We start from the raw sequence: 71,928 nt of genomic DNA, 5'->3' as shown, positions 1-71,928 counted from the left end.
AAGATCTAAACGTAAGACCAGAAACTATTGGAGAAGGAAATGGAAACCCACTCCAGTGTTCTTGCCTGGAGAATCCCATGGATGGGGGAGCCTGGTGGGCTGCCATCTATGGGGTCACACAGAGTCGGACATGACTGAAGCGACTTAGCAGCAAAGGAGAACATAGGCAAAACACTCTCCGACATATGTCACAGCAGGATCCTCTATGACCCACCTCCCAGAATATTGGAAATAAAAGCAGAAATAAACAAATGGGACCTAATTAAACGTAAAAGCTTCTGCACAACAAAGGAAACTATTAGCAAGGTGAAAAGACAGCCTTCAGAATGGGAGAAAATAATAGCAAATGAAGCAACTGACAAACGACTAATCTCAAAAATATACAAGCAACTCCTACAGCTCAATTCCAGAAAAATAAATGACCCAATCAAAAAATGGGCCAAAGAACTAAATAGACATTTCTCCAAAGAAGACATACAGATGGCTAACAAACACATGAAAAGATGCTCAACATCATTCATTATCAGAGAAATCCAAATCAAAAACCACTATGAGGTACCATTTCATGCCAGTCAGAATGGCTGCGATCCAAAAGTCTACAAGCAATAAATGCTGGAGAGGGTGTGGAGAAAAGGGAACCCTCTTACACTGTTGGTGAGAATGCAAACTAGTACAGCCACTATGGAGAACAGTGTGGAGATTCCTTTAAAAACTGGAAATAGAACTACCTTATGACCCAGCAATCCCACTGCTGGGCATACACACTGAGGAAACCAGAAGGGAAAGAGACACGTGTACCCCAATGTTCATCGCAGCACTGTTTAAAATAGCCAGGATATGGAAGCAACCTAGATGTCCATCAGCAGATGAATGGATAAGAAAGCTGTGGTACATATACACAATGGAGTATTATTCAGCCATTAAAAAGAATACATTTGAATCAGTTCTAATGAGGTGGATGAAACTGGAGCTTATTATACAGAGTGAAGTAAGCCAGAAAGAAAAACACCAATACAGTTTACTAACGCATATATATGGAATTTAGAAAGATGGTAACAATAACCCTGTATAGGAGACAGCAAAAGAGACACTGATGTATAGAACAGTCTTTTGGACTCTGTGGGAGAGGGAGAGGGAGAAGGTGGGATGATTTGGGAGAATGGCATTGAAACATGTATAATATCATATATGAAACGAGTCGTCAGTCCAGGTTCGATGCATGATACTGGATGTTTGGGGCTGGTGTACTGCCATGACCCAGAGGGATGGTACGGGGAGGGAGGAGGGAGGAGGGCTCAGGATGGGGAACATGTTTATACCTGTGGTGGATTCATGTTGATATATGGCAAAACCAGTACAATATTGTAAAATTAAAAAATAAAATTAAAAAAAAAGGAAAGAAAAGAAATTTGTGTAAATGTAGAAATCCCCTGTAATTTCCATAACATAGCGTTTACTTCTGGATTATTTTTATTAAAGAAAACAACTGGGTATAGTAGGAACACTGGGCTTCTGTTTAAAAGAATCTAGTAATGGTCAGGTCAGTCTTTAACCTTGTAGGTAGGTCTTAGGAATGAGACTCAGGCAAAAGCTTCCTGCCATCTCCCCTCACTGAGAGTTGGTGACCGGTCAGCACTTTGTCTGTGTTCTGCCCAGTGGGTGTCAAGGTCTGCAGGCTCCATGGGCTGATCTTCCACCTGGCTTGGCTCTCCTTGGCCATCCCAGATTCACAAGTGCCCATCTGGTACAAGGATCAAGAAGCTGATGTCATTACCTGCTGTGAGTCACAGCCCTGGGCCCCTGGCTGATTTGCATTTGCTTCTGGTGACAAGGGCGCCCGCCTGTCCCTGAACAGAGGAGCTGGCCATGCTGCCCTGGTCAGCTTCCCGCACAGACAGCCTCCTGTCACTTCACCTTGACTCTGCCTGTCCCTTTGCCTTATTGGGACGTCCTGCCTTTGACAGCCACTGCTGCTCCTCACCCTGAATGAGGAAGTAGGTAAGTTCTTATGACCCTGAGAATCCCTGGGTGGTCAGTTATGTGGCCAGCCCTGGCCTTAGCACCCCAGGATGATCCGCGACCTAGCCCACACTGCATTTGTTCTGCCTGAGAGACAGGATGAGAGGGCGGACTTGGAGTGGGTCCTGAAGGTATTTTCTGAGTCAGAGATGCTAAGATCAGGCCTGGTTTTCCTGATGGGGAGTCTGAATCATCATTGAAAGATGGCAACCTTCCCCAGCAGTCTGGGGGCTCAGGAAGCCCAGCCAGCCTGAGGGCCCTCTGCTGCCATGAGTGAGCCCACAGACAGCCGCTCTGGGGTCCATGGGCTGCTCTCCTCTTGGGGTTTTCTGGTGGTTTTGGTTCACTGCTCCCCTCACATATCCTTGGACTATTCAGCAGAAGTGATGTGTGCCTGTTCCCTGAGACGCTAAACACACTGGGAATTCCTCCTTTTCTGTGACCTGAAGTTTTGTAAGCATCCTAAATATCTAACAGAATCAGGTACAGAATGTCAGAAGAAGAATGAAAATAAAGAGAAATGAAATGTCATTCTTTTTGTTTTTTTGCTGGACTCAGTCTTTTACAAATTTAACTGATTGGTTGATTTCTTTTGACTGCACCGGGCCATCACTGCCGCACACCCGCTGTCTGCAGTGTGACCTGCAGAGGCTCCTCTACTGTGGCGCCTGGCTTCTCACCATGGCGGCTTCCCTTGCTGTGGAGCACCCGCTCCAGGGTGCGCACACTTCAGTGGTCGGGGTGCACAGGCTTCGTTGCTCTGTGGCTTGTGGGATCTTCCCAGACCAGAGATCAAAGCTGTGTCCCCTGCATTGGCAGGTGGATTCTTAACCACTGCACGTCCAGGGAAGTCCCCGGACTCAATCTTTCTGAAAGAACTGAATTTAGTTTCAGGAGGGAAGTAGAGCAGCCAAACAAGGTCAATGGTGGTTGGGGGATCTTTCAAGAACTACTCTAAAGGAAGTCCTAGGATGGCTGGAAAGAGCCCTCATGGTGAAATAAATGAAACAAGAAGCCAGACCCAGAATTAGAGCTGGTGGGGACAGAATGGGGCGGTGCTGGGCCTCTGGACACACTCTTCTCTTTCACATCAGCTGCTGCCCACAGACATCATTTACGACAATAACCCCGAGTGGGGGGAGACTTGGCAGATGAGTTGGGGAGGGAACCCGAGGTTTCTAACCACACTGGGGACAGCTTCTCATTCTCCTGGGGCCACTAGGTCATCTGAGGTATTTATTTCAAAGACTGAACTTATGGCTGAGGCCTAAGCTCTCTTATGAAGACAAGAGAGTAGCTGGGACTTGTACTCAGAGGAAGCACACCCTTATGGGAAAATGGGAAACCTGGAGATGAGCAGGGTGAAATGAAACAAATGATCATATTTCTTATCTTTTTAGAAGATGGAGAGTGTCAACTAAATGTCAGAATATGTTTTGAGTGAGCACACAAATTTGTTCGATGAAGAAAGTAATTATTTTAATTTTCCTTCCTTAGAGATAAATACCTTCCTATACAAAAATTATGAAATGAAGAATGTTTCTGCCAATAATATTTAGTAGGACAGAAATCCATGTAGTATTTCACCATGCCTCTGAAGGTGTCAACTAGATTTCACCCCAAAGTAAACTTCCTCTGCATTTGATGAGTGTGTCTGCCCTGTGGGACTGTGACACCCACCAGGGGACTCATGATGTATGTGCTCCTGCTTCTTTCCTGTGCAAGGGGGTTTAAGAGCTTATCTGTGTGACCAGAGTGCCTGACCTTCCACCAAGACATGACCCTTAAGGTTGTTTCACCCACCGCTGAAAAGGTTCACAGTGGCTTGGCCACATATCTGACGCCATGACAGAAGTAAGGTTCGGGCTCCAAAGCTGCCTGATTCCCACATGGGGAGGACTCAAGATGACTGAAGGCGCTTGCATCCAGAGGGTCAGGGAGGGCACAGCAGGAAGGGTGGGTACGACTTCAGTGGGTATCAGAGAACAAAGCCTGATGCATTTGATCAAGAATTAGTTATGGAAAAGTTTGAGAGAGGCATTTGTTCTGTGGAGTCAAGATTCCCCAAATGATCACTGTGAGGGTTTCCTGGGATTTGATGTAAATCATAGGAATTGAATATTCATTAAATAACTCTGAATAAATAGGTCTAATCAGAGTATAACAGCTCATGACTTTCATTTTTTTTCTGTGTAAAATGGAAATATTACTATGTTATTTATGTGGGGAGTAGCCCATAGTGCTTTGATACCAGATAGGAGGGTTCCCCATATCTCTGCATGCCCGTGGTTTGGTAGGAGGAGTCACGCCCAAGTGACTGGTTGGGGACTCATGCCTGGAGTATCTAGCAGGGCTTTAGAGGCTTGGCTCTCATGACGGCTTTCTGTCTCCTCAGTTTTATCTGGTCAGTTTCAACCATCTTGCCTGAGGATGCAGAGGAGGACAGTGGTGGCTGAGTTCTTGACCTTGAAACAATGAGAGAGACTTGCTCTGGCTCCTGGTTTGATCTGTGTCTTGCCAAACCTTCTGGTTTCTCCTTTTGGCCTGGACCTTCTAACACCACCCAGGAAATACATCCACCACTCTGTTAGGCATATGGCAGCTCAGGGACTGATATGGAAACAACCTCTTTCTGTCATTCACACCCACTTGTTACAGCATCTGTAAAGGTTGTGACTTTAGAGGACAGATGGGAGAGGTTTCTATTAAAAGAAAGAAAAATACAACCCTCAGGCTCACTAGCGAAAAATCCCCTGATTTACCATGTGAATGGCTACCATGGCCTCAGGTGTGTGGTGAGCATAGAGGATAGTGATGAGTGTGAAAGAAGTCTCCAAACCAGGAGAACAGGCATGTTGTCAGGTGAGCCCAGTATGACAGAAGCTGGGGCAGAGGTGGTGATGGGCATGCAGGAGTAATGAGGGATTATTTACTTTTCCTAATTTTAAAAAGTATTAAGCTTTTATAGACTATAATTGAACATTTTGGTAGCTACAAACCAGATAAATAAAATTTTTCACTACCTTCTTGACAATAACTCAGTTTCTCTCTGTTCTTAAACTTTGTTCAAGTTTGAAAATTGAATGCAATGTGTGTCGATTCTTATTTCTTAACGGTGACTGTGTATTGAGGAGAGAGGGTAGAGTGGACTGAATAAAGCACAGGGCGCTGGACAGCAAACTGCAGACTAGGGCGCCCCAAGCCCGCACTCCCCACGGTGAAGTCAGCAAAGCAACCAGGGTCTGCCAGCGCAGAGGGCCCGAGAAGCAGCAACAATGATCTCTTTTCTGCTCCCACCATTGCCAGCCCTAGCAGGAGTCCAGATTAGCTACTGGGGTGTGTGTGTGCCTCTATATTTGTGTGTGTGTGTGTGTGTGTGTGTGTGTGTAGTATTTCTTCCTGCCACATAAGTGAGCCTGGATGCTTCAAGTAAGCAATGGCTATGCCATGCAAACAGCACAGTGAAAAGGGTAGTGTCTTTGGGAGTTGAGTGTGCACACACAGTTTGTATAATGGGTCCAGGTGCAAACTTCCAGTTGTTCCCGTGGTTCATACCTGTTTTGTGAGGGGAATGGTCTTCCCTTGGGATATCAGCTCAAAGCTTATGGAGAGAAGGACTACACAGGTGTATGTTAGAGCCAGCAGCTCTGGGCATGGGTGATTGGGCAAACCAAGTGAATTGCTACAGGCTCCTGATGTGAAGGAAGAGACTGTGGACATAGGGACCCCAGGCCTGCAGAGTCAGAGTTCTGATTGCCTGCAGGGGCTGTGGGTGTTAGTGGAGCAGAGAGGTGCAGGGGCTGAGATGCCAGCTGCCTTCCCAAGACTATAGTAGGAGGGAGCAGAGAAGCACGTAGTGTGGCCCATCTTTGTTTCTGGCACATCTTTCTGTCCAGACACCAGGCTACAGGGAAGACTTGATTCTTGCTCTTTAAAAGTGCTTTAGCTATTCTAACTATTTTTCCACTCCATTTTTTAAAAAGATACATATATATATATATACCACTGGAAGTGCTAAAACTTTCTGTTTTCACTCGACAGTTTGCCATCGACATCTTTCCAAGTCAATACCTATGGATCTAACTCATTTAAATAACAGCAATAAACCAAAAAACAAATTGATAATCTTGTGTTATGTGAATGCACTGAAAATTTACTTAACTGGTCCCTTGCCGTGTTTTCTAAATATTCTGTTATTATGTAATGCTGATATCAACGTTCTTAATATACATGTAGTCGCTCAAATGTTGTCACACACCCATTTCTTGTCATCTGGCTTTGCTTGGTAAAGACTAAAAGACCAATTACATAGTCAAGTTTTCAGTCGTTTCCTTTACGGCTTCTGAGACTTGGATTTTTATACTTTAGTAACATCTCAACTCTGAAATTTGGAGAAGGAAATGGCAACCCACTCCAGTGTTCTTGCCTGGAGAATCCCATGGACGGAGAAGCCTGGTAGGCTGCAGTCCATGGGGTCGCACAGAGTCGGACACGACAGAAGCGACTTAGCAGCAGCAGCAACTCTAAAATTACAGAATAATATGTATTCCGTGCTTGCTTGCTTTCTGCTTTACTTTCAATGTTTCAGCTCACAGTTCACACAGCCCAGCCCCCTGCAGAATCTCCCTTGCTCATGTTGGCTGCGGCCCTGCAGTCTCGCGGGGAGGGCCTCTCCGCCGCGGCCTCCCGCTCTCCGCCCGCCCTCGTCTGCCGCCTGGGCCGCTCCGCGACGCCGCGTCGCGCTGTCCCGAGCGGGGAGCCCCCTCCGAGGCAGAGGCCTCGGGCGAGCTCGGGCGTTAGGGCGGTCGGCGCCGCTGCGGCCTGCCGGCGACTCGTCCCGGGGACACTCGAACCGGTTGTCGGGCGCCCCTGGCGGCCGCTTTCAGAGCGTTCCTTTCCTTCGGCGACCTTCCTAAGGGCTGAGACTCAGCCGGCGAAAACGGCGCAGACCTCCAGAGGCCGGCAGCACTGGCGGCGATAACCCGGAGCTGCGGAGACCTGGGCACGCCTGCTCCTGTTGAAGATTGGATCTGCAAGTACTCGTGGCGTATCCTGGCGCCGCAACTGTAGGGGGTGGTTTGCTGCTTGCTCGGGTCGACCAGCATCTCCCCGCGTTCTTCCATCCCCGGGGTCTCGGAGCGAGCAGGGAAAACGTTTTCTGCGCCGGAGTGCCTGTGGCTCGGCGGCCAGGCTCATGGATCATCGTTGGGGGCGTTCGTCTACCATCCGCGGTCCTCTTGCTCCATGCTCTGGGGCTTAGCCAGCCCGACCGAGTCAGTGCGCGGAGAGCTCGTTGGCGGGCGCGCCTGGGCTCTGTCTCCGGGCCTGGACGCGTTCTGATCCCGCTGGACTTGAACCGTCAGGCTTGCGTGGCGAGAACGGGCCGTATCTCTAGAACCCTGACGGCGATCCGAACGTTTCCTCCGACCGTGGGGCCGCCTGGGGTACCGATTGCGGCCTGAAAGTGATGGTGCCCTGAACGTTGTCCTGGGGCCACATTTTCCGGTTTTCCCGCCTCGGCTGGGAGTGGCCGTATGTCTCCGACGGCGGACGTCTCATGGTTCGGGCCGGCCATCCCTGGATCCCGGGCGTCCAACCCCGGAGTGGGGCCTGGCCCGACGCGCGGAACAAGGCGTCGCTGGGCTGCGCGGCCGGCCCTCCCCGCGGCACCGCTATTCCCGGGCTCGGATCTCCCGGCACCACGTCCTCGCCGCCTGGAGGCCCAGGTCCGCACCAGGGCCCGGGCGGCCGCTGTCGTGTCACCATGGTCTGCGATCGTCCGAGGCTGGGCTGCGTCTTCGCGGGGTTGCCTGTAGTCTCTTTTCACCTTGCGGACTCGGCATTTGTGTGGACCACACGCGGGTCCCTCGCCGCGGTGACAACAGGGAACGCGGCAGGCGAGCAAGGAGGTCGCCTGATGCGCGGTTCTAGTCCTGCCCGGGCTCGGTGGTCAGAGGCGCCCAACAAATTGAGACAAAGTGGCCGGGGCCGTGCGGTGAGGGTAGCAAGGAGACGCGAGCCTGGGGCGGTTTGTAGTCCTAAAAGAGCCACTGAACACGCGCTGAGGGGAGAGAAATGCAACCTGCGGCGAACTCGGAGGAAGCGACTGCGTAGTGGTGGTGCTCTGCTTTCTCCGCCCTGCGATCCGATTTTCTCCGCTGGCGTTCACGCTGTTTGGCTGGGGCTGGGCGGTCACCGCCGACAGGTCGACCAGATGGCCAGACAACTTTGGTGCTTTAAAATTTGTCCTAGTGTGAATTTTGGTGGATGACAGATACTGAAATCCACATTGATGGAAATTACTATTATCCTTGTCACTCGACGTTACCATCATCCCACAAAATAGCTAACTGTTCAATTGAAGATGACCAAAGAGGAGTTTCAGTATGACCACTAAAAGCAGAGGAAACTCTCTACAACCCCTGAGGCCCTGTCCCATGCCCCGCAGCAACCATTCTGGAAATCCAGACCCCACCCAAACTTGGCAGCAATAGGCCTCAAGGTGCGGTCTTGGCCAGTGACTGATTAGAAACAAATCGGCGGGAATATGTTCCTCTAAGCAAGCCCCGTGGGCGCCCCTGTTCCTGTCACCCTGCCTCCAGCTTCCCTACATCACAAGCTCTGAGCAGGACGTGCCTTCCTGTTTTGCTACACTCTTAAGCGTACCCCTAGCCTCAGCCTAACGCAAGTGGTGCTGGCTGACCCCTTACAATGCAAATAGTAGCTGCTCAATGCACTTACTGATTTGTATTTTTAAATATTCATAAACCTGATAATGGAAGGATAATGTTGAGTTAGGAACATGTGTGACATTGTTAACAATTTCCTTAGTATTCAGACATTAAATGTAGGGCTCCTTATAACGTTTCCATCCTAAAACTAAAGCTATTGAAGGAGGGGAGAGAAGCTCAAGAAGCAAGTGATATACAAATATATACATATATATAATTATTGGCTAATTTGCATGGTTGTATGGCAGAAACCAACACAAAATGGTAAAACAATTTCCACCAATTAAAAAAAATTTAAAAGAGTACGAAAGCTATTCGAATGCTTTTTGTATGCAAACATATTGCCACATTAATTTTTTCACTTTAGTAGGATTCTAAAATTGGAATGACAAGAGGTTTATTGACATCTTTTAAAAATTGCTTTCTAGAAACATCCATTTATGTATGTGTGTACTGCACACTAGCCTTCATTTAATTGCCATATTTTAAAAAAAAATTTAATGTAGAACGAATTGGTTTTTTGCTGTGAGACCAATGTTTTATGGTTTTGTGTTTTTATTCGTTATGGAATCTCACCTGTGTGTCCTCAGATTGATATTCGATAAAGACTCAAAGGGATCATGAAGCAGTTGTGGAACTTCTTCTCTGAGTATCTCCCTCCTCTTTGAAGCCCTGCCACAGAGATTATAGCCTCCGTGGCCTCCCAGCTCACCAGTGTTCTCAATTCATTTTTTGCTGGAATGTTTATGGTTCCTCTACCCTCAGCTGCAGCGTGAAAACCGCCTGAAGGCAGAGAGCTGCGGAGTCATCAGGTTGATGTGTGTGCTCACCTTCACTCGAGGAACCTAGCCCTGGAGCCTAACACCGCCTGCTGTTCAGGGTCTGAGAACAGTTGTTTCATATTTTGTTCAGCTTTCTAATTCCCAATAGTAGGTGAGGAAGTCTAGACACTGTTCCTCTTATCGTTGCAGGAAGGGGAACCCTTCCCAGGGCCCTAGAGTGGGCTCACACGTGCTGACAAAGCAAGAGACTTGATTGGGAAGGGCAGGCAGGAGGACAGCAGCAGGGCGAGGAAGCCCAGGGGACTTCTCGCCACGTGACCTGCAGTCTCAGGTTTTATGGTGATGGGGTTGGTTTCCAGGTTGCCTCTGGCCAAGCATTCTGACTCAAGGTTCATTTCATGGATTTTGTTCAGCTTTCTAATTACCACTAGTAGGTGAGGAAGTCCAGACACTCCTCCTTGTATTTAGAAGCAGAAATCACATTTCAAGAGAAAATTATACTTTTGAATCAATAGTTTAAAATCTCCTAACCACACATTCCTTTGGAAGGAATGATGCTAAAGCTGAAACTCCAGTACTTTGGCCACCTTATGCGAAGAGTTGACTCACTGGAAAAGACTCTGATGCTGGGAGGGATTGGGGGCAGGAGGAGAAGGGGATGACAGAGGATGAGATGGCTGGATAGCATCACCGACTCGATGGATGTGAGTTTGAGTGAACTCCAGGAGTTGGTGATGGACAGGGAGGCCTGGCATGCTACAATTCATGGGGTCGCAAAGAGTCAGACACAACTGAGCAACTGAACTGAACTTGAACTGATGAGATCAATGAATGCAATAATAACTGTAGATATGGAAAGAAGCAACAAGACGGAATATTCTCCTGGGCCAAGAGGCTAGTAAGACAGGTATGGTCCTGAGACTTTTGCTACTTGCAAGGTCTGGTCTAGTAACAGCACACAATGGCCTGTCAATGGGCTCCTCATTAGACCTGGGACATAAGGGCCCTGAAATGCCCCCAAAGCATGGTCACATATGTGGTTATGAAGGGACCCTGCTGACTGGAAGTTGGCACTTGCCAGCTGTCTCTACAAAGATTACATCGTGACCACTGCAAGCTGCTGACCTTGAAAGGAGTTCACGGTGGAGATCAGAAATAAGGTACTCTGTGCTCTGGGAAAAACCCAGAAGAACCGGCCTTCAGAGAGTCAGATGTTTTCAGGTAAAGGTTTTTATGAGCCCAGCTTCTCACCTCTTCTTGCACCCAGAGAAACACTAATGTCACGACCCAATGTCTAGTCCTGGTTCTCCTGGCTAGCTCCTCGGGAGCTTTTCCGCTTCTCTCAATCTTTGGGCCATGTATCTTTAACTTTCTTGTTAAGTTTGTTTCTTCTAGAATACAGCAAATCTCCAAGTGATAGTTTGACAAGAATTGCCGGGGTCCAGCCCCGGTGGATCCAGGGAATTCGAAGCAGAGACGGCGTCGGTGAGATCAGGAAACAACTGCTTAATTGAATGTTAATTAAGGATATAAAGAGTGGTGAAATAAGGATAGCTCAGAGAAGAAATTCAGTGAAGAAAAGAGGCTGAAATAAGGATAGCTCAGTGAGGAAATCCAGTGGAGAAAAGAGGCTGAATAATTCAGCCAGAAGGTGCGAGAAAGAACGACATGGGGTGACCAAGTTTCGGTGAACAAGGCCCGCACTTTATTTTCCAAAGTAGTTTTTATACCTTAAATTATGCATAGAAGATAATGGGGGAAGGGGTAGAGTCATGCAGTAAGCCAGGCTTTCTTCCTGCAAACTTATCATATGCAAAAGTTTAGGTGATTTGCATCATCTTCTGGCCCAGAGGCCTGTTAACATTTTCAGGCCCTTTCTTCAGAAAACTTATTTTTCTCTAAAGGTGATTAATCAGGCGCCACCCTCCAAAAGCATTAAAGTTGCATTCCTATAGGGCAAAGGTGTGGTGGGCTACAACAAGAAAAAGAATTAACTCAAGGGTCCAAGGTTACAAACATTAAAGTTACTACTTACGCCAATTATATTAATCAATACACTGCCAAGGACACAGTAGGTAAGGGATATGGAGACTTAGCAGCAAACATTGGCCCAACAAGTGAAAAACCCTTCTCCAACACAATTTCTAATCAATCTTTTAACTACTCAAAAGAATCTGTGTTTAGACAGTTTAGAACATCTCCTGCCTCTCACAGTTGGGAGGCTCTGAACAATCACATGTGGCCGGAAAAACCTATTCAGGCAGGCTAGAGGACTTCCAAAGGAGTTTGTAGGTTGAAACACTGTCACACCCAGGAATTATTAACTGGAGCTGTAAGCTAACTCTTTTTTCAGAGAGAGGTAGTGGGGGACAGCCCCCCGTAAAGTCAGAGGTGTAGGTGAAAGCACAAAGCAGAAAGTAGGCAGACTCTGGTTTTGGGGGTAGATGCTCGAGAATTTCCAGGGGGGCTCCTGAGGCTCGATCCCGCCTTTGTGTATGCCAAGCCTCCTTCCTCATGACCTTTGCCATGGGCGGAGCTCGCTCCCAGCAAAGAATATTCCCTGGCCAACACCCAGACGACGCAGAAACAAGCTGCCTTATCGTTCCATGGACTCTCATCTCCTTCCATAAATGCATCCTGGCAGAGAGCAGGCAAAGGGAACCTAGAGCCCCACGACGCCCCTGCAGCCTGAAGAGGCCAGAGTGGTCACCGCCCCTTTTCCCCTGAGACCGGGTTCCCAAATGCCTGAGAAGGGAAATAGGTAGATGGTTAGAAGTGAGCAGGGTATCAAAGAGGGCCAAAGAATTGGCCCTAAAAATAGAGGGAGGAAGGTGGAGACCCAAGGACGGAAGAGCAGAGAAAACCGAGGGGGAACGGAATACAGGAACGAGAACCAGACCCTGATCGTCCTTCCCTCCCCCATGGTGTAACTACTAACGGATTTCAGGTCCTCCTGAGCAGTATAACCTGTCTCCCCTCCTAGCCCATAGGGAGAAGGTCTTTGCTTTACTCTCCGCCCCACCCCCCCCACCCCACCCCCCCCCCCCCCCCGTCTCATCCAATCAGCAATGACCCGCAAGACCCCTATCCTGCTCCCTGTACCCTGGGTATAAAATTGGACTAAGGGCCCCTGTTCAAAGACGGTTCTCTCTTGAGCTGGCCCGCTGTTCTAATAGCGTCTCCCACGCTAATAAACTTTATTTCCCTCTCACTCTGTCTCATGTCAGGAAATTCTTTTCCAACCAGAGCCCAGACCACGACAATTTTCCTTACTGTTGTTACAAAACACTGATTAAATTTTCCTATCTAAAATAGGGATGTCTGATTTACTTACAGGGATGACTATAACTGACACAGGAAACCCCATGAGGCTATCAGGGGATTTCTCAGAAGAAAACTACAGACCAGGAGAGAGTAAAATGAATATTCAGAGGGTAGAGCAATAAAAATTGCCAACCAGGAAAACTCTATTCACCTAAGTTATCCTTCAAATATGAAGGGAAAATAAAGGCTTTCCTAAAGAAAAGCTGAGGGCGTTCATCACCACCAGACCTGCCTTGCAAAGAATGCTGAAGAAGTTCAAGCAGAATAAAAAAGACGCAAAGTAACACATGAACACACACAAAAGTATATAACACACTAGGTAAGGTAAAAATGTATAGTCAAATTTAGTTAATTCCAATTACTTAGAGAATGGTATATTAACAACCTCAAGTATAAAGGCTCAAGGAAAGGATGACTGAAAGTAACTACAGCTAATACACCTTATCACCAAACACACAGCATCAGAGAGAACCGGAACCTCAGAACATTGCAGAGGAATAGTTAAATGGCGGAGCCACTTTATTGGCTAAAAAACTCAGGTTGCAATCAACACAAGACAAAGTGTTTTAGGTATAAAATTTTAATGTAAGCTCCATGGTAACCACAGTAAAAATCTAGAGTAGATGCAAGAAATATAGAAAGGGGAAACAATACCCCAATGAAAAGCCACCAATTTACAAAAGTAGGCAGAAACAAAGGGGAAAGGAATCAATGGAGACAAAAAAAAAAAAAAAAAACAGAAAGCAATCACTCAGATGCCAGGAGTCAGTTCTTACATATCAATGCCCAGTCTAAATGCAAATAGAGTGGGTTCACCAATAAAAAGACACAGATGCTTTAAAAAAAAAAAAAGACCCAACTCTATGCTGTCTACAAGAAACTCACTTCAGTTTAAGGATACACAAAAGCTCAAAGTGAGGGGATAGATGAAGGTATTTCACAGGAATGAAAACAGAAAGAAAGGGGGCATAGTAATTCTTATATCAGACAAAATAGACTTTAAGAAAAATGATAACAAACATCAAAGGAGGCCATTGTATGACAAAGGGTTTTGTATGACACACACACATACACACATACATATGCAAATATATAAAACCACATTGGATCACCTAAGTATTTAAAGCGAATAATAACAGACCTATAGGAAAAAATAGACAACATTACAACAATGTAGAGGGTTTCAACATCTCACTCTTAGCAATGGATAGATCATCCAAACAGAAAATCAAGAATGACGTGTTGGAATTAAACCAAACTTGAGACCAAATTAAATTAAGAGACATATATAGAATATTCCACCCAGTGGAACCAGAATACACGTCTTCCCAGGTCTACACAAAACCTTCTCCCTGGACAGATAAGGGGATGGGCGGGACACGAGCACGTGTAGGCAGAGGCCGCTGTTGTTGCAGATGCTGTTGTCACTCAGTTGCGTCTGACTCTCTGAGACTCTGTCCATGGGATTTCCCAGGCAAGAGTCCTGGAGTGGGTTGCCATTTCCTTCTCCTGGGGATCCTCCTGACCCAGGGATCAAACCCAAATCTCTTGCATTGGCAGGTGGATTTTTTACCATCTGAGCCACTACAGAAGCCCCTAAGAAGTATATATTACATATGGTACAAATAATTTTATTCCTTTAAAGACAGTGAAGTGCTGGCTTAAAAATTATGCACAACCTAAAAGTTTAGAGTTACGTTTTCTTCAGCAGGAATTTTTAGGGTTTAAAACAGGGAGACAGCACCTCAAGAAAACCCGAGGGAACTGCTCTGAGGTGAGGGGGGAGCGAGGTTAGATAGAAGTTTTGCATAAAGGGCAAGTAGTCAGAACATCAAAGATTATTGTTAATTAAAAGAAAGCCAGATATCTCAAGTGAATGAATTCAGCACTTTTCTGTGTGTGGGAAGATGCAAGAGGCTGGCCTCACTGAACTCATTCCTTTGATACGCATCTCAGCTGTTTGGGGACAGGATCCTGTGGTTTTGTTCTGGAAGGAATAGCAGTCTTTACTTATTTATTTATTTGGCTGTGCCAAGACTGGGCTGTGGCACGTGGGACATTTTAGTTGTGGCATGTGGGACCTAATTCCCTGACCCCCTGCATTGGGGGCACAGTCTTAGTCTTGAAGTAGGATCTTATTTGCCCATCTAGGAAATGAACCCAGCTGCCAGTCCACCAGTGGCTAGAGGCTACAAGCGAAGTTCCTTGATTCTTACTCCATTTGAAAGCAAAAATGTTTCAAGGAGGCAAAAACTGCAGAACAAGTACAAAGATTTTTATATAGAGACACAGCACAACATATAGGAGAGCACTCAGAGAAATTATTTATTTATGTCAGAAGCATGACAGTAACACACACTGGGAGAGGAGCACGGGTGTCCTGAACGGGGAGTGCAGTAAGATCAGATCAGATCAGAACAGATCAGTCGCTCAGTCGTGTCCAACTCTGTGACTGCCGAGGACCAGCCCCGGCTGATCCAGGGTATTCGAAGGGGAGACGGCGTCGGCGACTATTTATATGCTAATTAGAGATATAGAGAACAATAGAATGAGGATAGCTCAGTAGGAGAATTCAGTGGAGAAAAGAAGCTGAGTAGCTTGGTTTACGCGGGAGACCAATAAAACTTCAAGACAAGAAGTTTGCACCACTTACGTAGGCCGCAGGCGCCCTCTCGAATAGCGGAAGGTGTCTCACCCTAGACACCTTCTCGAGTGGGTCTTAGAAGCCCAGGCATGATTAGTAAGCGTGGTGGGTTCCGCGCTCCAGATGGAGACTCAGCTGGAAGTTAAAGGGAAGAATGACATGGGGAGACCAAGCGTTGGTGAGCAAGGCCCATAGCTTTATTTTTAACAGGGGCTTTTATACCCTAAGTTACACATAGAGGATAATAGGGGATGCAAAGTCAGCAGTCTTTGATTCTTATCAAAAACCAAGGTTTCTTTCCTGCAAATGTATCGTATACAAATGGTTTAGGTGATTTACATCATCTTCTGGCCAGAAGGCCTACTAACATTTTATGACTCTTGACAAGGACTTATCAACAAAGACTTATTTTCTCTAAGAGTAATTATTTCAAGGTTTGGCACCATCTTCTAAAGATAAAATTGCATTCCTATAGGGCGGATGTGTAATGGGTTTACAACAAAGAAAGAATTTATTACCTTAAGGGTCTAAAGTTACTAACACCAAGGCCACTACTTATTTTTTCTACATACTCACTATTAATTGATACATATTCAAGGATACAATTCAGGGGATGTGAAAACTTGGCAACAAGCATTGACTCATCAATGAAATCCTTTACTAGTTTATTCTGACAGTTTTTAACTCTCTGAGAGGCTCTAAGCTATTTGAATATCTTAAGCTTCCCATGCCTCTCGAGGCTGGGAGACTGTAAACAATCGTATGCATAGCTGCAGGAGTCCGGGTAAACTTGTCAGGCGAGTTAGAGAGCCATCAGAGGGGTTTGGATTTAAACACTCCTAATTGCCCAGGAACTTTATTAATTGGAGCTGTAAGTTAACTCTTTGACACAGAGAGAGAGAGATGGTGGTAGGGGACAGCCCCCAGTAAAGTCAGAGGTGAGAGCACAAAGCAATAAAGTAGGCAGACTCTGGTTTTTGGGGGGAAAATGCTCGAGAATATCCGGGGGGACTCCTGAGGCTCAATCCCGCCTTTGCGTGTGCCGAGCCTCCTTCCTCATGACCTTTGTCATGAATGGAATGCCTCACCGGCTCCCCGCATGTGACCCCATGAATCGCAGCATGCCAGGCCTCCCTGTCCATCACCAGACCCATGTCCATCGAGTCAGTGATGCCATCCAGCCATCTCATCCTCTGTCGTCCCCTTCTCCTCTTGCCCCCAATCCCTCCCAGCATCAGAGTCTTTTCCAATGAGTCAACTCTTCGCATGAGGTGGCCAAAGTACTGGAGTTTCAGCTTTAGCATCATTCCTTCCAAAGAAATCCCAGGGCTGATCTCCTTCAGAATGGACTGGTTGGATCTCATTGCAGTAAGAAGCTGATTTAACACTTATATAGGAGTGTCCTTATATAAGGTCTTTGTTTACATTTGGCCAATTATTTTGTTTCTTTTCTCACACCAGGCTGGTCCTTCGCCCCTAAGATGCTTGTGCAAATTTCTGCTAATATGGATTCCACCACACAAGCCTGTAGGTGTATGTCCACACTTATGGGATGGGACTCCCTTCCCTTTCTGACCCTCAACAAGCCTTCCTGCACATGTGTGCACAGAGAAGTCCTCCTTGACCTAAGGAGTGGGCACTGTATCTCTACTTCAGCAGAGCTCAGTGTTTGCCACTAGCTTTGTTCTTGGAGTGTCTGGGTGAGAGCAAAGCTTCAACTTTACTCCCCTTGGCAATCACCAGGTGTCCAGCCTGGGACCCATCTACATCCTACTGCATTTTCACATCTTGAGTTCCCTCGGGGCTCGCCATGGGACATAGCTGCAGTCTGAAGGCTGCCAGAGGGCAGATAGTCTTTCCCTCCTGAGTCCCCTCAGGGCTTCACCAGCTCACCTTTGGCTGGTGGCTGCAATCACTGATGACTGTGAGATCATTTGTTACTGATATGGCAGGAAATATTCCATTTCTCAATGGGAAAGCAAAAGTATATTAAGTTCTGATTCCTTAAAATATAAAACCTGTCGACTTAGCCACCATGAAGGATTTTAGCCCTTTTCTAGATATCAGGAGATACAAAAACTGGCCTTATAAACTTGACTCCTGAAAATATCTATCTGAAGACTGGTTCCACCAGTTTTTCCCAGAGCACAGGGGGCTTCATTTCTGCTCTCCAGCCTGAACTCCTTTCAGGGGACGTTGAAAATCAGCAGCTGCAGCAGCACATTATTTGATCCTTGTAGAGGTGGAAGGCAAGTGACCATTGGAAGTGCCAGTTTGCGGTTGACAAACCTAACATAGCGCGCTTTAATACATCTCTGCTTTACCTTTTCAGTATTTTCTCGACTACGTCCATGTGATATCTATGTCAGCTACAAATTGGCACTTGTGACGAGCATTGGCCAGAGACTCACCTGCAACAGGGGATTTGCCAGCTGCCTCAGCGGAGATTGACCCCTGTGCTGCTGAAGCTGCCGACAGTCAACCTCCGCTGAGGGGAATTCAGGGTGGAGAGCCAGGCACTCTGCTCCAGGGAAACTGCTGGAACAGGTCTTTTAGATAGTCAGATATTTTCAGGAACTGATTTCTTGATCCCAACTCTTACATTTCTTCATATCTAGAAAATCACTAATTCCCTTCATGGTGACATCAGCTCCTCGTGACCAGCAGAAAACCTTTTGTAAAATAAGTGCTTGATTGCATTGAACTCCCCATTCACCAAAATCCTATATATTGACCTCCCCCCACTGCCTCTTTGGAGCAGTCTCTCAGAGTTATCTGAGGTGCCGTCTCCTGGGCTCAGTCCTCATTTTCCCCAAATAAAATGTAGCTTGGCAACTATCACATCGTGTGTATCTCCAGCTTTCTCAATGAGCTCTCTAGTCTTTCCCATTCCGTTGCTTTCCTCTATTTCTTTGCATTGTTCAGTTAAGAAGCTTTTCATATATCTCCTTTCTATTCTTTGGAACTCTGCATTCAGATGGGTAAATCTTTCCTTTTCTCTTTTGCTTTCACTTCTCTTCTTTTCTCAGCTCTTTGTACGGCCTCCTCTGACAACCATTTCTTTCTTTTGGGGATGATTTTGGTCACTGCCTCCTGTAAAATTTTATGAACTTCCATCCATAGTTCTTTAGACACTCTATCAGACCTAAATCCCTTGAATTTATTTGTCACTTCCACTGTATAACCATAGTGATTTGATTACATCATACTTGAATGTCCTAATGATTTTCCCTACTTTCTTCAATTTAAGTTTGCATTTTGCAATAATGAGCTCATTATCTGAGCCATAGTTAACTCCTGGTCTTGTTTTTGCTGACTGTATAGAGCTTTTCCATCTTTGGATGCAAAGAATATAACCAATCTGATTTTGGTATTGACCATCTGATGATGTCCATATGTAGTCATCTCTTGAGTTGTTGGAAGAGGGTATTTGCTATGACCAGCATGTTCTCTTGGCAAAACTCTGTTAGCCTTTGCCCTGCTTCATTTTGTATTCCAAGACCAAACCTGCCTGTTACTCCAGGTATCTCTTGACTTCCTACTTTTGCATTCCAGTCACTACAAACAAAGCTAGTGGAGGTGATTGAACTCCAACTGAGCTATTGCAAATCCTAAAAGATGATGCTGTGAAAGTGCTGCACTTAATATGCTCCACAAATTTGGAAAACTCAACAGTGGCCACAGGACTAGAAAAAGTCAGTTTTCATTCCAATCCCAAAGAAGGGCAATGCCAAAGAATGTTCAAACTACTGCACAATGGCACTTATTTCACATGCTAGCAAAGTAATGCTCAAAATTCTCCAAGCCAGGCTCAACAGTATGTGAATCAAGAACTTCCAGATATTCAAGCTGGATTTAGAAAAGGCAGAGAAACCAGAGATCAAATTCCCAACATTCGTTGGATCATAGAAAAAGCAAGAGAGTTCCAGAAAGACATCTACTTCTGCTTTCTTGACTATGCTAAAGGTTTAGACTGTGTGGATCACAACAAACTGTGGAAAATTCTTCAAGATATGGGAATACCAGATCACATTACCTGCCTCCTGAGAAACCTGTATGCAGGTCAAGAAGCAATAGTTAGAACATGAAATGGAACCAACTGACTGGTTCAAAATTGGGAAAGGAGTATGTCAAGGCTGTATATTGTCACTCTGCTTATTTAACTTATATGCAGAATACATCATGCAAAATGCTGGGCTGGACGAATCACAAGCTGGAATCAAGATTGCCGGGAGAAATATCAACAACCTCAGATGTGCAGATGACACCACCCTTATGGCAGAAAGCAAAGAGGAACAAAAGAGTCTCTTGATGAAGGTAAAAGAGGAGAGTGGAAAATCTGGCTTAAAGCTCAACATTAAAAAAAAAAAAATGAAGATCATGGCATCTTCACTTCATGGCAAATAGAATGGAAAACAAACACAGTAACAGACTTTATTTTCTTGGTTTCCAAAATCACTGTAGTTTGTTGACTGCAGCCATGAAATTACCAGATGCTTGCTCCTTAGAAGAAAAGCTAGGATGAACCTAGACAGCATATTAAAAAGCAGAGAAATTTTGCTTACAAAGGTCCATATAGTCAAAACTGTGGTTTTCCCAGTAGTCGTGTATGGATGTGAGAGTTGGACAATAAAAAAGACTGAGCACAAAAGAATTGATGCCTTCGAACTGTTGTGCTGGAGGAGACTCTTGAGAGTCTCCTGGACAGCAAGGACATAAAACCAGTCAATCTGACAGGAAATCAACCCGGAATATTTACTGGAAGGACTGATGCTAAAATTGAACCTCCAATGCTTTGGCCACCTGATGCAAAGAGCTGACTCATTAGAAAAGACCTTGATGCTAGGAAAGACTGAGGGCAGGAGGAGAAGGGGATGACGGAGGATGAGACAGTTGGATGGCATCACCAACTCAATGGACATAAGTTTGAGCAAACTTTGGGAGATGTCGAAGGACAGAGAGTCTGTACTTCAGTCCATAGGGTCACAAAAGAGTCAGACACGACTGAGCGACTGAACAACAACCCCTATGATGAAAAGAACGTTTTGTGTGTGTGTGTGTGTGTGTGTGTGTGTGTGTGTGTGTGTTAATTCTAGAAGGTCTTGTTCTCTGGCATTAGTGGTTGGAGCATAGACTTGAATTATTTTGATGCTGAATGGTTTGCCTTGGAAATGAACCGAGATCTTTCTGTCATTTTTGAGATTGCACCCAAGTACTGCATTTCAGACTCTTTTGTTGACTTTGAGGACTACTCCATTTCTTCTAAGGGATTCTTGCCCATGGTAATAAATATAATGGTCATCTGGATTAAATTCGTCCATTCCCATCCATTTTAGTTCACTGATTAAAATGTCGATGTTCACTCTTGCCATCTCCTGTTTGATCACTTCCAATGTACCTTGATTCATGGACCTAACATTACAGGTTCCTAAGCAATATCGTTCTTTACAGCATCCGACTTTACTTTCACCACGAGACACCTCCACAACTGGGCGCCGGTTCCACTTTGGCGCAGCCTCTTCATTCTTTCTGGAGCTATTTCTCCACTCTTCTCCAGTAGCACACTGGACTCCCACCTACCTGAGGGGGTTTTCAGTGTCATATTTTTTTCCTATGAATGCTAAGTCATGGAAAATCTCAGTGTTCGGCCTATCTGTAGATGGCACTTGTGATGCTCTGATCCAGCCATGCCTGCTCTCATGCCTAGGGTGTGCCCGACTCCTTGGAGCCATACTAGAAGAATAAGAGTGTCATCTGGCTTTTGGGTCTTCTGGGGCGGGGGATGGGGGGAGGGAATGCCTCTATTCTGTGCCACAGTGACCACATCCATTTCAATTCCTAAAAAGAGCCCCCAATATCCACCATCAGATTCTCCACTGGATGTTTAACCCATTAGACACAGAGGACAGCTGCTCTGCTTGGGATAAAATTTTCTAAACTACTATCCAGCCTTGATCACAATCACAAATAACTGAAACAGAAGATGGAAATGGAAAATCTATGGACTTCTCGCCATTTCAGAATAGGAGTCCAGAGTTAATTCCAAGGAGTCAATAGCTATCTGAAGCAATGGGATACAGCCGGCATACCTTGGAGCTTATCAGGTAGGGAATCAAACTGTGCTTTTCCCTCATTTAGCAAATCTGTTGTAGCCATGCGTTCTGGGAAACAAACTCACTCAGAAGGACAATGCAGATACTCAGTTCAGTTCAGTCGCTCAGTCGTGTCTGACTCTTTGTGACCCCATGAACCACAGCACATCAGGCCTCCCTGTCCATAACCAACTCCCGAGTCTACCCAAACCCATGTCCATTGAGTCAGTGATGCCATCCAACCATCTCATCCTCTGTCGTTCCCTTTTCGTCCTGCCCTCAATCTTTCCCAGCATCAGGGTCTTTTCAAATGACTCACCTCTTCGCATCAGGTGGCCGAAGTACTGGAGTTTCAGCGTCAATATCAGTCCTTCCAATGAGCACCCAGGACTGATCTCCTTTAGGATGGACTGGTTGGATCTCCTTGCAGTCCAAGGGACTCTCAAGAGCCTTCTCCAACACCACAGTTCAAAAGCATCAATTCTTCAGCTCTCAGCTTTCTTTATAGTCCAACTCTCACCTCCATACATGAATACTGGAAAAACCATAGCCTTGACTAGATGGATCTTTGTTGATTAAGTAATGTTTCTGCTTTTTAATAATGCTGTCTAGGTTAGTCATAACTTTCCTTCCAAGGAGTAAGCATCTTTTAATTTCATGGCTGTAATCACCATCTGTAGTGATTTTGGAGCCCAAAAAATAAAGTCTGACACTGTTTTCACTATTTCCCCATCTATTTCCCATGAAGTGATGGGACAGGATGCCATGATCTTAGTTTTCTGAATGTTGAGCTTTAAGCCACCTTTTCTACTCTCCTCTTGCAGTTTCATCAAGAGGCTCTTTAGTTCTTCATCACTTTCTGCCATAAGGGTGGTGTCATCTGCATATCTGAGGTTATTGATATTTCTCCCGGCAATCTTGATTCCAGCTTGTGTTTCTTCCAGTCCAGCGTTTCTCATGATGTAGTCTGCATATAAGTTAAATAAGCAGGGTGAGTGACAATATACAGCCTTGACATACTCCTTTCCCAATTTGGAACCAGTCTGTTGCTCCATGTCCAGTTCTAACTGTTGATTCCTGACCTGCATACAAGTTTCTCAAGGGCAGGGCAGGTGGTCTGGAATTCCCATCTCCTTCAGAATTTTCCACAGTTTATTGTGATTCACACAGTCCAAGGCTTTGGCATGCAGATAGTGGAGTGCAATTTATTATACCGGCAGGCCCAAGGCAGAGTCTCCTCTTAGCCAAGGACCCCAACTGACTTTTGTGAAAACCTTATATACCTTAAGTGTACTCATCCCCAAATTCCTTAAACCTAGCCTGGAAAGTGTTAAAGGGAGATACAGTCAGGTTACAGCCATGATTCATAATCAGAAGAGTCAGCTGGTTAGACATTGTAGCCTACACCAATGGGTGCCATAAAGCTTACAAAGGTGACTGACTATATAGGGGATTATTACAAGCCTTTTGGCAATGGGAAATCTTGGTATGGAATCTCATGTTTGTCAGTCTGGGAGGCCAGTTCAGCCAAAGGCATCTTATCCCCATGGCTACCAGGCACATAGTCCTGAGAGAGAAGACTCTTGAGAGTCCCTTGGACTGCAAGGAGATCCAACCAGTCCATCCTAAAGGAAATCATTCCTGAATATCCATTGGAAGGACTGATGCTGAAGCTGAAACTCCAATACTTTGGCCACCTGATGAGAAGAGCTGAGTCATTTGCAAAGACCCTGATGCTGGGAAAGATTGAGGGCAGGAGAGGATGACAGAGGATGAGATGGTTGGATGGTATCTCTAATTTTCTTGAAGAGATCTTTAGTCTTTCCCATTCTGTTGTTTTCCTCTATTTCTTTGCATTGATCGCTGAAGAAGGCTTTCTTATCTCTTCTTGCTATTCTTTGGAACTCTGCATTCAGATGCTTATATCTTTCCTTTTCTCCTTTGCTTTTCACTTCTCTTCTTTTCACAGCTATTTGTAAGGCCTCCCCAGACAGCCATTTTGCTTTTTTGCATTTCTTTTCCATGGGGATGGTCTTGATCCCTGTCTCCTGTACAATGTCATGAACCTCATTCCATATTTCATCAGGCACTCTATCTATCAGATCTAGGCCCTTAAATCTATTTCTCACTTCCACTGTATAATCATAAGGGATTTGATTTAGGTCATGCCTGAATGGTCTAGTGGTTTTCCCTACTTTCTTCAATTTAAGTCTGAACTTGGCAAAAAGGAGTTCATGATCTGAGCCACAGTCAGCTCCCGGTCTTGTTTTTGCTGACTGTATAGAGCTTCTCCATCTTTGGCTGCAAAGAATATAATCAATCTGATTTCGGTGTTGACCATCTGGTGATGTCCATGTGTAGAGTCTTCTCTTGTGTTGTTGGAAGAGGGTGTTTGTTATGACCAGTGCATTTTCTTGGCAAAACTCTATTAGTCTTTGCCCTGCTTCATTCCGTATTCCAAGGCCAAATTTGCCTGTTACTCCAGGTGTTTCTTGACTTCCTACTTTTGCATTCCAGTCCCCTATAATGAAAGGACATCTTTTTTGGGTGTTAGTTCTAAAAGGTCTTGTAGGTCTTCATAAAACCGTTCAACTTCAGCTTCTTCAGCATTACTGGTTGGGGCATAGACTTGGATTACTGTGATACTGAATGGTTTGTCTTGGAAATGAACAGAGATCATTCTGTCATTTTTGAGATTGCATCCAAGTACTGCATTTCGGACTCTTTTGTTGACCATGATAGCTACTCCATTTCTTCTGAGGGATTCCTGCCCTCAGTAGTAAATATAATGGTCATCTGAGTTAAATTCACCCATTCCAGTCCATTTCAGTTCGCTGATTCCTAGAATGTTGACATTCACTCTTGCCATCTCCTGTTTGACCACTTCCAATTTGCCTTGATTCATGGACCTGACATTCCAGGTTCCTATGCAATATTGCTCTTTACAGCATCGGACCTTGCTTCTATCACCAGTCACATCCACAGCTGGGTATTCTTTTTGCTTTGGCTCCATCCCTTCATTCTTTCTGGAGTTATTTCTCCACTCATCTCCAGTAGCATATTGGGCACCTACTGACCTGGGGAGTTCCTCTTTCAGTATCCTATCATTTTGCCTTTTCATACTGTTCATGGGGTTCTCAAGGCAAGAATACTGAAGTGGTTTGCCATTCCCTTCTCCAGTGGACCACATTCTGTCAGACCTCTCCACCATGAGCCGCCCATCTTGGGTTGCCCCACGGGCATGGCTTAGTTTCATTGAGTTAGACAAGGCTGTGGTCCTAGTGTGATTAGATTGACTAGTTTTCTGTGAGTATGGTTTCAGTGTGTCTGCCTTCTGATGCCCTCTTGCAACACCTACCGTCTTACTTGGGTTTCTCTTACCTTGGGCGTGGGGTATCTCTTCACCGCTGCTCCAGTCAAGCGCAGCCGCTGCTCCTTACCTTGGACGAGGGGTATCTCCTCACCGCCGCCCTTCCTGACCTTCAACGTGGGATAGCTCCTCTAGGCCCTCCTGCGCCCGCGCAGCCACGGCTCCTTGGACGTGGGGTTGCTCCTCCCGGCCGCTGCCCCTGGCCTCGGACATGGGGTAATTCCTCTTGGCCGCCGCCCTTCGGGCATGGGATCCTCCCGGCTTCTGCCCCTGACCTCGGATGCGGGGTAGCTCCTCACGGCCGCACTTAGTGCGCCGGTCGCAGCCGCCAAACATTTCCATAAGAAAAACGCATTGGTTAGCTCAAGGTTTGAGAAAAGTCAAGTTCAGAGGGAACCAGGTGTCCTCAACAGAGAAGGGAAAGGAGTCTGCCACTTGCAGTTCGTTTCTTCCTGCTGCTTTGGGACCTCTGGCCTTCCTACCGAGGCTGCTAACACGCTCAGTTGTTACCATTAGCGCCACCTGGCAAGCTCTCTTCATTAACAGCCCAATACAAATAAAATAAAAATGACTTTCCAATAGCAAGCGATTCTTCTTGTTGATTTTCCTCCAGTCAGAGATTCTGGGACTCAGCAACCTTTAATTTGTGGATTTTCCATCCTCAACATGTGCTTTCAAATGCAGGCGTGTTCCTTGGGCTTATTTCACTCCATTGTAAAGGGGAAATGTATGGCACATTACAGGGTGTCTTTTCATAGCCTGAGTGTATTCACGAAAAATATCCCTTCCACACTGCATTTACTTGCTGGGAACCGCTTCCATGTGAATTATCTGTCCTTAGGGCTCCAGACAATTTGGGCCTTTTAGAGGCTGCAGGTGGGGCATCAGAAAGAACTCCCCTTCGGAGCGGAGCCCTTGGTCCAGTGTCGGTGACTGTGCAGGGAGGCGGGGACAGGTGCGCCCACTGTCCCTTCCCTGCACATGCCCTCTGGCTGGTGCTGGGACAGGACAGGTGTCCTGGCCACTCCCGCTACAAGCTCGCCTGGCTCTGCCCACATCAGGAGCACAGGCCTCCTGAGACCACCCATGCTAACAACCCATCTATTGTTGCTGGAGTCAGAGAACACGTTTGCCTGTGCATGCACTTATGCCGCTTTTTATCCAAGCCCTCCTGGTATAATTTGAAACTAAAGCCTAGGAAGAGGCAGACTTGTCTGGAACACAGTATGTGAGCAGAAGCCAGTAGGGAAATGAGGACCCCAGCTCCCTAAGACAGTTCGCAGTCCTATCCATCATGCTTGGTTTGGAAGTGAGACCCTAAGTTCCTGGTGAACTCTACCAACCTGGCCCCACTCGGGCCATTATTCTCTCTGCATTTTCATGCTCACACAAGCAGGCACAAACAGAAATAGGGTCCACAGTGGGGACGATGTGAGATGGTAAAGGAGGAGAACACAGTGTCAGGGCTGGGAGAGCAGGAAGGGCTGGAGGCAGCTCCGCCATGGAGCAGGGGCCTCCACACCCCGCTCCTGGCAACGGGCACTGCGTTCAGAAGTCCAAAGCGTGAGGGGGATTCTCCACGTTCCCTGAGTCCTGCCTGGGTGTGGGCCCTCTCCTCAGTGTTCTCCAGTGAACACGGTCTCAGCCCCACAGTCCACTTTTCTGGGCTGTTAAAACCAGGCTGAGCACACACCCCATTCCCCAGTGTAGACGGTGCTACAGGACGGAAGGACTTGCTTTCCTTTCCTAAACATTGTGTGCTTGCTGTTGGGCCCCCCAAGCGTTCACTCAGTATGCTTGGGAAATCTGTCGACCTTGGTTCTCCACCATTGACCCCTGTGTCTGAGAGCTTGGAAAAATGCTTTCCACTCACAGAGGTCCCTCAGAGGAGAGAGGAGCTGAAGGAACAAGGGCTTGTGGTGAGCAGGAGAGGGCACAGTTGTGGACCCAGAGTCAGTGTTCCAGAAAGAAGACCAGCCCTAACCGGATTCCAGAGGTTCTAATTTGAAAGTAGGAGGAAATTATTGCCCTGTCTGAGCCGAGGATGCAACATGAACGAACTAAATCCCAAAGAGAGGAGAGGAAATTAAAAATGAGGAGATTCCTGGGTCTTTCCACAGCCCTGGAAGCCTGCCTGAAGTACACTTTCACCTCTGGAACTCTGGAGAGCCTCCGCCTTGAAGACCTGAAAGAAGGTTCGGGTTAGTCCTGCAATGCTAGCGCAGGCCACCAGGAGGCACCGGGTCGGGGCTGCTGGCTGAGCTTTGCTGGAGCAACTGGAGAGAGGTTGAGGAGGTCATTCTGGCCATGCTCCCACCTCAGAAACAGTGTGAGCTTCCTAGTAAGAGTGATCATCTCAAGAGACTGACCTGGACAGAAGAGGAAGGGGAGCCCCAGGATCTTCCCATTTATTTACTCAGCACCCAGGCTGTGAGTACTTGCTCTATGCCAGGTGACTCAGTGGTACCCAGGACAGTGCTAAAATGACCAGCGGCCCCTACCTTTCAAGGAGCTCTCGGTTTGGAGTGAAGAAAGAGAAAAGTATGGAAGCCAGACAAGGGAAGGAAAAGAACAAGTGCTCTACTGAAAATAAAAAAGGGCGTTGTGAGGGAGGGCTTGGAGTCACTGGTCAGGAGGGTCTAAAAGGCCTTGCTGTGGTGACCAGGATGAAGGAAGGAGCCGGGCCTGCACAATTCTAGGAGAAGCACGTCTGAGAGCAGGCAGCCCTTACACAGAAACATGAAGGCAGAAGTGAGCTTCCCAGGTGAGACCAGGAATGTGAGCGTTGTCTCTGGAGGGAGGCTGGTAGGAGATGGTAGTGGGTGGGGGGTCAGTTCCTGGTTCCTGGTAGACGGTGCTTTCTGTTCCTCTCTGGCAGCATTACTCCAAGACTGCACTAATAAACTTTGCCTATTAAACTCTTCACAGTCTGTGAGCTAGAAATGGCTTATCTGGGTGTTTCTGCCTCAAAGTCTCTCTGCTGCTGTGGCGGAGAACTCAGCTTATATTATTTTGGGGCTTCAAAATCATTGCAGATGGTGACTGTAGCCATGAAATTAAAAGATGCTTGCTCCTTGGAAAAAGAGGTATGGCTAATCAACTCAGCATATGAAAAAGCAAAGACAATACTTTGCCAACAAAGGTACTTTTAGTTAAGGCTATGGTTTCCCAATAGGCATGTATGAAAGAGAGAAATGGACTATAAAGAAAGCTGAGCGCAGAAGATCTGATGCTTGTGAACTGTGGTGTTGGAGAAGACTATTGAGAGAACCTTGGCTGCAAAGAGATCAAACGAGTCCTTCATAAAGGAGATCAGTCCTGAATGTTCACTGGAAGCACTGATACTGAATGTGAAACTCCAATAAGTTGGACATCTGATGAAAACAACTGACTCATTTGAAAAGACCCTGATGTTGAGAAAAATTGAAGGCAGGAAAAGAAGGAGACAACACAGGATGAGATGGGAGGATGGTACCACCAACACAAAGGATATGAGACACACTAAATTTGGAGACTACGCAATGGATATGGAATCCTGGCAAGTTGCAGTACATGGGGTTGCAAAGAGAGGAATACGAGTTACTGACTGAACTGAAATGAAATGAATGAATTTCCCTCCTGGAGGAGGGTGACTGTTGCTTTCCTTCTCGGTGTGTGACGTGTGTTTGTTTGCTCGCCCGTCCTAGACGTTATGCTCGCCTTCCAGGACTATGGGGGTTTGACCGTCCACAGGTTTACCATAGCTGGAGTGTTGATTCCGTTGGTCCTTACTAGGAAAGAAGGGCCCTGACCCCGTTTACTTCCTTAGCCTATTGCACCCCTCCCACCTCCCGCTCCCCCCATCCCATCCTAGGAGCCTACCGCTTGGTGCTTTATGATCCAAGTGCTCACACCCTTGCTGTCCTCTTGCCTCCTTCCCATGGCACAGAGAAGCGAGACCAGCCAGCAGTTTTCTCTCATTTGCACGGATTTCCCCCAGCATAAGGCCACCTTCCCATTCCCTCTGCCACGCCGCTCCAGTCGACATTCTTCTCCTCCTCCTCCTCCTCCTCCTTCTTCAGAGGGTGTGGATGGGGCAAGCAGTAAGTCCATTTGAGACGATGGGGCGGAGGAAGATGCGTGGTGATGATGAGGGCGGACTGTGGGTGGCTCCGCTTCCCCCGGCAGGGCACGCTTGTTCGTGTTCTCGGGGGAAGATACTGCTCATCATTCTTTGTCCTCTCTACGTGCGGAGGGCATGGTGCGGCGTAGGCAGCCATGCGGGGGAAACAAGCCATCGGAATGTTCTCTGTTCCTTGCCACGCCGACTAGCGCAGTCAGGAGCCAGAGTTGGCCCTCGAGGTCGGAGATGTTCCATCGCAAATTCCCGGTCTGCCAAAGTTTGATGGAGGGTTTGGGGTTTGAAGCCATCAGCCAAGCCAAAGAAAGAAAAACGCGAGAGGTGGTCGCTAAGGGGCCTCAGGTGCCCCTCCAGCGGGTCGCGGGCCCATGAGGCAGTCGAGAAAGCAGCTAGGGGAGGACAGCTTCCCCACCGCCCCAGGCACTTTGGAGGCCGGCCGCATCTCCTCGCGTCCAGAGGCGTTTGCCCGGGGCCCAGCTGGATGAGACTGCCAGACAGGACGGGCAGAGTCGGAAGTCCAGTTGTCTTGCTATCACAATCTAGGGTAGGCTCGGGTCTTTCCTCAGTGCGGGGAGGACCTTTGCTTTCAGAAATGAACGTGGCGCGACATATCTCCACTCAGGCACCGGTGCGATGCTGGTGGAGAAGTTTCTTTGGGACTGGTTGGGTTGCCTTTCTCCCCTTGGCCTTCGTGTTGGTGCTGGTGGTGCTGGTGGTGCTGGTGGCGGTGCTCATGGCCTTGTGGATCGCTTCTCCTGTTTGGCACTTGGAGCTTCTCCAGCGTACTCCTTGCACCGGACATGGAGCCCCAGGGATCTTTGCGGACGAGCGTCGTGCCGGGGACGCGCGCATCCCCGCCTCATTCCTGCCGGACCCTCCGCCAAGTAGCACGAGGCCTCCCAAGGACAGACACCCATAAAGGCTGCTTGCCCGTCCTCTCCCCGGACGCCTCTCGACGTCTGGGGCATTTTCGAGAGCCTGACCGGCCGGAAGGAGACGGTTCATGGACCTGCACCCGCTCTTCCCTGCCCCCCGAAGGGCTCCCGAGATCTTCTCCTTGCTCGGCTGGCCGTGAGCGCTCTGTGAGGCGTCTCCAGGCCGCGTCACTCACCCGAGGCCAGCGGTGCGGCCAGGGAACGGAGACGGGGAACGAAAGGCAAACCCACACCCAAAGTCCCATCCCGAGAGGACTCTCCCACCCTCGCAGAAGTGGGAGGCCCTCGGACCGTGCCCAGGCCCGCTCATGCACCCCATCACCCCATCCTCTCCAGCGACTTCCCAGCAGAGCCAGCCCTCGAGAGCTCAGCCGCTCAGGCACGAGCCCGTCCCAAGTGAACACCGAGACCCCGGGCACACTCCCAGGAGTGTGCCCCGCTCTTTCCCAGGAGGCTGCATCACGCCCACGGCCGAGAGGAACTCGCTCCTCGTCGGAACTCTCGGTGCGTCACACAGGGCGTGCCGCACACAGCGTGTGCCTGGGCGTCTGCACGCATGTGCGTCAGAGCCGACCTACCGCCACAGCCCCAGAGACGGCCGCGGCTTCTTGTTCTTCCCCTTGGTGGCTCTGGCCCTCCCGCTGGCACAAGGGCCGTTGCCGACGTTCTTCGGCCCCGGAGGCGGGGTGTCCGTGCTGGGACGGTCGAGCCGCTCGTGCTCCTGTTGGGGCGGCGTGCGGTTTCTCCCTCCTCCGTGTTTGGACTGGTGAATCACGACTGCGCCGGCAGGCAGGGCAGACTGGACCTTCCGCAGCTCCAAGGCCGGCTTCGGTCGGCTGTGTTCTTGCAGGCGTCGCCACTGCTCTAAGCTCATCCCTTCGACCTCTGTGTCCCCCGGGGACTCCTCCGACCCAGGAGCTCTGCAGCTGGCGTGTCCTGCAGGCTGTCTGGGGTCTGTGGGGTCAGCCCCGAGGGGGGCCGCTGCCCCTCCCCCAGCTCCCCCTCGAAGGCACCCTCAGCAGCGTAAAAGACTACTTAAAAAGTCTTTGGGAGCCCAGATTCTAGTTAAGGAAACTGTAAGGAAACATCCTGTCTCAGGACCCACTGTCCACTTGAGTCTCCAGGACTAGAACGTGAAGCTTGAACCCAAGCAAGCAAAATAGCCAGGATGTGCCTTTGCTCTGGAAGCCTTTTGACAGACAAGCAGGGAATGCAGAGCAGCCAATTTCTGAGCAGTTTGGTCAGGCCTTCTGAGGGCTCCTAACTCTCCAGGTGCCTATTGCTTGGACTGCTTCAATTGCAAGGCTGCTTGGAGGCTTGTGCCTTCCAGGTCTGTAGAAACCAGCTGCTCGTCCTTGTTTACCTCAGCCGGGGAGGTTGGGTTGAGGCACAGCTAGAGCCCGCCCAGCTCCGATCGCCAGAGGACAGCGGGGAGACTGATGGAATGTGCCCTGCAAAACCCTCATAAACCCTTAGCCTGACAGCTTCACATTCCAGACTGGAAATCCCCACGTCCCGGCAACATTGAGGAACCCGGGTCCTACCCGAAGGGAGCTCGTGTATAGTTAGTTTAGGGACTACAAGTCCCTTTAGCCACAGAAACACCGAATACCCTAATGCTGAGATCCCCAGATACCTAGAGGAACCCCAGTTCCCTTCATCCTGCTAACTGGTAAGTCACTTCAGTCGTGTCCGACTCTGTGCGACTCCATAGATGGCAGCCCACCAGGCTCCCCTGTCCCTGGGATTCTCCAGTCAAGAACACTGGAGTGGGTTGCCATTTCCTTCTCCAATGCATGAAAGTGAAAAGTGAAAGTTAAGTCGCTCAGTCGTGTCCAACCCTCAGCGATGCCATGGACTGCAGCCTACCAGGCTCCTCCATCCATGGGATTTTCTAGGCAAGAGTACTGGAGTGGGGTGCCGTTGCCTTCATCCTGAGGCACCCTAAAAATAACACCTGCAGAGACACCAAATTTCCTTATCTTCAGATGCCCTAAATACCTCAGCCTGTGAACTCTTAATCCCATGCTTCTCAAGATCCCAACTCTCCTGCATGTTGGAAACCTAAAGCCCCTTAATGAGACGCCCCCCACCTAATTTCCTTAGCCTCAAAGATCCCACGTTCTCTCAACCTGTACAGTCTACATCAGCCAAATGATCCCCCCAATCCACTCTTTCTGAGGAACCCCAGTTCCTTCAGCCCATGTGACCCAGATCTCCTCCAGCTGAGGGACTTGTCCCTTAGACATGGAACGCATGTTATTCGCTGATTTTCGCAGAGTACCCAGGCAGAGATCCCCAAAATGCTTTTTGGAGAAATCTTCCCTCTCCTGCACTGGAACAGAGCCCCGATTTCAGCCTGACCCCAGTCCAGCAGTTAGGGGCTTCCAGGTCTCCTCCAGACTCCCTCTATCACCCACAGACACGACTCTCCCACTGCCTTTCCTCAGAGGGGATGAATTGTAGGGGGATCAAAGAAGCCAAATCTAGTTCACATTAGGCTGGTCTGTGATAGCTGGTCATCCCGTTCATCCCACCAATACCCCCACCCTGACTTGCCCCACACCTTCCTGCCCTGGATACTACACCCAAGGAAGAGAGACCTGGCTCTGGACAGAGGTCTGGGTTATCTCAGCATCATCTTCTTCCACAGGCACCTTGGCCTTGAGGTGGTGCAATGGCCGTGAGCTCCAGAGGAGAGCACTGAGGGTTATACTAGGAGAACAATGTGGAAGCCCTTAGTGAGAGGCGGAGGCGGCAAAGCTGGTCTCTAAGCCAGCTCTATAGGAAGGAAATGGAGCCATCCCTGAAGGAGCACAGACTGCTTGCATGTGCCACTGAGTAATCTCTGTGTCATACACAGGATGAGAGTACCTGGTCCTGTCTGAGACAGTGTGGTGGAGTGGGGTGCAATGGGACACTAGCATCATCAACTGCTCTGTGTCCAGGGAGAGTGAGGAAAAAGCTCAATGTTTGCTCAAATTTCTCCGAGCCAGGCTTCAACAAAATGTGAACCGTAAACTTCCAGATGTTCAAGCTACTTTTTAGAAAAGGCAGAGGAACCAGAGATCAACTTGCCAACGTCTGCTGGATCATCAAAAAAGCAAGAGAGTTCCCCAAAAACATCTATTTCCGCTTTATTGACTGTGCCAAAGCCTTTGACTGTGTGGATCACAATACACTGTGGAAAATTCTGCAAGAGATGGGAATACCAGACCACCTGACCTGCCTCCAGAGAAATCTTTATGCAGGTCAGGAAGCAACAGTTAGAACTGGACATGGAACAACAGACTGGTTTCCAAATTGGGAAAGGAGTATGTCAAGGCTGTATATAGTCACCCTGCTTATTTAACTTATATGCAGAGTACATCATGTGAAATGCTTGACTGGATGAAGCACAAACTGGAATCAAGATTGCCGGGAGAAATATCAATAACCTCAGATATGCAGATGACACCACCCTTATGGCAGAAAGTGAAGAAGAACAAAAGAGCCTCTTGATGAAAGTGAAAGAGGAGAGTGAAAAAGTTGGCTTAGATCTCAACATTCAGAAAAGTAAGATCATGGCATCAGGTCCCATCACTTTATGGCAGATATATGGAGTAAGAGTGGAAACAGTGGCAGACTTTATTTTGGGGGGCTCCAAAATCACCCCAGATGGTGATTGCAGCCATGAAATTAAAAGACGCTTACTCCTTGGAAGAAAAGTTATGACCAACCTAGACAGTATATTCAAAAGCAGAGACATTACTTTGCCAACAAAGGTCCATTAGTCAAGGCTATGGTTTTTCCAGTATTCATGTATGGATGTGAGAGTTGGACTATGTGTGGACTAAACTAAAGAGCTCAGTGCCAAAGAATTGATGCTTTTGAACTGTGGTGTTGGAGAAGACTCTTGAGAGTCCCTTGGACTGCAAGGAGATCCAACCAGTCCATTCTAAAAGAGATTGGTCCTGGGTGTTCATTGGAAGGACTGATGCTGAAGCTGAAACTCCAATACTTTGGGCACATGATGTGAAGAGCTGACTCATTAGAAAAGACCCTGATGCTGGGAAAGATTGAGGGCAGGAGAAGAAGGGGACGACAGAGGATGAGATGCTTGGATGGCATCCCCGACTCAATGGACATGGGTTTGGGTGGACTCTGGGAGTTGGTTATGGACAGGGAGGCCTGGCGTGCTGCGGTTCATGGGGTCACAAAGAGTCGGACACGATTGAGCGACTGAACTGAGAGAGCAGATATTCTTCTCCTTCCTGAGTTCCCTGAGCGCTCACGGGCTCACACTGAAGGGCTGCAATTGCTGATGACTGAAAAAGCAAGAGAGTTCCAGAAAAACATCTATTTCTGCTTTATTGACTATGCCAAAGCCTTTGACTGTGTGGATCACAATAAACTGTGGAAAATTCTGAAAGAGATGGGAATACCAGACCACCTGACCTGCCTCTTGAGAAACCTGTATGCAGGTCAGGAAGCAACAGTTAGAACTGGACATGGAACAACAGACTGGTTCCAAATAGGAAAAGGAGTATGTCAAGGCTGTATATTGCCACTCTGCTTATTTAACTTATATGCAGAGTACATCATGAGAAACGCTGGGCTGGAAGGAACACAAGCTGGAATCAATATTGCCGGGAGAAATATCAATAACCTCAGATATGCAGATGACACCACTCTTATGGCAGAAAGTGAATAGGAACTAAAAAGCCTCTTGATGAAAGTGAAAGAGGAGAGTGAAAAAGTTGGCTTAAAGCTCAACATTCAGAAAACGAAGATCATGGCATCTGGTCCCACCACTTCATGGGAAATAGATGGGGAAACAGTGGAAACAGTGTCAGACTTTATTTTTTGGGGCTCCAAAATCACTGCAGATGGTGACTGCAGCCATGAAATTAAAAGACGCTTACTCCTTGGAAGGAAAGTTATGACCAACCTAGACGCATATTCAAAAGCAGAGACATTACTTTGCCAACAAAGGTCCATCTAGTCAAGGCTATGGTTTTTCCTGTGGTCAAGTATGGATGTGAGAGTTGGACTGTGAAGAAAGCTGAGCGCCAAAGAATTGATGCTTTTGAACTGTGGTGTTGGAGAAGACTCTTGAGAGTCCCTTGGACTGCAAGGAGATCCAACCAGTCCATTCTGAAGGATATCAGCCCTAGGTGTTCTTTGGAAGGAATGATGCTAAAGCTGAAACTCCAGTACTTTGGCCACCTCATGCGAAGAGTTGACTCATTGGAAAAGACTCTGATGCTGGGAGGGATTGGGGGCAGGAGGAGAAGGGGATGACAGAGGATGAGATGGCTGGATGGCATCACTGACTCGATGGACGTGAGTCTGAGTGAACTCCAGGAGTTGGTGATGGACAGGGAGGCCTGGCATGCTGCAATTCATGGGGTCGCAAAGAGTCGGACACGACTGAGCGACTGAACTGAACTGAACTGAATGACATCCCTGTTTACTTATACAGCAGGAAATAGTCCATTTCTCACTCCCTAATACCATACACAAAAATAAACTCTAAATAATTTACAGACCTCAATGTGAGGATGGACACTCTAAAACCCTTGAGGAAAATATAGGCAGAAAATGCTTTGTTGTAAATCACAGCAAGTTCTTTTTGGATCCACATCTTAAGAGTAACTAAATAAAATAAAAGTAGGCCAAAGTGAGATAATTAATCTTAGCAGCGTTTTCACAGCAAAGGAAACCCTAAATTAAAGGAAAAGACAACACTCAGAATAGAAAATATATATATTTCAAAACAATTATCCCCACAAAGAATTCGTCTCCAAAACATACAGACAGCTCAAGCAGCTCAATATCAAAAAACAAAAATACCCAATAGGAAATGGGACAAAGATCTCAATGGACATTTCATGAAGAAGGCATACACATGGCCATTAAGCACTTGAAAAGGTGTTCAGCATCACTCATGGTTAGAGGAAGACCATTCAAAAGTCCAGTGAGCTATCACCTCACCCCAGTCAGAATGGCCATCTCAGAGAATCCCCAGCAATACATGTTGCAGAGGATGTGGAGAGAAGGGAACTCCGCTGCACTCTTGGTGGGAATGTAAATCGGTCTATCCATTAGGCAAAGAGTATGAAGGTTCTTTTAAAATACTAAACGTAGTGTTGTAGCCCCACGTTCCGGGAAACAAACTCACGCAGAAGGACAGTGCAGATAGTGCAGTGCAGTTGATTACACCCGCGGGCCCAAGGCAGAGTCTCCTGTTAGCCAAGGACGCCGACCGGTTTTTGTGAAAACATTGTATACCCTAAGTGTATACGGTTCCCTGAAACTAATCTCAACAAAGGAAAAAGAAAGATACAAAGTTAAGCCATGCTTCATATGCCTTAAGCCTAGGTAATTAACAGTGGACAATTATCAACAGGCCTGCGGTCATACCAAAACAAGCATTATAGAACGTATGGTTCTCTTCAGTTACACAGATAATTAGGGGAATCTTTTAGGCATGGAGAGTCTAGATCCAAGCCCTGAGGCTCTTCCTTCTGGGAGCCTGGTTTTCCAGCTGGTGTGTTGTTTCCACAGATACTGGGCTCAAAGTCCATAGTCTGGCCCAAGATGGAGTCCTGCTTTCAAGATAGAGCCGTTTCTGTAACCTCCTTCAATACAAGTACCATAGGATCCAGCAGTCCCACACCTGGGTGTGCTGCTGCTAAGTCGCTTCAGTCGTGTCCGACTCGGTGCGACCCCATAGACGGCAGCCCACCAGGCTCCCCTGGCCCTGGGATTCTCCAGGCAAGACAACTGGAGTGGGTTTCCATTTCCTCCTCCAATGCATGAAAGTGAAAAGTCAAAGTAAAGTCGCTCAGTCGTGTCCGACTCTTAGGGACCCCATGGACTGCAGCCCACCAGGCTCCTCGGTCCATGGGATTCTCCAGGCAAGAGCACTGGAGTGGGGTGCCATTGCTAGGTACAGAGAAAACCAAAATTTGAAAAGACGCCTGCAGCCCTGTGGTCACAGCTGCACTAGGACCATCAACAGGACACGGCAGCAATCTAAGAGCAGGACACAGGTGAATGGATACAGAAGAGGGTACCTAGACATAATCCAGTATTATCCAGCCATTAAAAGGATCAAGTAACAACATTTCCAGCCACAGGGAGGAAAGTAGAAGTGATCATTCTAAGTGAACTAGGGGAGACAGGGAAAGACAAGAATCGTATGGCATCACTTCTAGGTGGAATCTAAAAATGGAGACGTGTGAACTTCTTTACCAAAGAGAAATGGCCTCACAAACATATGGTTCCCTAGAAGAAACTTACGGTTCCCCAGGAGGAAAAGACGAGGGCAGGGAGAAATGAGCTGGTTCAGATTGACGTACACACACTACTCTTTATAAAATCATCCACAAGGACCCACTGCACAGCACATGGAACCCTCCTCAACACTCCGTAATAACTTATATGGGAAGAGAACCTGAAAAAGAACATATATATGTCTAGCTATACATGAATCAAGCACCTGGAAAGACATCCCCCCTCACTCATTTCTGTGCTCAGTTGCTCAGTTGTGTCCGGCTTTTCGCAACCCCACGGACTGCAGCCTGCTAGTCTCTGCTGTCCATGAAATTTTCCAGGAAAGAATTCTGGTTGGGTTCCCCTTTCCTTCTCTAGGGCATCTTCCCGGCTCAGGGATCAATTCTGAATCTCTTGCATCTCCTGCACTGCAGGCAGATTCTTTGCTGCTGAGCCGCACCAGGGAAGACCCACTCATTATTAAATCAATGGTGATCAAATCTACACTGACGAATCCCCTCCCACCAGTCAGAAGGGCCATCGTCAGAAAGCTCTCCAAAGAATAAATGCTGCAGAGGGCGTAGGGAAAATGGAACCCTCCCGCACTCTGAGTGGGGTGCAACAGGGTGCGGCCCCAATGGAAAACCGCATGGAGGGTCCTGAGGAGACAGAGGAGCCACGGGACCCAGCGACCCCACTTCCGGGCTCAGACCTGGAGAACATCACGATTTGAAATGATACGTGCACCCCTGTTTTCAGAGAAGCACTATTTACAACAGCCAAGACAGAGTCCACCAAAATGTCCAACGACAGCAACGTGAAGACTGAGTGTTCCGTCTATACACTGGACTCTATACACATCTATACAGTTCACCCCTGGGCTCTGGGGTGCAGTCAGGATGGGAGAATGTGGCCTCTGACCAGCAGCTGGTGGGAAGAAGGGAGATCAGCCCTGAGGTTAGGTGTTCCCTGAAGTCTGTGGGCCCCAGTGCCCTGATGGCCTTCATCCCCAGTGGGGACGTGGGCAGGGCCTGAGCCACTTTGATGAAGCCACAGCAGCAATGGGCTCAGAAGTCTCCTGAGGGTGTCTCAAACTCTGACACCATGTTTTACAGAGGAACAGGAGAATGAAGCTGACCTCCTGACAGCGTCCTTCCAGCTCTGAGTTGTTTCCAAAAGACCACCATCACCTGCGTGGGGTCGGCCATGAGCCACCTGCCCCCTCCTGCCTTTCCTCTTCCTCCTGGTGACAATTCCAGTGACGTTTCCTGGCTGGTCCCCTCGCCCAGCCCAGATGCGTCTGTCCATCCACTGCCGCTCACCTCACCCTGGGGACTAACGGGCCCCTCGAGGACTGCACTCCTGCTGCTCCCCATGCCCAGGAGGCAGCCCCACCTTCTTCTCCAGGTGCTGAGCTCAGACACCTGGTGTGACCAAGCAGGAGCCTGTGGGCCCTCCCAGGACAGACCCCATCCTGTATCCTCTGCTGCAGCTCCTCTCTGAAGTTTGGGGTAACAGCACCTGATGTGCACTCCGGGCATTGTTTTACAGGCACTAAAAGCCCCACTGAGTGGAAGAAGTTACCTACTAGATGAGCATGAACGTCACCCCAGAGCGTCCAGTTGTCAGGGAGTGTTTAGCAGGAAGATTCCTACACGCTGTTTCTCACAGGTCCTCTGTTTCTTTTCAAGCAGAGCGGCATGCTGTTCCCAGGAACCAGGGTCATCGTGTGAGACAGGCCTGAGTCTCCTTCAGTAAACATTCTCTTTACGACAAAACTGCTTAGTCTCAATTCCCTTTCCTGAGATATGGATGTTCTTCTGACCTTGTGGCAATTTTTAATCCCTTGTTCCCTTGGTTACGGTTGTTATACACTTGGTTTTCTGATCTTTATCATAGTCATAAGAAACTTCTTGTACCACAGCTTATATATACTCACAGAAAATTCATTAAAGCACCTCTGCTCCATCAGAGCTTGGGTCCCCGTGTCTTTCTTTCTCTCTTTCTTTCTCTCATTCTCTTTCTCTCTCTCTCTTAGGCTGATTCCTTGGAGTGCAGAGACCCGTCTTGCTCACTCTGCTGCCCGGGCTTCTAAGACTCTCTCGAGAAGGCGCCAGGTGCCTTCATGAGACATGCAAGTCCTCTATCAAGGACTTTATTGGTTTTCTGCATAAACCAGAGAGTATCAGCTTCTTTCTCTCTTTCACTTTCTTATCATCGCCTCCGGACCACCAGGTCCCGGTCCATTAAAGGACCCCAACATCCAGTGCCTGAGGATTTGTGAGGTTAGCCGCCTGTTCCCTCACCAACCAGAGAACCGTGCACCAGCGGATCACAAACTCTGTGACCCCCTCCCTCAGGCGGCCTGTAAGCTGCTTTGCTGAAGCCCCTCAGGGAGTCCGGGGTTTGGAGCACGAGTTAGCTGTCCTCCATGTAGCGGTGCTTTTGTAAGCATCACTTCCCGTTCCTTCACCACAACCTGGCGTTGTAGATTGGCTTTATTGCACTCAGGCGTGTGGGCCCAGGTTTGGTTCAGTAACACAGGGCCTCCCAGGCTCCCGCTTCCTTGTGGCCCGGTGACTGTCAGCTCCTCCACCAGAGCCCACAGCCAGTCCCACTCTAGTTCCCCTCTGCACCTAAGCCCGTTGTCACTGGTCACATGATGGTAGTGATGATGACATCCAGCAGAGCCAGCTTGGCAAGGCAGACACTTCTGGACTTGACACCGGGCCCCTTTCCACAGACAGGATGGAGTGACTGCTTTCACGGGCCCCGTGGTGGAAGAGCTCACTTTCTGATGAAGCCAGACCTTGATCCTCTCCAGGTGATTCCATGCTCCTCATTCTCCCCAGCCCCCCACCCACATGGCTGCCATCTGTGCCTGTCTCTATGGGGCCTTGGTAATCTGCTAAAATGAGGGTGATTTTTCACACAGATAATGGGGTGAACGGTGGTCCCAGATGGTGTGTGCCCCCAGAACATGTGAACAAGACCGTATCTGGGAAAAGGGTCTTTGTAGATTCAGTTAAAGATGTCGAGGTGGGGTCACATTGGGTGTGGGTGGCCCTCAGCCTAACTAGAACGTTCCTTGTAGGGGACAAAAGAAGAGGGACAGACACAGAGGACAAGCCGCATGAAGATGAAGGCAGAGACGGGCGGGAGGGGCCGCAAGCCCAGGAACCCCTGGAGCCCCTGAAGCTGGAAAAGGCAGGAAGGACCCTATCCTGGAGCCTCTGGAGGGACCTCAGCCTTGCGCCACCTTGATCTCAGGTGTCTGGTCTCCAGGACTGGGGGAGGATGAACTCCTGTTGTTTTAAACCACCCGGCTTGTGATCATTTGTTGGGCCACAGAGCAGCCACACAGACCCTGCTCTGTAGGATCCTAGAAGTGTGGGTCTCAGTAAAGGCAGATCAGGGTGCTTTACGGAACCCCTGGAGTCAGCACTGGGACCCCAGAATGTTGAGGGGTCGAGTCTGAAACCTGTCCCTAGGGCTGCACACGCCTCCCCAGGTTCTTACACCTGAACAGGTGGTGTAGCATCTCAGTCCTGACTGAGGACTCTGTTAATTTCACCAGTTACACAGGTGAAAACCCAGTTAGGATACTTGCCACACTGATGATCAATTCTGAAGATGGTCAGGGGTGGGGACTCACATGCAGCCAGCAGCCCTTCACCATCCCTTACCCCACCCCCTCCTCCACCCCACCCCCCAAGGAGCATCCTCAGTGGAAAGTTGGGGGACCCATCGGAGGCCTCTCTTAAGTAAAGCTTGGCTGAGCCCCAGGCTAGCTGCTCCTGAACCTCATCCACCATTCCCAGGTAAAACACCCGAATATGAGCAAAGACCTCACAGGCTGGAGGGAAGGGCTTGGGGCCGCCCCAGCAACAGCACACTTGCCATGGTCCTGGCTGGGGCTCTTCTGGAAGCTTTCCGTCCCCTCCCTGAGTCGCCTCTCCAGTCCTGCTCCACTGCCTTTTCTCTCGCTTCCTCACCCCCGCCCCTACCTGGGGAGACGTCCAACAGCAGGCACAGGTGACAGGCCGCTTCCTTACCTGGTCTAGAGAAGACCTGATCACAAACAGCAACCGCGAGGCCGTCTCGCCAGCCCAGCCCACACGCCCCGCAGAGTATGCGTCGAGTCTACCTGCAGGTGCTCTGACACCCGCTTACAGAGACCTCAGCCCAGGCTCACCTGGAAGGGCTGGCCGGGGGTCAGGTCAGCCAAACCTCCCCCATCGGGGCTCACAGTTGCAGAAAGGGGCCTGGTTGTGCCTGCCAGGTGCAAGGAACAGGGTTGGGTCCTGAGGGTCAGGACGGACATGGGGCTGGAGCTCTGGCTTGTTTTCTAATCATTTTATCTGGCCCATGAGTGGGAGGTAATTTCAAGAAGACCCTCTCCTAATGAGGGGAACCACAAGTCAGGGAGAGGAAGGGTGGGGTGTGGAGACAGGGCCCAGTGCCCGGGTGCAGTGGAAGTCTCTGGAAGACTCGGTGGAGGGAGGCTGTGTAGTGAAGCCCAGGGTCACTGCCCTGTCCAGGAGCAGCTGTTTGTTAGCTCAGGTCCTGCTCTGAGGGGCTCAGAGTCAGACTTGACCAACAGGTGGACTGGGAGTGCTCTGCAATGAGGGCCCTGTACTCGGTTCCTTGGGTGCTGAGCCCTGCGGGTACCTGCCCAGGGGAGCCCCGTACCCATGGAGGAGCCTGCCCAGCAGAACCCTGTGCTCCAGGGAGGGCTGTGTGAACAAGCGTCCCCTCTGTGCAGCAGGCACAGAGTAGCTTGGCGACTCGCCCACAGGCAGCGCCAGGAGGAGATGAGAACCAGCACACAGTGGGGCCCTGAACCCGCCTGGGCCCATCCAGAGTGAGAAGCGGGGGAGGCGGGTGCTGGCCACTGTGCCGAGTGGGAGGCCCCACAGGAACCTGACACCACGGGGCCTCCCCAGGCCAGCAGACAGCCTGCCCCGGGCGGTGGGAGCTCCTGGAGGCCCTGCAGGGGCCCTGAGAGGGAACGGCCAGGCCAGAGCGGGGTGATTGCCCAGGCAGAGCCAGGGGGCGTGGGGCCCGAGGGGGCTTTTGTGGTCTGAGGGGGAGTGGGCGAGCAGGCAGTGAGTGTGACCCAGGAAAGCGGCCCTGCTGACGGGAGACTGAATCCGCCTCAGAGGGACAAGCCTTCTGGGTGATCCCAGACACAGGATGTGAGCAGGAGTCCTGGTAAAAGATGGTGAGTGAGTTCCCCTAAGAGGAGGCTCTGGAGCTGCCCCGGGAGGGGGTGAAGGGGCAGACGAGAACCTGCTGTGAGTGGGCACTAACCCTGGGAGGGGGGCACACACCCCACTCCATGGCTGCGCATCTGTCCTTCTGGACGGGTCACTTGGCTTCTCAGAGCCTCAGCCTCGCAGCCTGCTTGTGGGCTGACGGTAGCACAGACTGATCAGTCATTTGCTCAGAACAGCGCAGAAAGGGGCCTCGTGGAAATTCCACAGAACACCATCAGGACGGCACTCACAGCCCGTTTCTTGCAGGCCTGTCTGCAGGACCCGGAGAGCAGACTTGCAGCAGAGCCGGGGACGGGCTGGGTCTGGTGGTTGGTGGAGTGACCACTCCCGTCCCCAGGCCCTGCCAGCATTGGCCCTTCAGGCTCCGGGTCGGGGAGCCCGTGGGGTGTGGGTCCAGCTGTGCCCACCAGGGAGGCCTGGAGCACTTGGTGAGGAAGCACAGGTGTGGCCATCACATGTGCACAAGCTTCTGAGCAGGGTCCAGTGGAAGCTCTTGCCCTGCACAGGGGTTTCAAGCCCATAGAGCATATGAGCTTCTACGGCTCTGCTTGTTTTCTGCACGCCAAGTCCTGACATCCAGGACACCCGCCGCCCGTGAGGAGGCACAGCTGACCTGGCTCCAGCTGCTGCTTCTGGGTCCCTCCTGACCACACGCCCGGCAGCCCGCATCACCAAGGCCGACTGTCGGGTGGCGTCTGGGCGTGGGGACGAGAGCGTAGGCCAGGCCCCGGGGGGGCCGCGCCGTCCCTGCCGGTACTGTGGCTGTAGGTCCGCCCTCCCCGCCCCCCAGGCAGACCACCGTACCCCACAGACTGTCACCAAGTCAGTCCATGGACCCTGCTCGGGCCATAGCCTGGCCGGGGCTCTGCCTCAACAGGGAAGGTTTACTTCTTCCATTCGGGTTCAAGTGGGCGATTATGAAACCAAAGCTGAGGCCAACACAGCACAGGCTTTGTTCAGAGGCCAAAGAACGGAGAAGTGGGAACCAAGTTCACAGCTCAACTTCTCACCCACCTGGAGAGAGTGGTTTGATTTTAAAAGTAAAGACAAAGGGGGAAGGAGTGAGGCTAATGCTGGGGGACAGGTGCGTCTATGGGAAGGGCAGGGCTTTCCGACTTAGTGGGGTGCCACCTCCTTTTTACCTTGTTTTGGTTCTTCGTGTTCGGTCATGGCCAATGGTTGGTGTATCACTTAATATAATGATCAAGTTAGCAGCGAGCAGTGACCTGAAGTGAGATCTTAATTCCCTGCCCAGGAATGGAGCCTGGGAAGCCTGGATGCGAACCAGGAATCCTAGCCACCGCACCAGCAAGGGCTAGAGGCCAGAAGTTATTTTTCCCCAGATCTTTGCCCCCAGTGAAAAATGTTTTTACCATGGAGGCAGAAACTGTAAATGCAGGTATAAAATTTATTATTAGGGACACAGCATAACAAGTGGGAGAGCACACAGAGAAATGGTTTGTTAAGCAAGGCAGGGGGAGGGTGTGGGTGTCCCCCAGTGAGGGGGACACCAGTCATTTAGGGCAGCAAAGAGGCAGTCATTTATACCAGTCATTTAGGGCATTCTTCCGGGTCTTTGTCTTCCCTCAGGCCAATTACCTGGTTTCTTATCCCATGCCTGACCGACCCTGGGACCCTCCCCTGGGTGCACACTCACCCCTCAGGCAGGATGGATCGCGAAGTGAAGGCTTCTGGGAGGAGCAAGACCCTATGGCTTGGCATTCTCTCTTGAGTTCTGACCCTAGAAGCTTTTCTGTGCATGTGCAGTGTCTCCCGTGTCCCAGAAGTCTGGGCGCAGAGATCCCTGAATCGTCACTCACGCCGGCTTCTGCCCTCTCTTCATCCTTGGCATGACTATTACCTTACGGTGTTTATAAGAGACGAACACTGGCTATTACTCTCTGTTGTTACTTCCACTTCAGAGGGCAAACAGGAGGCTGACCGTAAATACCTAGACTGAAGCCCACCTCTCCCTTGTCTCAGAAGTGCTAACAGTTGTAAGCATCCAGCCTGAAGCCCACTGCTTCATGTCCCATGAAATGCAAACAGGAGGCCAGTTATAAATGTCTAATCTGGAGCCCATCTATCCCCTACATCAATAATACACTAAAATCACCACACAGTGAGACTCGGGGTCTGCTGGAGGTCAGTTCCCCGCCATTGTGGTCCCAGCTGGTTCCATCTGGTTTTGCTCGTGGCTTCCTCTCTTCTCTCTAGACTTTTGTTACATCCTGCTAAAGGTGTGAACAAGGTTAAAGGGTTGGGAACAAAGATACCTCTATTAAAGGAGGTTTCAGATGCTGCTGGGTACCCCCGACCCGTTCCTGAGAACACTGCTGGGCAGGGGGGCTTCAGGCCGCAGCGCAGACAGCTTGTTCTACAGGCTCGCGTGGGGAGGAGGGGCACAGCAACGGGCTCTGCCTGCAAACCCCAGAACCACTCACAGATCAGCTCCAGAACCGCTCCTGCAGTGGCAAGAAGGGGTGTCCCCCTACTAGACCGGGAGGAAAGGGCGGGGTCTGAGGGGCCGCCTCACCTCGGGACCTGCCGCAAGGCTCCAGGCTCAGCACAGGCTGGGTGCTCACAGCTGAGGCGCACCTCAGGGCGCAGTGGGGCTGCCCCGGGCAGGGGCCCTGAGCCGGTCACTCACCACCTTCCCGCCCCTCGTCCCTCAAGGGTGTCTGGGTGTCTCTTCCCCCAGCGATGGAGGGCGGAACCCTGACAGTCACCCCAACCCCGTCCCCTCAGGGAAGCGCACTAGAGACTTGGCACCCAGCTGGGGGCTGGTCACGCGGTGGTGTCTGCCCGCACCCTCCAAAGCGCCAGTGCCGAGCAGGAGCGCCAGCGCTCAGCATGAGCCTCATGGTTGGTGCAGACAGCATAGGTGCAGGGGGCTGCCCCTAATGGGAGGGAGGCTTCAGATCAGGACAGGGAGCTGCCCACCAGCTGCATGAGCTTCCTGAGGCGGTGGTGACAAACGACCACACGGACGCTCTGAACAGAAGCCTGCCCTCCCTCAATCCTGGAGACCAGACGTCTGAGGTCAGGGTGTCCCAGTGCCACGCTCCCTCCAGAGGCTCCAGCCCAGGCTCCTTCCTGCCTCTTCCAGTTTTTGGGGTCCAGGCGTCCCCGGAGCCCACACTGTTTCAATGTGTCCAAAGTAGTTTGTGAAGTTTTATGCTGGAGATTTCTCGCTGGACGATGCTCCACGTTCGGGTAGACCTGTTTAAGTTGACCGTGATCAAACAGAGACATAACAGAACAATCAACATTATACCACACAGATGACAGATGGCATACTCGAAATATCCAACTCAAGTGCTGAAATCATTGCATTAACTTGGTTAATCACTTTGATGTTTGGGCCTGCAGCCCTCCACCCTCGGGCCTCAGCTCCCAGAGTGTACCTTTCACAGGAGAGACTGATTTCCTGCTTCCAAGGAGACAGACGGGAGATGGAACCCTTAACCTCAGCCTTGAATTGTGCCCTTTAACATGCTGCTGGGGGCGGGAGGAGGACTGGCCCATCTCCAGGACCTGCAGTGGTCTGTTGTCTCCTTTACACTCTGTTTTTTCGTTTACACTCTCACTTGCTTCGCCTGTTCACTAGGATGCGAGTCGGAGTGGTTCTTGGTGTGCTCACAGTTTTCTCCCTTCAGAAGCCACATGGAGCCATCAGAGAAACTGAATTTTAGAAGATATAGCTGATCAGAAACCTAATGTTCAATTATTCAGAATTGTTTATGTTTTTCCTGGAGCAAATAGTTACTAGAACCATAAAGTAAATAATAAAAGTTAATACCTCAACAATATAACATTTACCATGGACTCACCTGGGCTTTATGTATTTACACACCAAGGTGAGCGTCCAGACTGCCTCTCAGTGTGGGCAGCAAAGCCTTCCACTGAGCTTCGCAGCTTGTGTGAGAAATAGGAGCATTTTCTCTGCATTTGTCACGCACTGGGCTGCGTATTAGGAATTCACAGACGTTGCGACTTTTAGTGATCTGACTGCGTGTGTTGCCGAACCAGGTTTGTGTCCCATAGTGCGTGTGTGCCCTGGCTTGTTCACCCTTTGTGACCCCATGGACTGTGGTCCGACAGGCTACTCTGTCAATGGGGTTTCCCGTTTCCTTCTCCAGGGGATCTTGCCAACCCAGGGAAGAGGAGTTAGGACGTGTCCTGTGGATCAAGCGTAAGGGGGAACGCCAAACCTTTCGGTGTTTGGTGTTTCTCCTGGCCCAGTTCAGTTCGGTTCAGTTGCTGTTGTGTCTGACTTTGCGACCCCATGGACTGCAGCGCACCTGGCCTCCCTGTCCATCACCAACTCCGGAGCTTGCTCACACTCATGGCCATCGAGTCGGTGATGCCATCCAACCATCTCATCCTCTGTCGTCCCCTTCTGCTGCCTTCAAGCTTTCCCAGCATCAGGGCCTTTTCCAATGAGTCAGTTCTTCGCATCAGGTGGCCAGAGTATTTCACTCTGATGGACAATCCACATACTGGGTTTTCCCTGAGGCTCTGCTTGGCCCTGGAACCAGAGTCGAGCATGAAGAACTGCTGCCACCTTGTGGCTACATCCAGTAGAACCACTTTGAAACCAGTTCTCCGGGAGTCTCACTATTCAAAAGGCCTGTGGTGGTTTAGTGGTTCAGTCGTGTCCAACTCTTGTGACCCCATGGACTGTAGCCCACCAGGCTCTTCTGTCCATGGGGTTTTCCAGGCAAGAATACTGGAGTGGGTTGCCATTTCTTTCTCCACGGTAACTTCCCGACCCAGGGATCGAAGCCAGGTCTCCTGTGTAGCAGGCAGATTCTTTACCAACTAAGCCACTAGGGAAGCCTAATTTTATTCAAAAGGCCTGAGAGGCTGTAAATGACACCTGCCTTTCAAGTAATGTCCCTAGGAAAATCATCAAAAAAAGAATTCAAAGCAGGGCCCAGTTTCAAGAGGCACGTTGTACTCACACTGTCCAAAGTCCAAGAGCAGGTGGAAACACACTCCACGTGACTACCTCCTAAAACGAGGCCAATCACACCCACCACGGGGAATCACCTTACACAGCTCCGAAACACTAAGATCTACTGAGACAAAGTCCCTCAGAGGGCTTAGAGAAAATAAACCCTCCTTTCCTTCTTGTCGGTATGCAAATATGCACAGGAAGTATGCAAAGCAGCATAGGGAGTTCTTTTATTAAAAAAAACTAATATATTGCCCTTATTTTTCTAACACAAATAATTAGAACTACGACCTAGCTTTTTAAATATACTAATCAAATACTTAAATACGTAAGGCTCATAGAGACAGACAGTCCATAGTTTTGACATTTACTTGGAAGAAAATAAAATATAAATGTTAGCGAAACCACCTCACAGCTGTCAGAATGGCCATCAATAAAAAGTCTACAAATAAATGCTGGACCCGTTGTGGAGAATAAGGAACCACATGTAAGTCATCAGTGACAACATAGTTACTGATGTGAACATTTTAGTGGCATGTGTAAACATGTGCTGAGTAGTGTTACAATAGCTATTAGTGTTGCCACAATGGTTACTTTCTCATGTCTTTTTCATATATTTCTTTTGAGACTCTGTTCCATTATACATCATCACAAGGTATTAATATAGTTTCCTATACTATACAGTGGGCTTCCCTCATAACTCAGTCGGTAAAGAATCTGCCTGCAATGCAGGAGACCTGGGTTGGATTCCTGGGTCGGGAAGATTCCCTAGAGAAGGAAATAGCAACCCACTTCAGTATTCTTGCCTGGAGAATCCCATGAAATGAGGAGCCTGGCAGGCTACAGTCCATGGGGTCACAAGAGTCGGACACAACTTCACGACTAAACTGCCACCACCACACTATGCGGTGGGTCCTGGTGGCTTCTTTCACGTGGAGCAGTGTGTATCTGTTACGAATCCCAAACTCCTAATTAATCCCTACCTTTTCCCTTTGGTGACCACACATTTGTTTCCTATTTTTGTGAGTCTACCTCCGCTTCATAAATAAGTTCATTAATGTCATGTTTTTAACGTTCATTCCACATACAACCGATACCATGTGACACATGTCATTCTCTGACTTCACTTCATGACCATCTCTCGGTCCATCTCCATGTGGCTGCACGAGGCATCACTTCATCCTACTTCACGACTCAGGAATAGTCCGCTGTGTGTATGTGGCTGTCCGTGCATGGAAACACAGAAACAGACTATTTATCTGAAATGTGCAAGAATCTGCTTGCGATGCTGGAGACCTGGGTTCAATTTCTGGGTCGGAAAGATCCCTGGAGAAGAAAATGGCAACCCACTCCAGTATTCCTACCTAGAGAATGCCATGGACAGAGGAGCCTGGCAGGCTACAGTCCATAGGGTCGCAAGAGTGGGACATGACTTAGCACTCTACTCTTTCCTTCCCGAGGGTTTGATTAAACAGACTACTTATCTGGAATGGGCATGTGTACCTATGAACATCATCGCTCTCTGTCCTGTGACCATTCAACCAGTAGCATACAATGGTTCGTGATCTTTGTATACAATATTCAATTTCCGCTAAAAGCTGCTTGACTGTGTTAAGGATGCTGACACCCATAGTTCAGTTCAGTCCAGTCGCTCAGTCATGTCCGGCTCTTTGCGACCCCGTGGACTGCAGCACGCCAGGCCTCCCTGTCCATCACCAACTCCTGGAGTTTACTCAGACTCATGTCCATTGAATCGGTGATGCCATCCAACCGTCTCATTCTGTCATCCCCCTTCTCTTCCCACCTTCAACCTTTCCCAGCATCAGGGTCTTTTCAAATGAGTCAGTTATTTGCATCAGGTGGCCAAAGAATCCATAGCTGACTCCCAAATATCCCCAAAATTAAAAAATAGCAAATGCATGAAACCACTTACTTGTGAGCATGGTGGGTTAGGCCTAAGCTCATCGTGATGTCTTATTTAAGGGGGAAAGTAGATGATTTTACATGAGATGGCCCTGAAGTAAGGACCAGATATCACATACAGTTCATTTACGGAAATCCACATGGAGCACGGGCCGGAAATTAAGAGGCATATTTTAGGGCAAATGGATGTGGACTTTTCACATCTTCATAATTAAGCTCTGATTATCAGCAATGATAAGCATGTTGACCACAGATGATTTGACTTAATATGTTATATATGATAAATACACATAGCTATCATGTACCATTAATGACTTCAATGACCCCTGTAAAAATGAATACCAACTGGAATCTAAAGTGGATTGAACTGTTTAATGTGTTCTGTAATATCAACTGGCTGATATACATGCTTATACACATCAGATAATTCATGATTTTATGTATCATGTAGTGAATATTTAAATAAAAATTACCATGGTTAGGGTATGTATAGTACATGGTTAGTACATAAACCATAGTACTGTACTTACATATGTAGGGGGGCATATAATTCTCCAAGCAAATAGTACTGTTTGCTTTTATAGCATCAATTTTGAATGCTTGTGTGCCGCTTAATGATAGTGTTTATGTACTGTAAGCAAATTGTTCGGGAAATAGCTTAAGCTGAATTTCAACTTCCTGTGCTGATGGGAGAGCTAGAGCACCTTCCCTGAGTCTTAAGGAGATATATTACTCTCCATTTCTGACAAAGACTCTTACACTTTAGCAGGTTACTTTTAATAATGCTTATTAGTGCTATAACTAGAGAGGGCAGTGGCACCCTACTCCAGTACTCTTGCCTGGAGGGTCCCATGGATGGGGGAGCCTGGTGGGCTGCAGTCCATGGGGTCGCTGGGGGTCGGACACGACTGAGCGACTTCACTTTGACTTTTCCCTTTCATGCATTGGAGAAGGAAATGGCAACCCACTCTAGCGTTCTTGCCTGGAGAATCCCAGGGACGGGGGAGCCTGGTGGGCTGCCGTCTTTGGGGTCGCACAGAGTCGGACACGACTGAAGCGATGCAGCAGCAGCAGCAGCAGCTAGTTCTCCAATGATAATATATCATTATCAATGGAATCAATGGAATCTCTTCCAATTCACGTCTGTTAATGGGTCCACTACTGGGAATCAAAAAAACATGAGCTGAGGGGCATCAATGTCGTACTTTATTGTTCTGATATACAGACTACTGGGACAACTGCCAAATGACATTTGGGAGCATTAGGGATAATACACCCACTTAGTGTGAACAGACCACAGAACAGCACATGCAAATTACAAGCATTATTTCAGTTTGATGTGAAGGTGGAGTGTTGAAGGAGTTAGCGTATGATTTTCTGGATCTCCTAGAGGGTCAGATGAGAATACTATTAGAATTATTAAGACTATTAACAAGAACAAAGCAACCCAGGGATCCTCAACTTTGTAGTTTGGATGAAATGAGATTTTGCTAGAACTGGATGAGATTCCTGTTGGATTACTAGACTCTGTTTCATGAAAGATTAGTAATCAACTGCTAAAACTGCAATTTTTAAAAAATGGGAGGATAAAGTGGAAGGCAAAGAATCAAATGAGGACCAGAATCCTCCTCTGATTCTTTTGAATAACCCAGTGCCAATGGGAGGAATGGCTAAAATAAAGCTTGACAAACCTGTTTCTCCTCAAAAGGACATTTAGACTTATTGCAACAGGTAACATGTAAACGCTATGGCTATTAAAGAAACAGTAAGGTGATTCTAACGTTCACAATTCTAATACCGTGTAAAGTTCACATGGCAGGCTTCTTGCTACATGAGTAAAAGAAAGAACGAACACAGAACCTCCGTTCCCATGTGAGAAACAAACAATCTATGGCCTGTTTACATATTGGTACATGTGACGTGCACTTCATGTACAGCGTACTGCTGGAAATACATCTGTTGTGATTTTATTTGAAAAAGTAAACAAATACAAAGCAAACAAAAGGATTTCGTTATGATATTTGATGGGACGGCAGATCAGTAAATGCACTGTTAACAATTATGATTAACATCTTGAATTTTCAAATGTTCATCATTACTGTTCTTACAGTCAAAATACAATGACTTTTCCTTTCATTGCCATGTTTCAATTCCAAATAAGAACACTGATGACATTCATTGTATTGTTAGTTTTGTTAGGTAGGTAGAATAGGGAAAAGGAGTCCAAAATGGCGGTGGCTAAAAGACAAGGAAGGGAAAAGCCCGCGGAAATAGAACAAAGGAAGGTCCGAGGACCCGAGTGCGGACCTCAAGTAAAACAAACAATATCTTGTGTCTTTGGATCGACATGCCCTCACGCCTTGAAGATGGACTTTCCTGCTATCTTCTAAATAAAATAGAGCTGTAACACTGAGCTGTAACACTGATTTGTCTAAGAGCTTTAACACGGTCCTTTTGAGACCTGAGAGCTATAACACGGTCTATCCAAGACCCGAGAGCTGTGACACGCCGAGGGGGCTTTAATGTCCGTCACTCCAAATCTTTGTTGTGACGAGACAAAGAGCCAAGGAACATACACTAGCGTGACAGTTTTATAAGGTCTTTTCCAAAATCTTCATAAATTTGTAGTAGGTTTGGATTTATTAACATGGTAGAATTGTTTGTGTTATCCTAATGAATTTTGATGAGTGATTTTGGGGATTAATTTTTTTTAATATATAGGGTAACTGTTAGTAGCTTTGGGTAATGCAATAGCTATGGCTACTAAGCAGGATGCTGACGTTTGAGTTAAAAATTGTCTTGGGTATATCCCTTTCTGTAATGATGGAAATACAGATTAAAGTCACAATGCAATATCTGTTCACATTCACTAAACAATTAGAATCAAGATCAAATATTAACAGCAATGTAGAAAATCAGAAACCATACACTTGGCTTGTGGATGTGGAAAATAGTAGACTATATGTACAATAGTTTGGCATTTCCTCAGAAAGATAAAAATACACTGTTTATTTCACCAGCTCTACTCTTGGATATACATGTCAATAACTGAAAACAGCTGTTCAAACAACCGGTACACAACTATTCCTAGCAACATTATTCACAATAGCCCAAAGGTAGATGAAAGGTTGTTGCTGAGCTATGAATGACGCCAGATTCTTGGCCTCCAGAGAGGAATTCAATCCTGGGCCAGTGACGAGGCTTGATCACTCAGAGCTTCTGTGTAATATATTTTTTTAAAGTACAAAAGAAACAGAGAAAGCTTCTGACACAGACATCAGAAAGGGGCAGAAAGAGTGCCCCCCTGCTAGTCTTTAGCCAGGTGATACATAGCTACTAGCAGGCTGCTGATTAGAGAAAGGAGATGTCTCAAAACTCAGAGACTGGCACCAGGCCCCTCACCCACAACATGCACTGAGCTAACACTGGCACCAGGCGGTCATCCCGGGCCATAAACGATCAACATGAATCTTGAAGAAAGACAGGTTTCCAAGCAAAAACACAGTCTCACTAACACGGCTTGAGAGAACATTTGCAAGAGTAAAACGCACTGGTTTGTCAAGTCAGTTCTGAGTCTTAGGTGGAACTGACTTAAAGACACAGCCTAGGGTAAATACATAGTTCATTAGCAGAGCTTAGAAAACATTTCCATAAGAAAAACGCATCGGTTAGCTCAAGGTTTGAGGAAAGTTAAGTTCAGGTGGAACCAGGTGTCGTCATGGCAACACAGATTATAAAAGAAACCTCTTTTTAAATTTGTATTTTACATTTATATTTAAAGTCGCTCAGTCGCGTCCGATTCTTTGTGACCCCATGGACTATACAGTCCATGGAATTCTCCAGGCCAGAGTACTGGAGTGGGTAGCCTTTCCCTTCTCCAGGGGATCTTCCCAACCCAGGGATTGAACCGGGGTCTCCCGCATTGCAGGCGGATTCTTTACCAGCTGAGCTGTCAGGGAAGCCAAACATCTGACACTTGTAGTTTGTCTCCTCCTGCCGCTTGAGAGCTAAATAGTGTCTGACCAGTGCAGCCTATCTCCTCCTCCTCCTCTTTGGAGACCCCTGGCCTTCCTGCCCGTTACCCTCTCGTTCCCCTCTTTTCCTTCAGGAGGATCATGTTGCCTAAGCAAAGGAGCATCGTCTCTAAATTGCTGAGGCAACATATTCTCCTAACCCTCATATCAGGGGTCTCTGACCCAGGGACACCAAGCAGTAGTTGGAGGAGTAGCTGGAGGAAGCTGCTACAGTGGCAGGAGTCTGAGCAACCACGTGTAACTTACAAGCTTTCACGCGCCTACAAACAAATCCAGCTACACAGTTACAGACGCGGGGAGCGAACGGCAGAACAGAACAATCAGCAACGCTAAAAGTCACATTATGTCCATAGTTAGGGTACAAAGTGTTGCACCAGTCCACTTGAGGATTGTTAGATGTCATCAGATGAAGAAGAGGCATCACATATGATTGTTGACGTCGAAGGTGTTCGCAGACTTGGAGAAAGTCTTTTCCTTGAAGTGGAGACATCCACCACGGGAAGCCTTCCACTGATGAAGAGGGGGGCGCTCCGCAGACCCAGCATTTAGACCAATTGTGGAATGCAGCGTAGGAGTGAGCGCAGGACAGGAAGGCATTGTGTTGAGGATCAAACGGCAGACTCAGGACTTTTGCAGTCAGCAGAAGTAGGCTCACATAGATTATCAGGCCCATCTGAAAAGTACAAAGTCAGAGCATAGAAAGTAAAGACATAAAATGATGTCACTTAGTCTTGGTCAGGGTGCCACCTCTTAACTCGAGTGTGATGTACCCACGAATCAATTCCTGGCACTTTGACAGCTGTAGGAGAAGAAAGAATAACCTGGTAAGGGCCTTCCCAGACGGGCTTGAGGGATGGGCCCCCAGATTCCAATGTTTTTATCAGGACCTCAGTTCCTGGCTCAAACAGAGGCTTGCTTGACTCAGAGGCTGGGTCAGAAGTCACCTCCCGGAGTTCCTTTAATGCCTGTTGAAAAGCTGAGAACTGAGTTACATAATTAGTTAATTCCAAGGCTTCAGGGTCTATAACAATGTCTGTGCATAAGAAAGGCCTTCCATAAAGACATTCAAAGGGGGACAGTCCCTCCTTTGGGGGGCAGTTCAAGCCCTCATTAAAGCTAAGGATAGAACTTTAAGCCAATTGTCCTGAGTCTCTTGAGTTGATTTGCGCAGAGGTCTCTTAATAATGTCATTAGCTTTTTCAACCTTTCCTGAGGATTGGGGCCTCCAGGAACAGGGTAAGTGATATTCTATTCCTAGAGCTTTTGACAACCCCTGAGTTACAGCAGCTTTAAAGGTGGAGCCATTGTCACTCTGAAGGCTCTGTGGCAGCCCAAACCTGGGGATAATTTCAAGGATTAAAATGCTTATAACCTCCTTAGCCTGTTCACTACGACAGGGAAAAGCCTCAATCCATCCAGTAAAAGTATCCATCCACACTTGTAAGCAAGAATACCCATTAGCTTTTGGCATATGAGTAAAATCAATTTCCCAGGGTATTTTCCTCTCCAGGGTATTTTCCACTTTGTTGTAACCCAGATTTTGTTAGCTTTCCAGTCTTTGGGTAATTTTTCTGACAAACCTCACATCTTTTGATAATGCTCTTTAAAGTTTTCATTATATTTTTACCTTCAAACAAACGAGAAGCCATCTGGTAAGTACTTTCAACACCTAAATGAAAACTCTGGTGCAAACCCTCAGAATTTTCCATTGAGCATTTTCAGGAATTATTAATCGTCCATCCTCAGACTGTAACCATCCTTTATCGGTAATCTTGGCTCCTCTTTTCTCATATCTTTCTAATTCTTCCTCAGTATATTGTGGTTTTTCCTGTTCCACAGGACCTGTCCAGATCAAAGGCGCCTGCAGTGAAGGGGTTTCATAAAGTGCCACTTTTCTGGCTTGACAGTCAGCCAGCGGATTACCTTCGGCCACTTTACTCCCAGCCCTGCTGTGCCCTTTGCATAACAGCTACTTCTTTAGGACAATATATAGCAGTTAAAAGTCTCTCAATCTCTCTGAAATGCTTAATAGGTTCTCCTGCTGCCATTTTAAACTGTCTTTCTTTCCATATTGCACCATGAGCATGTACAGTCAAACACGCATACTTAGAATCAGTGTAGATATTTACTTGGTGCTCTTTGCTTAACTCTAGACCTCGGGTCGGAGCCACAAGCTCTGCTAACTGAGCACTCATTCACTGGGGGAGAGATTTTGCTTCTAAAACCTGTTTAGCTGTCCTCATGGCATAACCTGCTTCCCATCCCAAACCAAAGAACTGCCATCTGTAAATATTTTCATATCAGGATTGTCTAATGCATCTTCCCAAGCTGCACAGTTTAAAGTTAGACATTGGGATTGTCCCCAGTAGTGATCAGGTGTCTCATTTTCCTTCTCAGGAAGAAAAGTGGCAGGATTTAAGTTCCCAGAAACTTTAAGCTTGGAAGGAAAGTTATGTCCAACCTAGATAGCATATTCAAAAGCAGAGACATTACTTTGCCAACAAAGGTTCATCTAGTCAAGGCTATGGTTTTTCCTGTGGTCATGTATGGATGAGAGAGTTGGACTGTGAAGAAGGCTGAGCGCTGAAGAATTGATGCTTTTGAACTGTGGTGTTGGAGAAGACTCTTGAGAGTCCCTTGGACTGCAAGGAGATCCAACCAGTCCATTCTGAAGGAGATCAGCCCTGGGATTTCTTTGGAAGGAATGATGCTAAAGCTGAAACTCCAGTACTTTGGCCACCTCATGCGAAGAGTTGACTTATTGGAAAAGACTCTGATGCTGGGAGGGATTGGGGGCAGGAGGAGAAGGGGATGACAGAGGATGAGATGGCTGGATGGCATCACTGACTCAATGGACGTGAGTCTGAGTGAACTCCAGGAGTTGGTGATGGACAGGGAGGCCTAGCATGCTGCAATTCACGGGGTCGAAAAGAGTCAGACACGACTGAGCGATTGATCTGATCTGATTGGTCCTTCTAACAACAGTGACTGATATTTAAAAAGCCAACTGTCTGTCACCCAAATATTAACTTCAGAGTTTAAGATTCTACTCCCACAGGCTGCTGCTGAGGCCCTCAGGGTTGCGTCAAAACTCCCAAGGCCCTACCTTTTCTTTCAGTGTCAAACAAATTAAAGTCTGACCCTGTGGGTGAACTCAACAGGAGCTTGCAGGAGAGCAGTCTGAAGAGCCTTAAAAGCCTTGTATCTGGAGACCAAACCAGTTTGTCGGTTTGGGCCTGTTGAGTTTCAGTTATAAGTTCATATAAAGGCCAGGCAAGTTCCCCATAACCCGGGATCCAAATTCGACAGTAGCCTGTGATTCCCAAAAAGCCTCTAAATTGTCTTAAAGTCATAGGTAGGGGATGACTTAGTATAGGTTTAATTCTAGAAAGCATATTGAAAAATATTTGGCTCGTTTAGGGATTTCAGACAATAGAGTACAAGGATTAGGCACCATGGGGTGTAAAGGAACTGCAGCCTCAATTATTATTTGTAAATCTTCAACTAGTCTCCACTTACCATTTGACTTCTTTATACCCAAAATAGGAGTGTTGCATGAACTGTTACAGGGAATTAATAGTCCCTGCTCCTTTAAATTCTTGGTGATGGGTTTTAACCCTTCCTTAACCTCAGGTTTCAGTGGATACTGCTTTCGATGTGGAAATAAGTGCAGGTCTTTGGACTTAACAACTACAGGAATAGCATTTTGTGCTCGACCCACAGATTTTCCATGAGCCCACATTCTAGGATTTATATTTTATTCAATTAATGGGAGAGAAAGGGAGGGCTCCATATTCATGAAAACAGAGGCATGGACCTTGCTCAGTATATCCCTCCCCAAAAGAGGTGAGGGAGACTCTGGCACGATCAGAAACTCGTGTGAAAATAGCACAGAGTCCCAGTTGCAGCTTAGAGGACGACTGAAATAATAACGTTTGGCTTGTCCTGATAGTCCCACTATGGAAGCGGATCGAGAAGAAAGTGAGCCAGGGGCTTCGGTGAGCACAAAGTAAGCTGCCCCAGTGTCCAAAAGGAAATCGATGGATTTGCCCCCACAGTTATTAATACCCGAGGTTCCTCAGATGTAATTAGGATGGGAGCTTGTGTGGGGACCCCCAGGCACCTTCAGTCCTGGTTTTCTTGAAACCTAGGTCCCTGAAACCTATGCCTCTGGGGGCAGTCTTTCCTCTAGTGTGGTCCCTGGCAGACTGGACGTTGCGCCAGGGGCGGTTAGACACCCGAGGGCAATCCCGCTTGAGGTGCTTGAGGTGCCCCTCCTTTCCACAGTAATAGCAAACCCATCCCTTTTCACCTGTGTCCCTCCAGAAATTTTTCTCAGGCTGTTTAAGAACGGTTCTGACAGACATAACAAGGGCTTCTGCCTGTTCCCTTATCTTTCTCTGCCTTTCTTTCCTCACATTCCCTAATGTAACTGACTGTTCAAGCCAGATGCAACAGATTATCTAAAGACTGCTTTGGTCCATATGCCTGTTTTAATAGCTTATGGCAGATATCTGGAGCTGACTGAGAAATCTATCTTTTAATCTATCTATCTATCACTCTCCCCTCTTCACTTTCGGGATCAATCCTAGTGAATCTGTGAAGGGCTTCCCTCAGTCTATCTAGGAATTTACCAGGAGCTTCCTTCTCCTCCTGTTCTGTGTTTGCCAACTTGGCAGAGTTTAAAGTCTTAGCACGTGCTTGCCTGAGTCCTTCAAGAGCACATCTGACAAAATGACTCTGATCCCATCTTCCTTTAGCCATGTTGTAGTCCCAGTCTAGTTCTGTAGTTGGGACCACCTGACTCCCAGTGGGGAGGGCGGCTATTACCAAGCCATTCATCTCCAAAGCAACAGCTTTCCCAAAAAGTAGAGTTTTTGAGTGGGGAGTCAGCATCTGTCCCAGGATATACATCAGTTCAGTTCAGTCGCTCAGTCATGTCCGACTCTTTGTGACCCCATGGACCACAGCACGTCAGGCCTCCCTGTCCATCACCAACTCCCGGAGTTTACTCAAACTCATGTCCATTGAGTCGGTGATGCCATCCAACCGTCTCATCCTCTGTCATCCCCTTCTCCTCCCACCTTCAATCTTCCCCAGCATCAGGTGGCCAAAGTATTGGAGTTTCAGCTTCGACATCAGTCATTCCAATGAATATTCAGGACTGATCTCCTTTAGGATGGACTGATTTGATCTCCTTGCAGTGCAAGGGACTCTCAAGAGTCTTCTCCAATACTACAGTTCAAAAGCATAAATTCTTCAGTGCTCAGCTTTCCAACTCTCACATCCATACATGATCACAGGAAAAACCGTAGCCTTGACTAGACGGACCTTTGTTGGCAAAGTAATGTCTCTGCTTTTTAATCTGGTCATAACTTTTCTCCCAAGGGGTAAGCATCTTTTTAATTTCATGGCTGCGGTCACCATCTGCAGTGATTTTGGATCCCCAAAAAATAAAGTCTCTCATGTTTTCATTGTTTCCCAATCTATTTGCCATGAAGTGATGGGACCAGATGCCATGATCTTAGTTTTCTGAATGTCGAGTTTTAAGCCAACTTTTTCACTCTCCTCTTTCACTTTCATCAAGAGGCTCTCTTCCTCTTTGCTTTCTGCCATAGGGTGGCATCATCAGCATATCTGAGGTTATTGATATTTCTCCCAGCAATCCTGATTCCAGCTCGTGCTTCATCCAGCCCAGCGTTTCTCATGATGTACTCTGCATATAAGTTAAATAAGCAGGGTGACAATATACAGCCTTGATGTACTCCTTCACAGATTTGGAACCAGTCTGTTGTTCCGTGTCCAGTTCTAACAGTTGCTTCCTGACCTGCATAAAGATTTCTCAAGAGGCAGGTCAGGTGGTCTGGTTTTCCCAACTCTTTAAGAATTTTCTACAGTTTGTTGTGGTCCACAGTCAAAGGCTTTGGCATAGGCAATAAAGCAGAAATAGATGTTTTTCTGGAACTCTCTTGCTTTTTCGATGATCCAGCGGATGTTGGCAATTTGATCTCTGGTTCCTCTGCCTTTTCTAAAACCAGCTTGAACATCTTGAAAATGTGGTATGCAGAACACAGCTTGAAAATGTGGTATGCAGAGAATTATGTGACAATAATTAAGTAATGATACGTGCTACAGTCTGAATCAAAGATTGAAAACAACATGCTCTGTGAAAGGAGCCAGCCACAAAACCCTAACCTGCAATATTCCATTTATACACAACGCCTAGATAGACAAATCCATCATGATGGAAAATGGTTGCCTCGGGCTGGGGTGACAGAGGTGAATGGAGAACAACTGCTAACGAGCGGCAGGTTTCTCCTGGGGATGATGAAAATGTTCTTGTGGTGACAACTGCACAACTCTGTGAATAAACTACAAGCCACTGAATTGAGCACTTAAAATAGGTGAATTATATGGTATGTGACTGTCTCAATAAAGTTGTTATAAAAATTAAAAAGCAACAAAAAAATCTTCCAACAGAAAAATGAGCCAAAGAAATGAACAGGCAATTCACAAATGAAAAAATATGCATGTGGTCAATACACTCAATACAGAAAAAAGATGTTCAATCTCACTAATAATCACACAAACATGAATAAGTACAAGTTAGCACTTCCGGTTTCAAGGTGGCAGAGATGGAAAACACTGAGTTCCCACTGTGGGCCAGCGCGCCCAGCGAGCAGCAGCAGAGAGCGGCTCACTGCGCCAGACTGCGGCCTGCAACGCCTCTGCAGAGGCTAAGTGCGCTCACTGGCCAGGCACAAAGGGGAAACGCCTGCATGTGACTAACTGACCAGAGAGCCCACCGTGCCACAGCCACGGTTTCCTGGCCTGATGGAGTGTTACCCAGCTGTAAGGAAACAGTGAGTCCTGGGAAAGGTCTGTGGCTGGGCCTGTGGGCCTGTGACCAGAGAAAACAGAGCCGCGCTAACGATTAGTCCCTACGCTGGGCACATGGGGAGGCTACCGGCAGGAGGAGCAGCAGGCTCGCCGTTTCCCAAGGGAGCAGCAAGTGGGGCGCACAAGTCCAACAGCGGCCACGAGGGCGAAACCGGAACAGCTGCTGCAACCTGCCTGCGGTGTGTCCTCCTTACACGCAGCCTCACCAAACGCCCACACTGATTCTCCGGGAGGGCAGGTATGTGGTCCCCCTGTGCAGGTGAGCAAACGACAGCTTAGAGAGGTTGTCATTCCACCCAGGTCTCAATGACTTGCCAGGATCCGAGGCCAAAGTCCACACTCCGTGAGGTGTGCTCTTTTCACTTTAAACAGGGGCAAGGCTGCCATGGACAGACACAGAATTCTTGACTCACTGGATCCTCAGTCTGTCCCAAAAGGGCAAGTTCTCTGTCATTAGTTGGCAACTCCCTTTCCTTATACTAATCAGTGTTACAAAACATGTTATATATATATATATATATATATATAAAAGCCAAAAATGAGCAATATTAAGTCTTAGTTCTGATGCTCAGAGTCTGCAACTGCCAAAGGAAAGATACAATTGAAACTCTGAAGCATCTTAATTTCTGAAAGCATGGCACAGGAGGTAGGGGCTTCCCTGATGGCTCAGTGGTAAAGAATCCACCTGCCTATGCAGGAGACCTGGGCTTGATCCCTGGAGAAAGAAGATCCCCCGGAGAAGGAAAATGGCAATCCACTCCAGTCTTCTTGCCTGGGAAATCCCATGGACAGAGGAGCCTGGTAGGCTACAGTCCACGGGGTCGCAAAGAGTCGGACACAAATTAGTGACTAAACAACAGCAACACGGCGGCCCAGGCGCGCGGCTGGCTCACCACGCAGGCCCCCAGTGCTGGAGAGACACTGTATGACGCCTTTCAGATGCGTCAAAGGACCGGCGAGTCAGCAAGGAATACCTGCAGGTCAAACCAAGTCAAGCAAAGGCCGGAATTCAGACAGCAAGTGAAGCTTTGAGAGTGGGCAGCGAGGGCATCTGCAGAACTCAGCAAGCTCGAGGTCTCTAGGGAGGGCCCTCCAGGATACAGCCGGGTCCCAGAGGGTTATATCTCAGTGGAAAGAAGATGGCACAGAAAGCAGCCCATATCAAATCCCGGCACCACATGGAGAGGGGCACAATCCCTCTGGGAGAATCTGTAACCACTAGGCGGCCCCCAGGGACTGCAGCCCAGAGTCGCACACTGTACAACACACACTTCAGGCAGATAAAGAGAAATCCCACATGAGAGGGCCCAGTGCAAGGAGGAGCAAGGACCAACTACAGCAGTCAGTAAGAAACAAGCATATCTAGGGGCTTCCCCAGGGGGCCAGCGGTTAAGAATCCGCCTCATGGCGCAAGAGTCATCGCTTCGATCCCTGGTCTGGGCAGATCCCTCACGCCACACAGCAACTGAGCCAGGGCGCCACAAATACGCAGCTCACGAGCTACAGCTACTGAAGCCCCTGCGCCTCGCGCCTGCGCTCAGCAACAGAGAAGCCACCGGCCGCCGCAAGGAAGGGCAGCCCCCGGCTCACCCTAAGCAGAGAGAGCCCAGCAGCGGTGCAGGCCCCGCACAGCCAGAAAACGAAACCAGCAAGTAAGAGACACGTGAGCCTGAACAGACACAGGACTAACGGCGTCTCCACAGTTAAAGAGCTGAACCACACACCTGTGGGATAAAAGCAGGGAGTGTTAGTCGGTGGGATGTTGGCACACAGACAGAGACAGACGGTAAAGAACCCAGAAACAGACCCATTCACTTGTGGACACCTGATGCACAATAATGGTCACTGATGACTTTAATGATCCACAGGAAACGAGTGTATTTTTCAGTACATAGTGCTGGCTTAATGTGACGTGCTTATTAAAAAAAGGAACAAAATTACCTCCCATCTCAAACCATATACAAAATTATTATGAACAAACTAAAGACCTTAGTGTAAAAGGTAAAAATCATAAATTATTTGGAAGACAATATATGAGGAAATACCTTTATAAACTTTAAGTAGGGAGGAAGTTTTTAAATAAGAAGTGCTAACTATTAAGAAAAAGTTAATAAATGACATTAAAGTTAAGAATTTCTGTACATTAAAAAAACACTAGAGCGAAAAGACAAGCCACAGACGGGAAGTGGATAGTTTCGGGGGGGGGTCTCTGTATAATAAAAAGACAATTCAATAAAACAATGAGGGAAAAGACTTAAGCAGCTGTTTCAGAGAAGCTGAAAGCTGAACGATCCATTAGTGCATGAAAAGATGCTCAACCCACTAATAACCATGAAGAATGTGAGGTGTCACTGAGCTTCCAACAGATTAGTAAAAAGCTTAAATCTAAAAAAAAAAAAAAAAAAAAAAGCTTAAATCTGACAACACCGCTGTTCAGAGGATGTGAATCGGGCAGATCGTCACTTGAACTGTAAACTGGGGAAACCACCCTGGAAACGACCTGGTGTAGCTCCATTTAGTCAAACTGAAGGCGCGCACACCCCAGGATCCAGTCCTTCTCCCTGGGGTGCGCCCTGACAGGCTGCACACGCGCGCCCCAGGAATGGCCACAGTATCACTGGCTGTCTCAGCAAAATACTGGAAACAAACGCCTGTCAACAACAGAAAGGGTACGTAAATTCTCACACAACAGAACACAAATCAGTAAAAACGATATGCAACATGGATTAATCTCAAGAACACATGTTAAGCAAAAAATTTAGACCTTGAAAAAAACAAGATGATGTACTGAGTTCAAAAACATGCAAAATTAAATAAAATAACATTGTTTAGCAACACAAACACATGTGGTAAAACTAAAGAAAAGCAAAAGACAGGAACTGCCTAGAGATCCAGCGGTTAAGACGAGGCACTTGCAGTGTCGTGGCCTGGATTCAGTCTCTGGTCAGGGGACTAAGATCCCACCAGCCACGGGGCCAGAAAAGCAGTAAAGGAAAAAGAAAAGCACAGAAACAGTAAAAGCAGATTCAGCGCTTACGTGGGGTGGGAGTGGGGCGGGGACAGGGAGGGCACTTCGAGGTAATGGCAGCATTCTTCTGCGTAAACTTGGTGACTGTGGGTGTTCCTTGAATGCTTATCCTTCAGGTGGCATATATTCTTTTGTATCTACTCAATATTTAACAAGACAGCTTACAAAATTAACCAGTGTTATTCCTGACTTTAAGCCATGATTTGAAGCATTAACTTGGGCAGCTGACTGAGTTACACTCAACCAGGCAAGTCCCTGACAGGGGCCCACCCAGCCCTGAGACTACAGAGATGAGAAATGTTTCACCAGCCAGGCTCCTGAGCTGCAGACAACTTCCCACTGGGCCCTGGAGCCTTCCACTCAGGACAGGAAAGGCAGTGCTTAGATGAATCGGGTCAGTAGAGGAAGTGGGGTGGGTGGGGTAGGGGGAACAAGTTCTACTGCCAGACCTTTGAAGACCAGAAGCTGAGTACATTTCTGCTGTAACAACGGACCACCAGGGCTGCTTTCGGCAGACTCCCAGTGGGAACTGCCACCTCTGAGCCTCTGCACGCTGCTCTTCAGAATCGAGTGGGCAACTCTCAACTCTAACCCTGCCCTCCGCGTCCTTCCTTTGAAGCTCAAGGCTGATCTCTCCTAACAAGCGGGTGTGAACGTAAGAGCCCACGCCAGGCTTTCTGTCGCATCTGTGACTGCATCATTGAGGTCAACGTAGGCGCCCGCAGACTGTTAAGCTACTGATACCCACGAGGACCTCCCAGAGTGCCAGACACCTGGAGCAAATGCTAAAATCACTCGCTGCTAAAATGCCTACTCTTGTGACCTCTATTATTTCAATCATTTAAAAATGCGGCTGGCCAAAGTAGACTGTGGTAAATTACGGTCTCTGGGACGATATGCTCTGTGCACTAAATGTGCTTGGAGGTTTTCATTTCCTGTGAGGTTGGGGTCCCTTCCTCTGGTGGTGTCCGCCACCCAACCAGACACCAGGCCTGAGAACCTCTGCCACCCGTGTGGCACCGTCCTCGAGGGAATTCCAGGCCGGTACAGAGTGGGACACCTGGGTCTTTTTTGTGGCAAACTGTTCCAGCTGCAGCTCTGCCCACAGAGGCTGCCCTTTCGGCATTCTAGACTGAAGGCTCAGTTCATGTGCGACAAAATCAAGCCACGTGACACTTTTCAAAGTGTCTCCCCTATACACACAAACAGACACACACGTGCACAGAAGGGCCCGGGCACAAGGACACACAGACGCCATTAACAGTCATCTAGGACAGGAACCGGGTCAGACCCGAGAGGGCCACGCACGTCCCCACCCTGAGCACTTTTCCTCCTCAACTCTGCATGCGTGTTCTCCTGACCCTCAGAGGCTGTTGTCAGATCACCCTCTTCTAACTAACACGTGGTAACACTCGATACCAACTGTGGACTCAAAGACTAGATAAAGCATTTTACACGCATTACCTCATTAATAATTCCACCCAATAAAGCTAGCGTGAGGTCATCATTATTCCCACTACACACCCGAGGAAACGGAGGCTTAGAGAGGTCAAGTACTTTGTCCAAAGCCACACAGCTAGTAAGTACAAGGACCAGGTATGTTCGGCTCAAGTGTCTTTGACTTAGAAGTTCATGCTTCTAACCAGCACCCCAGAGATTCTCTGTTGGTTTTTGTCGTCTAGTTGCTCTGCTGTGTCCCACTCTGCAACCCCATGGACTGTAGCCCACCAAGCTCCTCTGTCCTTGGGATTCTCCAGGCAAGAATACTGGAGTGGGTTACCATTTCCTTCTCCAGAGGATCTTCCTGATCCAGGGATCGATCCCACTTCTCCTGCACTGGCAGGTGGATTCTTTACCACTGAGCCATCTGGGAAGCCCTCAGAGGTTCTTAGTTGAGGGCAATTCTGCTCCAGAGACACATGGCCTCCTCTGGAGACGTTTCCATTTGTCACAGCTGGAGGTAGACGGGGGCTGCTGGCACCTGTGGGCAGAGGCCCAGGGTGCTGCTCAGCACCCTGAAGTGCACGAGACAGCCCCACGACGAAGACTCACCAAGCCCCAAACGGCAGCACGTCAGAGCTGAGAAACTGCTCTACTGGAAAAGGACAGAAAGACAGAGAAACGGTCTCTGACCCACACTTTCGTACTTTAGGTCATAGTTCAGCATGTTCGCACGCCATATTTCACACAGACACCAAGGAAAGCATCATGAGTCCTCTCTTCATCAACAGCATGCCAAACCCTCATCACACTGGAGGTCCCTCTGGGCCCACTGGCTGAGCATCCATCCATTCCACAGTGTTTACTGAGCACCAGCTCCGTGCCAGGAAATGACCCACACAGAGGGAGTACCTGAGACAAGGCCCTGTGCCTGCGCATGAGCTGCTCGCGGCCTCACAGGCGGACAGGCAAGGAGACCCGTAACATCACAGCGGGTAAGAACGCACTGCTAGATCGTAGAAGGATGCCAGGAAGTCACAGAGGAGGAGTTCAAAGTCAGCTGAGGAGGGGGTGGGAAGGGTGGGTAGGAGTGGGAGAAAGTTTCCCAGAAGCATTTGCACTTGAAGGAGTTAACCAGGCAGAGGGAATCCTTTCCTTCCCAAAGGACCCCTCAGCAGCCCTTTCAGAGGACAGCCTCTGAGAATCCGGACGGATCACTTCAATTAGAAAGCTTGATGGAACTCCTGAGAAAAACAGGGGGTGTGCAGAGCAGTCCCTGATCCTCTGAGTCCAACCTGGACAACCTGCCTCAAGACAGACAGACCACAGCCTGGCCTCCCCAGAGGTTGGGCCTTCTGTGACTGCAGTGCGAACCAGTCTCTCTGGCTTAGAACCATCCCACACGGTGCGGCAGGAGGACACCGACACACGCACAGCAGGCCCTGTGAACTGCAAGCTTGATTTCCCAGCATTCTCAAGACAATTCTCTGGAGTCAACGACATGGCCGATGAGGAAACTGAGGAGCGACAAGGGAGTGACTGGCCCTCAGGACAGACAGCCTCTAACCTGGGAAGCAGAGATACACACCTGACCCCGGAGTCCTAGCGGCTCGATCTGCGGGGGCCTTTCTAACGCACTCCGAAGCACGTGGTGTACCGTGGCTCTTCACCTCACAGAGCCGTGCAACATCAGACATCCTCCTGTGCTCCACACGCTTCTGAACAGGCCTCTGGCTTTTCCTGCTGCACTGTGAGTGTGCACGTGCTCAGCCGTGTCTGACTTTTCGTGACCCCATGGACTGTAGTCCGCCAGGCTCCTCTGTCCATGGGATTTCCCAGGCGAGATAAGGGAGTGGGGTGCCATCTCCTCCTCCAGGGCCACTCCTGCGTCTCCTGCGTTGGCAGCTGGATTTTTTTTTTACCACTGAGCCGCCTGGGAAGCCCATACCGTGATTACCATGTGGCTAAGGGCGCCTTGACCCCAGGACCCAGCTCCCTCACCTCCACAGCCTGAGCCCCAGTGCAGTGTCTGACATGCCAGGCACAGAAAGCATTGTGTGAGCAAGCCTGGGGTCGCTGGGCCAAGCAACACGGACAACCCAGAGCCAGAGGGACCTGCCTTCGGGGCCCAGAGGCCCGGGACACACCCACCCTGTTTCACCAGCCAGTGGACTTCCCTCAGGCCTACCGTCAGAGTCAGCAGTCCAGTTGCACTGGGGGCAGAACGGCTTCTCTCAGCCAGCCTTCCCTCCAGCAGTGGAACGGTCGTGACTGCTCCTTTGATTGTACGCCAGAGGCGGGGGGTTGGGGACACACTGCACAAAAGTACGTATCTTCAAACATTAGAACCTTAAAAGGAAAGGCTATGTGCTCCCTACTCCTCCTCTCTCTGCCATACGCAGTGCATACACAATGGCAGGAGCCAGAGCAGCCTGCTCCGTCCATGACACAGAAGCCTGGGTTTGAACAGGGAGAGCTACATGATCAATGGAACCTTGCCTCTGGATGACTTCACAGAACAGAGTGAGCTGCCCTGACCAGTTCTGGACTGCCTACTTCCAGACTGTTAAGGGACAGGAATAAATTTCTATTTCCTTTCAGTCACTGTATTTTGGAGCATTTTAGGTGTGAATTCTGCCCAAGGATTAACCTAGCAAGATCTCTGTCAGCAAAACGACAACTTCATCAACATTCTCCTAACCACACTACCTCGGGTTCTGTCATCACTGTGCACGTTTAAAGAAAGGTTCTCTTGAAAAGGTGGGTTGGAGCGCGCTGCGCCCGAGAAGAGGGCAAACAAACTGACCTCCTGGTTTGTTTCACCTGTGAGTCTTAAGAGACATACCTCAGATTTCCAAGAAGCCCAGGCTCCTCTGTTCCAACAGCTTGTCCAGGGAAACTCCAGCTTGGCTCTCCTCCTCCAGCTCACTACCTGAATCAAAGACCAAGTGGAAAATCTGATGAGAACCTGTAGGGTTCTAAGAGCTGCTCTGTGTTCACCAAACACAGGCAAATGCAGAGCACTGAGCGCAGAGCCTGGCACAACAAAGTCAGTGCTCAATAAACGTCACAGTGGATTGTGACTGGGCTGCTGCACACCAGGCCCTGTGCTGGGCAGCTGGGACACAAAGATGGATACACCCAGTCCCGCCCCCTACGCTCAGGAAAGCCTGCTGACCAACGACAGCACAAGGTTGATAAGCAAAAGCAACGAGGCTGTGCCCAAGTAGTCTTGCAGCCCTAGCATCCTCTGGGATGTCCCAGACCCCGTGCTTCTCACTCCAGCCCCTCACCCAGGTGACACATCCCTTCCCACAACTGTAGAGACCTCTGATGGACGCCAGATCACCACAGTACAGCTCCATCTGAATGTTTTACAGGCATTTACTACAGACATGCTCAAAACAAAATGTATCTTCCCTCCTTAAACCCCCTCCCCATCCTGTTCCCTATCTCACTGAGCAGCATCACATCCACCAGTCAAAAACTCGGAGCCAACCCTGACCTCTCCCCCAGCCTCTAAATCCCCCATCTAAGTCATCACCAGCTTTGGTCATCTCTCCCCCCCTTCTGCCTCTAATCTAACTCAAGGCCATGGTCATCTCTTACCTCCACAGTTCTAATAGCCTCTTAACGGGCCTCCAGGCCCATTCCCTTTAATCTAGTCTTCACTAGAGTGATCTTTGTAATCCACAAATTTGATTCTTAAATGTGTCCTCATTAACCCCAAATTGCAAGTCCACAGCTAGGTTTAAAAGCCTCCCTAGGGGAGATTCCACTACAGGATCCGTGGTTGGGGAAGTAAGGACACCTCATGCCCCATGCCTGCTTCCCCTCCCGAAAACAAGACCCCTGAGGACCAGACCACAGACTAGTCTCTTTCATCTCTGTCCCCAGGCACAGAGAATGTCTCACATTCCATCCTCAGCTGAGAATACTCTTCCGCTTTTCTGCCTACACTCCCCAAGCATCCTTCAATTGTTTCCTGGGGAACAGAAGCCTTCCTGGATCCGCCTAAACTAAGTGAGGTGCCTCTGCTCAGTGTTTCCAAAGCACGAACTTTTCTACTTTTCTTCCATCATATCAGAATTGCCTACACTTCTGGAGGTCTCCCACGTGAGGTTCTGAGCTCTGGGTGGTGATGATGATGATGATACAAAAAATAACAGCAACAAGCACACACAGCATTTACTTTGTGCCAGCAAGCCTTCTCAGCACTTCACACCTGTTATCTCATTTAACCTTTATAATCATTTTAGGAGGCAGATTTCATTCTCAGCTCTCTTTAAGGATGCGGAAACTGAGGCAGGAGGCGATGGACCAACGTACCTAAGAACACAGCTGGCAAGCACCGAGACAGGATTCAAACCCGGCTGCTTGGCTCCACAGCCTACACTTTGTAACCGCGACGCCGGTCTGGGTCACTCGCTCCACCCTCAGAATCCACGAGGAGCTGAGCCACCGCTGGCGGAGCGAACGAAAGAATGAAGTGATCCCACACGCGCAGCATCGGTCTCCACCACGACCAGCTCCTCCAGGGCCTCGCAGGCCTGTGTCCTCGGCCCCGCTCGGCGGGCAGCGCCCCGCACCCTCGCGTTGTGCGGGGTCCCCTCAGTCCCGGGTCCGGTCCCAGTCCGCTGCGCTCCCCTCCCACACACAAACGTCCCCGGCGGCCCGCCGCGCCGCATCCTCCGCCGCCTCCGCCCGACTCCTGGGACCCCCCGGCCCCGGTGCCTGCTGACCCTCACCAGCCGTGTCCCGGAGCCCACGGCAGCGGAGGGCGTCACGGCCGCGAGAAGGCGGGACGGCACTTCAGGGCAGACAGACGGCGCCGCCAGGTCAGAGTCGGGCGAAACGGACCGCGCTGGCTTCCCGGCGCAACTCCCGGCGCATGCGCAGCGCCCGCCCTAGGCGTAGCTCGCGGACACGCGCATGCGCCTAGTAATCCAGACGGTCTGTAAAACAGACTCTGCAGTTTGTTCAGTTCAGTTCAGTTCAGTCGCTCAGTCGTGTCCGATTCTTTGCGACCCCATGAACCGCAGCACGCCAGGCGTCCCTATTCATCACCAACTGCTAGAGTCTACCCAAACCCACGTCCATTGAGTCGGTGACGCCATCCAACCATCTCATCCTCTGTCGTCCCCTTCTCCTCCTGCCCTCAGTCTTTCCCCATCAGGGTCTTCTCAAATGAGTCAACTCTTCGCAGCAGGTGGCCAAGGTATTGGAGTTTCAGCTTCAACATCGGGCCTTCCAATGAACACCCAGGACTGAGCTCCTGTAGGATGGACTGGTTGGATCTCCTTGCAGTCCAGGGGATTCTCAAGAGTCTTCTGCAAACCCATCAGTTCTTCGAGTTAGAATTGTTCTCATTGTAACCCTTCCTTGGGTTAGGAAGGGTTCCTACACTTCAAACATAAAAGTAACAGCTTGTGCGTGTTCAGCGCTCCCTGTGTGCCAGGCACAGTGTCAGCCGCTTTACGAGCACTGTCTCGTCCTCTCACCATCATACGATGTTTTTCTTCCACTTTGCAGAAGGGAAAACGGAGTTTCAGGGTAAATGAATTGCCCGCTGTCACTCATCTTACAAGCGGTGAAGCAGAGATGTGAACCTAGTTGTGGCTTCAAAGCTGTAGAACCACAGTTACGTTTTCCTATCTTCTGAGCTAAACATTGCCCCTTTGCCTGTTTAGGGAATGTCCAGGGTTAACCTCTGTGTCAATGAGGGTGCCTGAAAACAAAAGTCAGCTTGCAGACTTCACCAGCGCCTCTGTGGTGTCTTTCCAACTTTTCAGCACCACCAGGCCATTGACTTTTCTATTGAAAACCAGAGACATTACTTTGCCAACAAAGGCCGTCTAGTTAAGGCCATGGTTTTTCCAGTGGTCATGTATGGATGTGAGAGTTGGACTGTGAAGAAGGCTGAGTGCCAAAGAATTGATGCTTTTGAACTGTGGTGTTGGAGAAGACTCTTGAGAGTCCCTTGGACTGCAAGGAGATCCAACCAGTCCATTCTGAAGGATATCAGCCCTGGGATTTCCTTGGAAGGAATGATGCTAAAGCTGAAACTCCAGTACTTTGGCCACCTCATACGAAGAGTTGACTCATTGGAAAAGACTCTGATGCTGGGAGGGATTGGGGGCAGGAGGAGAAGGGGATGACAGAGGATGAGATGGCTGGATGGCATCACTGACTCGATGGACGTGAGTCTGAGTGAACTCCAGGAGTTGGTGATGGACAGGGAGGCCTGGCGGGCTGCGATTCATGGGGTCGCAAAGAGTCGGACACGACTGAGCGACTGAACTGAACTGAATAGTTCCTAAGAGTTCTCCTTTCTTCATTTTTGACCCTGTTTATTTTCATGATCCATAGTTTTAACAACACCCTTGCAAAAACCCTGATTTCCTTTGCTCTCTTGTGTTTTTTTCATGTGGATTTTGTAAGAATTTCAACCCTGGATCAATCCATCTGCTCCTTTTCCCTTTGCCGACACCTAAAGAGCCAAGCACAACTGGAGAAAGTACCCAGTGCGACAGGCTGTTCTCTACACACTCATGACTGCCAGCCTAAGAGGCACTGCAACAGACGTCAGTCGGCCAGTTCACTGCTCCTCTCTTCACAGTAGCTAGAGAAACTAAAACGCTCAGCAACAGTTGATGTCACCCTTTCTTTTACAGGAAAATATTAACAATAGCAAATCTGACAGGACACCTCCTGTCTTCTCAATACTAAACATGTAAGTCTCTACTTCTGAGTCTGTCTGTGTTGGAGGTAGTCAGTTGACATTGCCATCCATTCCTTTCAGAATCTAAAAAGTTAAAATTTGTACTTCCCAGACTCAGTAGCAGTTGGAATCCCAGGTACAGGTAGGTTGTGCCAGTAGGTAAGATTCGGAAGCCATTGGCCTGCTGATGTTAGCCGATTTTTGCTGGCAAGAAAGGTCATGCAAATGTGGGGTGCTGCAGAGTGATGGCGGAGCCTGGCGGGCTGCCGTCTATGGGTCGCACAGAGTCGGACACGACTGAAGCGACTTAGCAGCAGCTGCAGTGTGCAGTGCATTGTGGCCTGTCTGCAGCTTCCTGAGGGTTCA

General features: G+C 48.6%; 2 long non-coding RNA genes across 3 annotated transcripts; one reads left to right on the top strand and one right to left on the bottom strand.

Annotated features, from left to right (window-relative positions):
* Positions 1–38,227: 38,227 nt before the first annotated feature.
* LOC132343528 (uncharacterized) lies at positions 38,228–40,933 on the top strand. Its single transcript, XR_009492415.1, has 2 exons — positions 38,228–40,101; positions 40,372–40,933. It is a non-coding gene; the product is annotated as an uncharacterized lncRNA (long non-coding RNA).
* A 3,003-nt stretch (positions 40,934–43,936) lies between these two features.
* On the bottom strand, positions 43,937–69,983 carry LOC101905127 (uncharacterized). 2 transcript variants are annotated; one of them, XR_009492414.1, is made up of 5 exons: positions 69,590–69,983; positions 69,171–69,305; positions 67,687–67,773; positions 45,964–54,146; positions 43,937–45,778 (listed from the first exon to the last, which is right to left on the bottom strand). It is a non-coding gene; the product is annotated as an uncharacterized lncRNA (long non-coding RNA). The 2 variants fall into 2 exon arrangements; XR_009492410.1 differs by having other exon boundaries at positions 69,171–69,983.
* Positions 69,984–71,928: the final 1,945 nt, after the last annotated feature.

Source organism: Bos taurus, chromosome 2, assembly GCF_002263795.3.
Source record: "Bos taurus isolate L1 Dominette 01449 registration number 42190680 breed Hereford chromosome 2, ARS-UCD2.0, whole genome shotgun sequence".
NCBI classification, from domain to species: domain Eukaryota; kingdom Metazoa; phylum Chordata; class Mammalia; order Artiodactyla; family Bovidae; genus Bos; species Bos taurus.
Note: the sequence above shows the minus strand (reverse complement) of the source record. Positions and strands in the feature narration are given on the sequence as shown.